This window comes from Lactuca virosa, chromosome 4 (assembly GCF_052849685.1).
Source record: "Lactuca virosa cultivar CGN04683 chromosome 4, Lactuca_virosa_CGN04683_v6, whole genome shotgun sequence".
NCBI lineage: Eukaryota > Viridiplantae > Streptophyta > Magnoliopsida > Asterales > Asteraceae > Lactuca > Lactuca virosa.
The window spans coordinates 122,030,032-122,102,120 of NC_136429.1; the positions used below are offsets into that span (position 1 = coordinate 122,030,032).

The 72,089-nt window shown below is 36.0% G+C and overlaps 1 protein-coding gene across 1 annotated transcript; it reads right to left on the bottom strand.

The window, feature by feature from the left end:
* Window positions 1-26,029: 26,029 nt before the first annotated feature.
* On the bottom strand, window positions 26,030-28,168 carry LOC145107295 (WRKY transcription factor 6-like). Its single transcript, XM_079044154.1, has 4 exons — window positions 27,823-28,168; window positions 27,607-27,699; window positions 27,083-27,514; window positions 26,030-26,929 (listed from the first exon to the last, which is right to left on the bottom strand). Exons 1-4 carry the CDS (start codon window positions 28,063-28,065, stop codon window positions 26,129-26,131), a joined length of 1,569 nt encoding a protein of 522 aa, XP_078900280.1. The 5' UTR covers window positions 28,066-28,168; the 3' UTR covers window positions 26,030-26,128.
* Window positions 28,169-72,089: the final 43,921 nt, after the last annotated feature.

The window sequence follows — 72,089 nt, forward strand, 5'->3', positions numbered from 1 at the left end:
GATTATGAAGTTTGGACGCATCACTTTGAAGACTATGTGATTGGTTCAGAAGATAATGGATACTTAATCTGGGAAGCGATTACTATAGGTCCATTTGTTCACTCTGGCACAAACAGAACAATCAAGACGCAAAAGGAGTACAACCAACTCATGGTTGATGTAAAGGATGTTCCTCAAGACGAAAAGGAAAAGCTTAGAGCAACATTAAAGCACTAAGAATGATCAGATTCGCCCTACAATCTGACACATTCTGGTTGGTTAGTTCATGCACGACGGAAAAAAAGAGATATGGGTTAGATTGAAGGAGTTATATTCCACCGATGAGGATCTTGAGCATTCTATCCAAACTTTGCTGCTTTCAGAGTTTGGAGACTTCAAGCAAAAACCAGAAGAGAAGCTCATTCAAGCCTTTGATCGTTTCAATCATCTTCTCAGCAAAATGATAAAGCATGGCATAGAAAGGAAGGTAATTGAGCAAAAGGTCACATTCATGAATGGCCTAAGAACCGAATGGATGGCGGTGGTGTCTACAGTAAAAGCTCATGAACAATTCAAAGCTTACTCTTTGCTGAAGCTAGTGGGGATTCTAAAATCACATGAAAGGGTAGTGACCAAAGAAATGAACATGGTTTCAAGCATGGGATCCTTAGCTCTCATATCAAAAAGAAAGAACATGGCTGAAGAAGAAGAAGAAGATTTAGATCTGTCAGAATTTGATCTAACCAATGAAGAATATGCTTTGATGGTCTCTAATCCAAAGAAGTTCGTGCGTAGAAAGTTTCCTATCTCCAAGAACCAAAACTGGCAAGGAAGCTACAGTTCAGATAAAGCAAAGGATGAACCGAAGAACTCTCATCAGCATGAAGAACCGAAGAAGGATAGTAAGCTTGTTGGTGACTCTGGATTTGATTGTCACTTCTGCAAAGGCAAAAATCACTTTGCCAAATATTGTGTCTTGAGAAAGATGTCAGAAAAGAACGAGAATGAAGATGATGAGGCCTACTACATGCGAAAGCTAGAAGAAATAAAGAAGAAGAAAGTTGCTGCTAACATCACTATGAATGCTTTAATTGTGCAGGAAAATCTCGTGGACGATGAGTTTGGTGGTGTGGAAGTCTGGTCTACAGACTCTGAGGACGAAGAAGTTCGTAAGCCCACACATGGCAGGGCTTTCGTGGCGAAAGAAGCTGAAACTGGAGGTGCAGGGAAGTGCTTGATGGTGACCGCCGAAGTGTCACGGATGAGAGGCTATACTACTGATGGGAGTTGTGATGAAGCAAGGGAGCAAGAAGACAGATGATTCGCTACCAAACCAGTTGGCGAGCAGATCAACGAATGCGACCAGTTGATCAAGAAGGGACAATTAATTCTCGAATCATTAAAAATCCCTATCACAAACTATGAAAAAGAACTGAACGAATTATAATCTAAATTTTCTAGTTTAAATGGTAGTTTAATACAGAATCGCTTAACAAACTCTAACCTAACTGATCAACTCAGCAGGGTGTCATCGAAGAGTGAGGAGAGACGGATCTGGATAGAGAAAAAGGAGATCGAGTTAGTTAGGATTAAGGATGAGACAATTTATTTGCAAAGGGATAATATAAAGCTTTTAAAACAGAGAAATGTTTTTTGTTTAATTGCTAAACGTTTATATTCAAATATTACCCAATTGCATCTGAATTGTGAAATAGGCAAGAAAATTCATAGAATGATTCTGCCCTTCCTTGAATTTAAGGAGGATGAAATTGATGCTGATGTATATAACTGTGAAGCCGTTGTATCTTCTGATGAAATTTCTCCAGCATACAGAATTGGTTTTGATAAAATCGAGTCCTTCATCAAGTCCAAAGACCATAAGGACATGCTTAAGAACCTTTTGGACGAAAATGACAAGTTAAAAATTAAAACTGAAACCATGCAGAAGTTTGACTCGTTGAATGCCAACTTAAGTTCGGAAAACAAAATTGATGTTGAAAATACTTTTGAATTTAATGAGGATGATGATATGAGTGAAATATCCGTAGGGGATGAGGTGGACTGTTCTGAATTTGTCAAAAGCGAACCTGAACCTATCAAAGATCTCATTTCTGAAAATTCCGTTGAGTTCGCTCGTATATCCCAGGATAAGTCCAGAATTCTGAAAGAAAAGGTTGTGGTATATCAAAAGGTTCAAACCACACCAAATCAGGTTTATGTAGTTACAGGAGTCACACAGCAGCAAACAGCCGAGCTGACCGTAATAGTAAACGAGGACAATGCTGAAGGCTGTGAAGAGCATTTCTGGTCAGCTCCAATCGACAATGCTGATGAAACGGTTGGTCTGTCTGAGAAAACATCATGGAGGGTCGAAGGCAGATATGTGGCAGAACCACTCAACAAGCCTACACATTTTGATGTGCCAAGCACAAGTGGTACCAAAAAGATTCCAAGAGAACCAGTCAAGGCGACAAGCGAAACCTCCTCGCTAAAGAGCGAAACTCGTGATGAAAGACCGAAACCCAAGGTTAATATCCATAAAACTCCAAAGCAGTGATCAAAGCAGAACCATCAACGTAATAGGAGATATAAGAAGAATCTCTCTGAAAGGAAGCAGTTTTGGAAGTCCCAAAACCCTAATTATGTTCACTCAGACAAATCTTCACTCCTTATAGAAGAAGAAAAATCAAAGCATAACTCTACTCCTTGTAGTCAATGCCATTCCTGCAGTCAAGCGAACCGAAAGAGTAGTTTCGGCTCCCAAAATGGAAGCAAACGAAACCAAAAGAGTGGTTTCGGTTCTCCATCTTCAGACGGAAAGAACCCAAAGCTGGGTTTCGCTCCTAAAACTCATCCCTCTCACTCAAAGCAAAATCCAAAAGTGGATATAAAGGGAAAAGGGAAGCTAGTGTCGGAAGATGAAAAGAAGACAAAGAAAATGTATGCTAACTCTAGGAAACAAAACCAAAAGTTTGTGAACAATAAGAACACAATTCCAAAGTCTGAAGTTAAAGAAACAAAAGCTAACAAAATCAAAGTTTTCACAATTAAAAGAAAAGATGAAACCACCTTAATAAAACGAACTTTTTTGGTTGATTCTTCTCTTACTATTCCTTGTTCTGTAAAAGGCTCACAAGGACCCAAGAAACTTTGGGTTCCTAAATCTGCTTAATTTTTGCAGGTTATTCGTGACGAGCAGTTCGATGATGAATGGTATATTGACAGTGGCTGCTCACGTCACATGACAGGGAGAAGAGAAGAGCTACGGGAGTTTCGGGCTCTGAAGGATGGTGGATGTGTCAAGTATGGAAACAATTCTTTTGGCACAATAAAAGGCTATGGAATGATCACAAATGGAGATTTCTCGATCAGAAAGGTGGCATATGTAGAAGGCTTACAACACAATCTCATCAGTGTCTCGCAACTGGTGGTGGGAACAGGACTGAAGGTTTCGTTCGATGATGAAGGGTCAGAAATAATAGAAAAGAAGACCAAGAATGTTCTGCTGAAATCTCAAAGAAAAGGTGAAATGTATCCATTGAACCTTACTCCAATAAGAGGGAAGCCATCTGTATGCCTACTAACGAAAGCACATTCTAACAAAAGTTGGCTATGGCACTGAAGGCTCTCGCACCTCAACTTCAAAGACATCAACAAGCTAGTTCTTGGTGATCATGTGTGAGGACTTCCACTTCTCAAGTTTGACAAGGAACATTTGTGTGCTGCATGTGAAATGGGAAAGCAAAGCAGGAAAAGTCATCCAACTCGTGTTAACACAAAGATCATCGAACCACTTGAGCTCCTACATATTGATCTGTGTGGACCTTCGGCTATTGAAAGCATCGATGGTAACAAATATATACTTGTCATAGTTGATGATTTTTCTCGGTTCACCTGGGTTTTCTTTCTTAAAAAGAAATCAGAACCAACGCCCAAGATCAAAGTCTTCATAAAGCAAGTAGAGCTTCAACTGCGAAAGGTGGTTAGAAACATTCGCAGCGACAATGGGTTGGAATTAAAAAACCAAGTGTTTGAAGAATTTCTTTCTGAAAAGGGAGTGTGCCACAATTTCTCTGCTCCCTATACTCCACAACAAAATGGGTTCGTTGAAAGGTGAAACCGCTCGTTGTGTGAAGCAGCCCGAACCATGCTCAGCTTCGCTTCGTTGCCCCTGTATTTCTGGACTGATGCTATTGCCGCTGCTTGCTACACCCAGAACCGGTCTTTACTCAACAAGCAATTCACAATAACTCCTTATGAAATTCTAAACAACCGCAAGCCTAACGTCAAGTTTTTCCATGTGTTCGGTTCAAGATGCTTTATCTTCAATTCTAAAGAGAACTGAAACAAGTTTGATGTGAAGGCAGACGAAGGAATTTTTCTTGGGTATTCGCTAACTTCAAAAGGATACAGGGTTCTGAATAAACGCTCAAAGAAAATCGAAGAAACATATTACGTGTCGTTTGAGGATAACTACGTGAAGAAACTCACATCAAGCAAAGAACCAATGGATGAAATCTTTCCTCAAACTGGTCAAGTCTCGATTCCCATTTCCAACTTATTTGAAGAATATGTGAAGCTCTTTGATGAACCAGAGACTGCTATTCTCTCTGAAGCGAAAGCGGCTGACAACGAAGTAGATAATCTGAAGAAGGTAATTAACGAAGCTGCTAAAATCATGGAAAGCGAACCTTCAAGTTCAAATGGATCTTAAGAATCTTCAAAATCTCAAAAGCCAAGTGAATCTTCCCATTCTACTATCCAGGGGGAGAATCCATCAACCACCATACCCAATGAACGTCCATTCGAGGGGGAGAATTATGAACCAGATGTTGAGCTTGTTTCGTCATTCGAGGGGGAGAATTCTGAACCAGATGTTGAGCTTGTTTCGTCATTCGAGGGGGAGAAAAACAATACAAATGACGAAGATTCTCAATCAGAATTAGAGGAAGAAATAAATGTTGAACTGGATCCTGCCTATGATCCAAACTACCCTCCTCTCACAAAATGGACAAAATATCATCCAAAGACTTAAGTAATCGGTGAAATATCAGAAGGTGTTCTTACTCGGTCTCAAATAAAAGCGAAGCAAACAGCTCTGTTCTTTCAAGTAGAATTTTGCATGCTCAATTCATTCGTCTCTAAAATAGAACCAAAAACGGTTTCTACTGCACTCGATCACTCCGATTGGGTACAGGCAATGCAAGACGAACTTCACGAGTTTGAGCGAAATCGAGTCTGGAGACTGATTCCCACACCAAAGGATGCATATGTGGTTGGATTGAAGTGGGTTTTTAGAAACAAGATGGACAAAGAAGGGAATGTGATTCGTAAGGCTGGTAGTGAAGGGATATTGTCAGGAAGAAGGAATAGACTACGAAGAGACCTTCACTCCAGTAGCAAGATTAGAATCGGTACAAATCTTTCTGGCCTATGATGCTCATAAGAACTTTGAAGTATACCAAATGGATGTCAAGTGTGCATTCTTAAATGGAGAATTAGAAGAGACGGTGTACGTAGAGCAACCACCTGGTTTCGTGAACGAAAAGTATCCAGATCACTGCTACCTTCTGGACAAGGCGGTTTATGGTCTGAAGCAAGCTCCTAGGGTATGGTATGAAACACTTACTCGATTTTTAAAAATGTCAAACTTTAAACAAGGTTCGGTTGACCCAACCTTCTTTCGCAAGAAAGAGGGTGACCATTTAATGATCGTCCAAATTTACGTTGATGATATCATCTTCGATTCCACGAATCCCAGCCTCACAGCTGAATTTAGGAAGTTGATGGAGACTAAGTTTGAGATGAGTTCAATGGGTCCAATTAACTTTTTCCTTGGCTTGAATATTAGACAGGGACCCAAAGGCATTTTTATTAATCAAGAGGCTTACACCAAGACCTTAGTAGCCAAGTTTGGAATGATGGGAGAGTCAAAAGTGAAGGTTCCTATGGCGTTTGGCACGAAGTTAACACCTTCTCTGGAAAAACCGGCTGCTGACATGACCATCTATCGCCAAATGATAGGGTCTTTAATGTATCTAACAGCTAGTCGACCAGACATAATGTTTTCTGTCTGTTATTGTGCTAGGTTTCAAGTTAATCCACGCGAACCTCACATGATGGCTGTGAAGAATATTTTTCAATATCTGAAGCGAACCTCATCTCTTGGTTTATGGTACCCGGCGAAATCAGGATTCTTCATACAAGCATTCTCTGATGCCGATCTAGGTGGATGTGGACTGGACCGAAAGAGCACAACTGGCGGGTGTCAGTTTTTTTATGGCAAACTTGTTAGCTGGCAATCGAAGAAGCAAACATGTGTGTCTCTTTCCACAACCGAAGCCAAATACATAGCAGCAGCGTCTTGTACCTCACAGGTCATATGGATACAAAGTCAACTTAGAGACTATGGCCTGAACATGAAGAAAATCCCTTTGTATTGTGACTCTGAAAGCGCAATAAGGATATGTCACAATCCAGTGCAACACTCAAAAATGAAACATATAGCACTGAGGTATCATTTCATCAAGGATCACGTGGAGGATGGTAATGTCGAAATCCATTTTGTTCGGACCACTGATCAACTAGCTGACATCTTTACAAAAGCCTTACCGGAAGCAAGCTTTAACAAAATTTTACAAGGATTAGGAATGATGGAAGTTGAGTCAGTACCGAAATCGCTTTCGCCTCATTAAAAGTTGGAAAGCGAAATAGAGCAAACGCTCGGTCTATTTCGGGTCCGGATTTTTCGGGAACCGAAATGAGCCGAAGGCTCGGTCTATTTCGCCTCATATCCTCATGGTGGAGTTTCGGTTGTATCTTTTATACACTACCTTTTCCAGTAATTTATTTTATGTTCTTCGACTCTATTCATAAAAATCAAAAATATTTTCCTTTCTGTTTTTAATTATTTTTTAGAAAATTAATAAAAATCAAAAATATTTTCCTTTCTGTTTTTAATTCTTTTTCAGAAAATTTATAAAAATCAAAATTATTTTCCTTTCTGTTTTTATTTCCTTTTCAGAAAATTTATAAAATCCAAAAATATTTTTATTTTGTTTATGTTGCTTTCATTAAAGTCAAAAATTCCAAAAATATCACTGAAAGGTATCATCGATCATTCAAATGATGGAGCTGGAACAGGTATACATTTCTTTATCTTAGTACTAGCTAAGTGTCCCTAGAAGCATGTTGTTGTATGTCGACCAAAGCCTCAAAGACTTCAAGTGTAGCCTTACTGATTTGATATACACAAATCAAATCTTCGCAACCAGGCTGATAAAATCACTTATGTCATGAGCTACCTTACTCGTCTCACATTGAGTTAAGAGTTGTCTGATCGGTCCTTACTATATAGCAGAGGTACTTTCGGTTCTTTAACCATCTCCACACTTTTCTCCATCTATTTTCATTTCATGATCGTAACCCTTGAGACTCTCAGCATTTACCACTGAGGTTTATGGTTACACAACGTCTATGTTAATGATCTTAGTTTCGTTTCACCACGAACTAAGTGAAACCCAAAATTCAGTACCCAATATGAATTGACGGTGAACAATCAAACGTTCTAGCATTCACCCACGAATTAATGAAACCACTCTTGTGGAATGTCCCCTGAAATCCCTTTTTCTTTTTGAGAGGTCCTTATGAAAATGTCTATCACCAAGGCTTTTCTTCCCATGGGATCCATTTTAATTTTTTTTTGGGGTTTCTGATAACTTTATCAACAATTCACTGCAAAATGAACAAACCTACTTATTTAATAGACTACATCGGTCTCACAAGTACTTCGTCCACTTTCGATCTTATGTCAAGAACCAAATCATGGATTGAAGCTCAACCACCATTAATAGCCTTATAATAAAAAGAAGCCTTTCAATGCTTCTTAACAAGTATTTGATCGTATTTTAACGGGGAACCACACAAGCACTTTGAAGTCTCTCTTGACTTTGAAGGAAGAGATTTGTGCCCGGGATCCACTGCTTCATGTCATATTTGACATCACTTATATCCCACATATAATTTGTTTTATTTCTTTATCTTTCACACTATCTTGCACGAAAATCTTTACAATATTTCCAAACTCTTGTTCGGTTACTAATAAGCTATTCTCAGACATATAGCTTCGGTTCTTTATGGTGGAGTCGATTCATTTAAAAGGAAAAGGGTGAGTCAGCATGAATTTGAAACGGTTCAGAATTTGAAAAGGAGATAAGGATGTAAAGGCGCGTCAATTTGAAACGGTTCCTAAACCCACGCCTGGTAACGTATATCTGGGGAAACCAAGCTGTCAAATCACGCTTTTTCAGGCGTCGTTTCAGGGGATCGTATCATCATCACAACATATTCTTTCTCTCTCATGGAAACGTTATAAAAGGGTCTCTCACACCGTCTGTACCTCCTTACTACTTCCAAAATCTCTCACGAATACAACAGGCGATTTTCACCTGTTCTTCTTCTTGCTCTCTACAACAATGGCAGAATCATCATCCGTTCAAGAACAAACTGCTTCCTCATCTCTTCTGGTCATCAAACCCAATCATAATCTTATCATCGAACTGAATCCATTCATCTATTATTCGTACATGCTTCATGTGGTTGAATGTCTCAAGTATTCCCCGCTGGTGATTGCTCTCACGCAGGTTGAATGTGTTCCTATGTCACTACTCTCACAGGTTTATTCATCTGCTTCTTACGATAAACGCAAGTAACGGATCTTCTTTGACATCTTCAATCACAAGACCTCTGTCTCAAAAGCTCGCTTTTGTTCTCTGCTAAAGCTTGCTTCAGACGCCTCTGTCATCTCTCCTGATTTCATCACCACTGCCCAGTTGTTCACTATGTTCTATGACATAGGGTACACTGATGTCCTTACCACATTGACAAAGTTCAAGAAATCTTGCTTACCACCTCAATGGAATGGTCTTTTCACCCTCATCTTCAAGGGATAGCCGAAAGGGTTGTTGTGTCTGATGGTGCCAGCAAAGGCTTCATGACCATTCTTTATGGTCTCTATTACGGAATCAATCTGGATTATGGCTCCCTTATTTGGTCTCAACTGGTGCAGAGCCTCAATTCATCGACCAAACACTCTGAAATTTCATGTGGACGCTTCTGGACACTGGTTACTCGCAGAGCCATTGAACATTTTCAGATTCCAATCATGGCAGATGCTTTGATGTCTTCAATTGGCACTTTCCACACAACAAAAATCATTGTCTTCGATCCCACGAAGTTCATGTTCATCGGTTTAATTCCTGAATCGATGTCCAGGTATGTCTCAAGCGAAAGCAATGTTATGGCTGATTACAGAAAACTGACACCTTCAGGACAAAGACAACTCACTCCAGAAATGCAAAGTGCCTTGGAGGCTGTTGATAAACCGACAAAGAGGGGAAAGAAACCAGAACAGAATAAGAAGGAAGCCGAAGGTCAATCCTCCCAGGCAGCCTCGCCTAAAAAGCGAAAGGCGGAAAAAGAACCTTCACCTGCCCACAAGAAGCGAAAGATCAAGAGGATGGATAAGAAACCAAAAGCTGCTTCATCTAGTGACTCAGATTATGTTCCGTCTGATCACGATCACCATGAAGGCGAAGATGTTCATCAAGAAGGCTCACCGAGAGGAAACACGCCTCCTCGGTCCCCATCTCCTGAGGTACATGTAACTGAATTTGTTCCCACTCCTCCTCATCCTCCACCTCATTCTATTGTGCCTGTTTCGATTGCACCACTTCCACCACCGGTTACTTATCAACCTATTTCATCAACACCAACTACTTCAACCGTTCCTCTTCCACCTCCTGTCATCACACAAGCAACCATTACAACCACTATAACCGAACCTCCGATTATTGTCAACGTATCTGATACGGGGGCCACTACTACAGGTCTCTCCATCCCTGTTACTTCAAAACCTTTATCCCCGCCTCCCTCAACCGAATCTGATACAGTTCTTGGCGGATCTGAAAAGGAATTTGACTCTGTGTATTACATCCCCTATCGGGTTCTAAGCGAAGAAGATGATGATGCTCCAATTACCAAGCGTCACTTGAAGGATCTCAATGCCAAACTTGATCAATTGATTGCTTCTTCTGCTACTCCCTCCACTTCAGCATATTCTGATGCTGCCACAAAGGCTCTAATTGAATCTTTGATCAAACAGCATGATCAATCCATTGACAAAGCAATTCAAGTTGTGGATGCCTCCACTCTCTCTTGCAACAATGCTATTGGTGAGGTCAAATCTCTAATTTCCGAGTCCAAGCTTTTCATGGAATCTTTTCAAAACACTGCAGACGATAATACCAACAAAGCGAATGAAGCCATTGCCTCTCTTTCTACATCTCTTAAGGCTGAGCGAGAAAAATTTGAGGTGATTCGCCAAGGTCTACAGGCTGACAGTACTATTCTTCTTTCTTCTGTTACCACAGGTCTCACCAAATTAAAAACCAATCTTGCCATGGATAACAAGGTCAGGGAAGATCTCGCTCTTTCACAAAATCAAGTTGCTACTCTTTCCTTGGAGCTTTCCCAACCTAATAAGGAAATTGATTCACTCCGGGCCAAACGCACAATCCTCAAAAGTTGTGTGAACAATGTGCACTCTCTTCTTTCGAATCTTTTAGAGGCACATGATTCGGTTCTTACTATAACTACTCGCCGACATCTGGCTGAGAAATTGAGACCGGCTCTGGATATCCTTAGTCAGATTGAGGGTGTTTCGGAGTCTGGTGTCCCTCCAAAACAAGGGGGAGATAAGGTTGTTCAACAGAAAGTCACTGTTGTACCGAAGGATAATGAAGCTTCGGGCAGTATACAGGACAAAGGAAAGGAGAAGGTAAATAATGACGATGAGGTGGTAATTGTAACCTCCAAAACTGAAAATCCCAAATTCAAACTCAGTGATCAAGAGCTTGAAGAAAAGCTTTCCAAGGCGAATGATGAAATTGAAAAGGAGAAGAAGATAAAAGAAGCGAACGACGTCTTGGAACGAAGGAAATCTTAGTTTCCTCTGTGGACAATGGAAAGACTTCTGAAAGAGGCGATCGACTCTCCAAGCACACACTGGCTTGTACCAGTCCTTTCCTTCGGTCTTGAAAATTCCAAGGATGCTCAGTTCGATATGCCCATCACTCAAAAAGCGTTCGTATTTCATTGTTTTGATTCAACTGTTCCTATCCCCTCTCCTGATCCAAAGGTTGATCGAGACTTGCTCGAATTTTATCTTTCTTTCTCTCAACCGCAATATCTCACTTGGAGTAATCAGAAGATCACAACTGTGAAGGTATTGAAACCGACTTCGGCAGGGAAGTTTGTAAATGTCAAATTCAAGGTGACACGAGGCTCAAGCGGCTCGGTTCATGAGATCTCCCTTGCTGATCTGCCGAACTTAAATCCCCATGACTGGATTCTTTTGAACAACATTTTGCTGACCAATCAACAAGAATATGGGCCTATTATTGATCATATCAAGCGGATGCTGGTCTGCTATATTTTTGAAGTGGCGAAAATGGATCAGGAGGTCGCTTCTGCAATTAGAAAGAAGCCCATTATAAAGCCAATCGGGAAGGCAAGTGATATGTCGGTGATGATTAAAGGAAAAATTGATCCAAATTTTTACACCGTTTTGTTCACAAGGAGCGAAGGTCAAAGATGGTTGTTTGCTCTGGCTGATAAGCATTTGTTCTCCACCGCATGCTTAGAGCACATTCTTGAAATTATACATCGGTGTGACCAGAACAGTGATGCAGATAAGAAGTTGTTTACGGACATGCTTCGGTGGTATATTCATCTTCGTCAAACTTTGCTTGCCATTATACCGAAGTTATTCAAGACCGTGAGGTCATCTGCTCCTGCTCAATCGAAGTAGTCTCTCGCCTCAATTGGCGCAAAGGGGGAGATTGTTGGGTTTAAAGGGTTGCGCCATTGGGCCTTAGTAGTTTGGTCCATTATGTACTCTCGGTTTGGGCCTGTCCAACCGTGTTAATCTTTCTAGGGTTTAGTATATAAGGTGCATGCATGCATCCTTGTCATTAACGCTTTTGATTATTATCATATTAATTGTACTGCAAACCCTAGCACACCTCTATAGAGGAAGTTCTTAATCGAGCTCTTCTGAGGTCTGACTATATTTTAATCATTCGACATACGGTTGATTCATTGTGTGTTCTAGTGTTTGTTATTCTTATTGATTTACCTGTTAAAGATCTAATCGATCTAAAGAGTGTTCAACTCATCAGAAATCCTACTACGGAATACCATCTACAACGGATTTCATTTCGTTGTCACAATTGCGACGGAATGATTGTTTCCCTAGCAAACTCTCACTACGGGGTTTTTTGGGATAGAAATCGGTCATCACAAATTCCGTTGCTATTTGTCTTTTGCAACGGAATTTCAGCTTTTCGCAACGGATTCATTCCCTAGCAAAATCGCATTTTTCTTGTAGTGATATTCATTCCTTTATCTAACAAGGTAAGCCTATGATCGAGTTTTATGATACTAATTTGAAATATTGTTTTCAAATTATCAGTGGTTTTCTAATCATGTCTAAAATGATAATATGACAAATAATTTCATAATATTTCACATTACTTCATGGTATGTCAAATACTAACAAAATATTACAAATTACTCCAGTAAAAGGATTAACACAAATAGTTTCCAACAAAATAACATCTAAAATAAGAAAAAGCAACATATGAATCATCAAATCCAAATATGTATAATATCAAGTATTCAAATACAAATTTACAATATTAGAATCTTACATAATATAATTTCATTTTACACATTACAAAATCTTATAATATTAGACTTTAATATCAAAATATTACACACAATATCATAATATTTCATCTTAACAACACAATATTAAATATTGAATATTTAGAATAACCAGAATAGTAACATATCAATGAGTTTTAAAAAAGCCAAAATTTATTTAGGCATTATTTTATTAGAATATTCTACATATAACTTTGAATATTCAACAACATTATTCTATTAGAATATTATGCATATAACTTTTGTAAACAAATAACATATAACATTATTCTAGTAGAATATTCTATATACACATTATTTTCAAGTAATAAATCAACTTATTTATGTGAAAACCTAGAATATTATTCTATTAGAATATTCTAAATATACACTTATGAAAACAGACAACATATAATATTATTCTTTTATACATTTACTTATTATAACATAAAACATAGAATATTGTACACACAGACTTTACTTTTAAACTCATATGATAGTACTAACATTACATTACATAAACTATAACATTACATGTATCATTCTTTACGGTACATAACAAAAATTGAATATCAACACTATACATCTTATATTCTAAAATTACATGAACTATATTGTCATATATACTTGTTTCATATTATGTTGGTGTGTCTTCGATCTGTTGACGAGCTATCTGACGAGGCACCATGAACTACGTTCTTTCCCTTTATCTAATTTTGATTATAGACCTTGTTGTACATTCTTTCATTTAGGCTCAAATACTCATTTTTCCCTTGATTTGATAATTTCTTCTTTTCATCCGCACTAAAAAAATAAACCATACTTTTGTTAAAACAATAGAACTACGATATATACAAGAAATTTTTAAAAAAAATGTTCAAAACATGTTGTTTCCAACAAAATCAAAATGTCTAAAATCATATATTCAACATTACTTAACAAAAATGTTTAAAGCAAGTTGTTTCGAATAAAATAATAATATCTTAAATAATATATTATGTATTACTTAACAAAAATGTTGAAAGCAAAGTAGTTTCCATAAAAATCATAATGTCTAAAACTAGAATACACATAATTTACAATGTTTCACATAACTTCATAGTATATCAAATACTCTTATAATATTAAAAATTACTTCACCAAAATGTTCAAATCAAGTAGTTTAAAAAAATCAGAATATTTAGAAAGCAAAATCTATATCACTATAGCTGCATTGCATCGTCCAATTAAATAATGCAATAACATTTAAACTTAACTTATACTAATAAGAATACATAGAATATCAAAATTGAAAAAACTTTTTTACTAAATTTATACCAAAAGATAATTAATCGACAGAATACCTTAAATAACTCATATATGGTCTTCATTGGTATCACAAGGTTACTTTATTTGAGAACTTTCTTTGAATCATTTATCTTCAACTCTATTACTTCTTCAAATCGGAGTAGATAAGGATGAATATTGTTGTTTTGAATCAAAATCATAATTAGAATTTCTAGATGAAATCAGAATAAAAAATATATACGAGATTGAGTTGGAAATGAATGAAATCGAACAGATGTCTTAATCAAGTTCATGAACAAGATTAAATCGGATTCATTTCTAATTTCAGAATATTACACAATAATATCATAATGCTACACAAAATTTTACAATAATTCATATCAACAAATAGTTTAGTAAATAATATCATAATCTTACCAAACGAGAATGCCTAGAATATTCATATATTAAACCATGTTTTAATGTATTTGTACTAAATAATATAATTAATCAACACAATGACATTAGAACTCTAATTTTACTAATCATAATACTTATAATACTTATATATAAAACCCTATTTAACAAAATTAATAATATAAGCTTATCAATAAAAAAAGTACATGGAATAAATCTTTTATGCTCTTCATCATAATCATCTATTTCAACCGGAGATGATTTTTTAGAGACTCATAATCAGATGTATTTAAGATTTGATTTGTAGTAGAATAAAGTAGCAGTTTCAGAAAACAAATCAAAATAAGTTTCTTAGAGGTCTTCTGGGGTTTTGATCGAGCAATTTGGGAAAATTTTAGGGTTCTAATCAAGAAAATTTGGGAATTACTTTTAATCACAATCAAAGGTAAGCATAAACAAACTTTTAATCTTAACTGAAAGAATTTTTGGTTTCCTATAATAATTTCATGCATTTCGTTTCATGTTATTTAAACCAAAGTGTATAATCAATTATAGATATAAACATAAAAATGAGAACATTATTAACTAACTTATTCTCTTATAAAGTAATATATTCTGTTTTCAACCTAATGTATTCCATTATAGATTATATGCTAATTGTGGCTATAGTAAAATGTATTAATCATTTGGTATGGAATTTTCTGAAAATCTGAAATTCATATTTAAACCTCACTACAATAAAACTACATCATAAACTCCAAAGACATCATAAACAATTAGACTTCAATGTTATAAAACACTATATCATCTGATAAAATAAAGTTATAAAGTAACATATGCCATCATATCAGAATACCTAGAATATCAACTTATGAAACAACAGTTTATTAAACTTCTCTTAAATATCCAATTAATCAGCAAAATAACAATAACATCTAAGATTATATTATAGTTCAAACACCTGTAACATCTTGGAAAATTCTAAAATTCATAGCTAACCTATCTACAATAAACCTATATCATAAACTTTAAGAAATCATAAACTTTAAAGAAATCATAAACAATTAGACTTCAATGTTATAAAACACTATATCATATAATGAAATAAAGTTATGATCTAACATATGAAATCATATCAGAATACCTAGAATATCAACTTATGAAATATCACTTTATTAAAAATTTTCTAGAATATTTGATTAATAAGCAAAATAAAAATAACATATGAAATTAAATTATAGTTCAAGCCCCTGTAACATCTTAGAAAACCTAGAAAAATAATATATGATGTTATAAATTCATTGCTAAAACCTAGCTACAATACACAATTTCACAAAAAATGTTTCATAAATCATAATCGTTGAATAATTAGAATCAAAATCAAGGATAATTCAAGAGCATGTAGAACAAAACTTCTTGAATTGTTGTTGATTTATAAATCAGAATAATTGTATCATAAACCCTAACTATGTAAATTATAATAATTTTATGACTAGGTTATAGCTGAAATATAGACAAAATCAATACATGTTTTATGAAATGGAGAATGATCACTTGTATAATCCAAATATGAATCTATAGAATGAGGCATTTATTTGACGGATTTAGTTTTTTATCGTGATGAAATTTGAAACAACTTATAATCACAAAAAATGTGTTGATTCAGAAATAGATGAAAATCGAGCTTGATGATTTTGTATTATAGGGTTTTGAGTTTTTGCAATAACACATAATAGCAAGGATGATATATATAATTTTATATTAAAACACACATTTCAATTTATAGAATAAGTAGAATATCATGTAATACCATTTCATACTATGTAGAATATTCTACAAGAACATACATTATAATAATTAGAATAGTTAAAATATAGCATATATAATAACAATCAAGAATATATAAAATAAATATCAATCCAAAATATACAGAGTATTCAACTAAAACATACATCGCAATTCTGAACATATGAAAAATTATACTAAAACATACATCATAATTCATAGAAGAATTGGAATATCACATAAAATATTCCAGAATATATAGACTTTACTAGAATTATCAAGTTCATGATGGAGATCAAAGTTGTTATTATAAACCATCACCAACAAATCTATAGAATTCTATATTATGGAATTATCAAGCAAAAATAATTTTCTAAAAATATTAAGTTTATGATGATGATGATGATGATGATGATGAAGATCTGTACTATCAAGCAACACGTGTTATCTATAATTATCAAGAAACATAAATTTGTTGGAATTTTAAATTCCATAATTTATATTACAAAATTATCAAGAAAAATAATTTGGGTTGAAAAGAAATTAGGATTTAGGTGATATTACAAGATAACAGATTAAATGAGAAGAAAAAACTTGTCAATTTCTTTTATGCGATAAAAATGGATCAAAATTAGAATTAGAACACGAATCTGAAAGAGATGTTTTCGGAAAACGATTGAATCCATGAAGTCTCGATGTAATCACGATTTTATCTTCATGAAATCTGAAAGATATAAATCAGAATTAGCATGATGAAATTTGAAAAAGATGAAATTAGAATGAATTTCTATGGAGTTAAATTTTGATAAAAACTTGACATTCCCGTTGTTCAAAGCGTAACTACATTTTAACCATGACTATTATTCTATGAAACATTCACTAGCCATTCAAACAACCATACCAATTGTTCAAAATAAAAAAGATAACCAATATTCAAACAAACAAAAGTCTACCATGTCATACATAATCAAATACTTCCAAATCTTACATAAACTTTATTCACGTCATTCTAATATATTCCTTGCATCGATTCATTCCCTCACAATTTTTTATGAGCCTCCTTATCAACTTTTCCCCATTCCTCTGATTCATTAATTATTTTATTCTTATGCTTGTTTAATGTACGTATATAACACTTTGCAGCATACGTGCAACGTAAATATGTAAGCTTCTTATTCTATAGAAAACCTTCTTTACCCAATTCAAAATTCCACATATTTACTTACTTACATGTTCCCCAAAATACTTTTACATCTGTCACATTAAGAATACATTGGAATTGGTTATAAGTTCCCTAGTTTACCAAAGCAAGTTCATTCAACTTACTATAAAATAATTATGTTGTAATGTATTTTAATGAAATTACATTATTTCTTATTTTCAAAGAAAAATCATACATTAATTAAAAACCATATTTATCATGATGTGGAATTTGAATTTGAATATGATTTATTCTAACCGTCCATAACCATTTATAGTTACATACATAATAAACAGAAGACTAACAAAATATATATTCTTACAAAATATATTAAATTAACAACAAACATTAATCAATGTAACATTCTATTAATATTTACAAGCATAAACCCCAGAATAAATATCTAGCAATATACAATGTTGTTGAGTCAATCGAATTTTAAATAAGTTAACTCGGATTAATTTCAAACATAAAAAATCAATAACATTCTAAAGCTTTACAACAAATAAGAGATTCCATTAGTTACCAAATCAGGAAAAATAAATCAATAATCCATGGGTTCATAGAAATCAGAATCATATAGAAAGAAAAATCATATAAACATTGAATTCATAGAAATGAAACTCATAAAAAATAAAGTAAAGGATATATTAGTTTCATCTTACCCGATTGTTGAAAAATCCATTCTTGATGATCGGAATCGGAATCAAGAGATTCAAAATCAAAGGTATTCAAGGTTTGATTTGTGGTGGAATGAAATCTTGGTTTTTAGAAGAAAAGTTAGAATAAGTTTCTTAGGGTTTTATCAAGGGATTTTGAAGACACTTATCATAATCAAAATCGCAATCAATTCAATGATGTCAGGAAGATCAGTGCGCAGCAGAATCATAAACAGAATAAGAGAAATTTGAATGGTATCCAATTCTTCAATCGAAATTGCATATCAAGAAGAAATATGATTTTTAGGGTTCGATGGTGGATGAGAGTTTTTCTAGAGCGTGAAGAATGAATAAAATCGTTTGAATCACAATTACAGATCAGTTAAAAGTAAAGTTACATTACTACCCCTCTGTGTCTTTCATTAATCCCAAAGTTTGATAAAATTGAAAAAATGTCACCGCCTCTTTATGTTTTGTTTTGATTTAATCAAAGCCATAGATCATGGTAGTTCACTACAAGAATAAACATCTATAGGGACGAAACCTATAGGGATGAAAAACGTCGTCGCTATAGATGACCCTCTACAGACGACATATTGTCGCTATAGAGTTGACCAAACATTTTTGACTTTTTAAGCTAAAGTGACGACAAAGTGCATCTACTATTAAAGTGGGAACGGCGAAAATGTTGGCAGGATTCTAAAAAGCTATGGGGACGACATCTTGTCGCAAAAATACATTAAATTAAATATATATACATTTTTTTAATTTGTTGAATTAGAAAAAAGGGACGACGTCATTATGTTTGAGGGTATAGGGACGACAAGTCGTCCCCATAGGGTTTTATGTTCACTGAAATCAGAAGAAGCATCCATTTCTCATTAATGGATCACTGCTCCTCCTTTGGCTCTTTCTCTCTCAAGCGACGATTTGCTTTATGCCGGCTACCACATCGACGACCAGGTAACCGCCGGCCTCCACAGTGCCCACCATCTTAGTTGCGATGTTGGTCCGATGATTACGTCTCTCGATCGCAGCGCCCTCTTCGCCTTTCTCTCTCTTTCGATGGCAGGTTTTCTTCTTGTCGACTACCTCAAAGAAGACCAGTTTCACCGTTGGCATGTACTCCTTCGCTTCCAGCGACCTCATTCTCCTAAGATTTCATGATTAATTAAGAAGACGAGGAGACTGGGAAAATTACGAGGCTACCTATGAGGTTTTTCTGATTCATTAGTTTTTTTGGTTTATAAAAAGTGTAATTAATTTATGATAGTTTCTTGGATTCTAATTTCTTTAATACCGATAGGACTAGGGTTTTAAGAATTATGTTTCTATCTTTGACCTTTCATAGTGAGGGGAAGGGGCGACGGGGCGATGAATGAGGACTGAGGACTGGGCACAGAGGTTCAAGAACATAGGTCGAGAGAAGTCAAGATTAAAGGATTCAGGTTTATTATAACTTTAAGCATATAGTATCTCAGCTACTTGTCTCTCTATTATAAATTTGGAATTTAACCTAAGGATCTCACATATTGAACTCTTGTGTATCTTTTCTCAAAAATATTTTTAACTTCTTTCATGTAATTTCATCTTTGAACGATAAATAAGAGTCGTTTTTAGGCTTCTAAGTTAGGGTCAATGTATTTAATTGCTAATATAATTTATTATTATTAATTTTTTTGTTATTTTAGTAGTTTACTATTTAGATTTATGTATGATCAGTTTGTTTGGTCTTGAATTTTTAGTTTGCTTAATTTAAAATTGCTAAACTGAAGGTGCATTTCATAGATTTATAAGAGAAAGGTTTTTAGTACTTGCTAAATTTCCTAAATTGTTAGATTAGAATGAAGTTACCAAAAATTCAACTAATTATTAGGTTCACTATGTTATTTTTTAAGGTCGGTTACTTTGGATAAGTTTGTGAATATGGAAATTATTACACAATTTCATAGTTGTTTGGCTGTTCATGTTTGTATTGTTTATGTGTTTCTTTTTTTGTTTAAATTATGTTTCTTATGATTCAATGCTAGCCTAAAGTTAAAGTTGAATTGCAGGTTCTAAGACATCACTGTTGCTGGAATTTCTAATGCAAAGTTCATTGCATTTGGGTATTTCCCCTAGAATATATTACCTTTTTCAGAACTGAGGTGCGATGTTATTGCCGCTATGATATGCTAATGCCACTATTGAGTTCTTTGTTGATTCCTAATTTCTTGAGTTTTCCTCTGTTTCAGTTGGTTCTAGACTGTTATACCCTTGGGTGGTTATATTTTGTTTGGTTGGTGTTGCTTTTGATTCCTGTGATTGCGATTGTTTGATTATATTTTTTTTGTGTGACTGTTTGATTATATTTTTTATAGCTAACATTTCTAATTTGTGACATTATGCTTATGTTTGATAGGTACAAGTACCCTGATCTTTCCTTAAACCAACAGGAAACCTATTGGTATTGTTCGAGGAAGAATATGGAAACCCGCAAAACATTTCATTAGATATTGTTTCAATTATTAACTCTAGTTTGTTTTGTGTGAAACATCTAAAAATTTTGAAATTATGTTGTTTGTATTTGGTAAACCGATGGTGTAAGATATTTTAAAGCTTTGGATTGTAGATATGTTAAATGTTTTAGATTTAAATTTACTGTTTTTTTTTTGTTGTATACAAAAATTTTATTGTATATAAAAATACTAGGAAATTAAACAAATCACAGGGGCATGGCTAAAACCTGTAAAATCTGTGCAGAACCTATAGGGACGACTTATCGTCTCTATAGGGATATGTATGGCGATAAGAAGTCGTTACTATTGGTTCACCTACGGCGATAACAATTTGTCGCTTTAGCGGTTGCTATGGCGACGAAGGCTATGGCGACGATAATAAGATATAAAGCGATAGAGCTATGGCGACGACATGTCGTCTCCAGGGTCTATAGCGATGACTTTGCACCCTATGGTGACGACTTTTGTCATCCCCATAGGTCTTTAATCTTCTAGTGGTTGAATGGTTCAGATTTTGTCCCCATGTCTCACAAAATATAACTCAACCATATATATATATATATATATATATATATATATATATATATATATATATATACACACACACACACGCACACACACTAAGTGTGCACCCGCGCAAAGCGGTAGCGACAATTATTACTGTTTCGACAAATGATTTTTTTTTTGCAGAAAATGTTATTTGACTGTTTCAAATAGCTACAAAATTTCTAGCTGATATGTTAATTAGAAAAATTAAATGTCCAACCTTTGGACAAACATCAAGCCTACATTAACAAAGAAACAAAATTTAATTTATGTTTCCTTCCTTAAATAATTTTTTTGATTATTCTTTACTATAATTAGTTTTTGTTCATGGAAAAGATGAGTGGTTTGTGCATAACAGATTTGTACATTAAGTTATCAATAACGTACCTCTTAAATTTCAACAAAAATTTAATATGATATATATATATATATATATATATATATATATATATATATATATATATATATATATGTGAGGTTCAATAGAGAACCATAATTAACCAAGGAACCAATGAACCAATCGTGAGCATCGGAAATCATAACGATCAACGGGCAAGGAAATAGATGTACATTTTTATATTGGACGCACACACACCCGATTATACCAAAAAAATCCACCATTTACAAAAAAACCCACCATTTTTTTTCGTTTAAAATTTTTTTTACGCCATTTTTTTTATCAAAAAAAAAAAACCGAATATACCGTTGTTCACGATTTTTCGTCATCTTTCCATAGAGATCCATGATGATATATAAAAAACGAACTTTTTTTTTCGAAAAAAACTCACTTCATTTTCTTTGATTAAAAAAGTTAAGGTCTATTTTTTATAGAAAAAAATTAATAAATATATCAAAATTCATATTTTTTGTACTTTTTAAACATAGATTCATATTCATGTTAAAAAAAATGATATTTCAGTTCAGATTCACATTCTGAACCTATTCAGATTCATATTGTAAACCTGTTCAGATTCACATTGTGAACCTCCTCAGATTCACAGTATGCATAATAATAACTCAGATTCACAGTGTGAATCTGAACTGATCGGAGCTTTTTCACATTGTGAATGTTAAAATTTGAAATATTTACAGTTTAGATTCACAGTGTGAATCTATACTGATCGAGGTTTTTTTTTTGTGAACATTCTCAGATTCACAGTGTGCATAATAGTAATTCAGATTCACAATGTGAATCTGAACTGTTCGAGATTTTTCATATTGTGAATGTTAAAAATTGAAATATTTATAGTTTAGATTCACAGTGTGAATCTACACTGTTCGAGGGTTTTTTTTTTTTTTTAATCGGTGTTGATGTTTATTAATAGAGTACAAAAAATTAATATTTTTGGTATAATTAGTTTTTTTTATAAAAATAAACTTAAATATTAAAAAAACTAAGAAAACTAAGTGGGTTTTTTTCGAAACAAAAAATTCGTTTTTTATATATCATCATGGATCTCTATGGAAAGAGGACGAAAAATTGTGAACAACGGTATATTCGGTTTTTTTTTTCGATAAAAAACTTGGCCTAAAAAAAACTTTAAATGAAAAAAAAGAAGTTGGTTTTGTTATAATCCGGTATATGTGTTTGCCGTTGATCGCTTTAAATTCCGACGCTTTGGATTTGTTCCTTGGTTCCTTGATTAATAATGGTTCTCTATTGAACTTTTCCCTATATATATATATATATATATATATCTTATAAAGTTAGCATTTTTCCTTGAACCTCATGCATTTGAAACTCCCAAGACCATTTTTTCTTGAACCTCATGCATTTGAAACTCGCAAGACTATTCAACTTATACAAATTAATTTATGATTAATTGAAATATTATGATTTGTAACTTTTAAAACTCTTCAAATCATGTTATTTAATTGATGAGTTAAATGAATCATTTAGCCTATATAAGAAATTTGTAGATTAAATATTGCATGCATGTCAACACAAAATGATAGATTATATTTGTTGGGTTTGAAGAGTTACATAAGTGGTTCCATGGATGTAAGAAAACAATTACAACTTTTCAAAATATAAATTCATGTAAACTCAAATTGGGTGCATGTAAAGTTTTAGATATTAACCAAAGTTTAAATTTAGGTATGTTGTAAAGGTATACTTAAGATCATTTTTTAAGTTTATGTGTTATACATCTATCTATAATAATAGGATGATGAAGTGGGATTGATAATTACTTCTCATGAGCTTTTAGTAAATCAACCATCAAGCTATTTATAAGTTTGAGCAATTAACTTTGTTAACATGTATGTATCTTTATGTTATCTTTCTCTTTTTTATGTTAAGAAAATATATTTTATGTACAAGAGAACATTATTCAACATGTATTTTATGGTATGTATATACTATGTTAGTTTCTATCGCTTATTTTGTAAATAACATCGATGAAGTTTTTTATAATTGATTTTGATGAAAGGAGTTTACAATTATTATTCCAAATTGTTGGTGATAATGATGAATTAGAACGAATGAATTTTAATATGATATGACTTTATTGTTGAAAACCAATAATTATGTGTGTTATAAAAATGTATTCTTTATGTTCTACCAAAACTTATATGGATATACCCAATTTTAAATATTTTTATAGTAATAAAAATAAATTATCTTATTACATTTGTCAATTTCCTTTTTTCCTATTCATTCTTTATCGTAAAGGAAAAGTAAAATAAATAAAATATTAATATTTTCATAAGAAAATATAAGTGATCAAAATATACCTCAAGTGTAACACTCCTCCTCCCCTAACCCACTCTTAACATATTGTTTTTAAGATTGGTAGTAGTACATAATAATTACTATAATTTTGAAATTCAAATTACCATTTTGTTTGAATCATTGATTCTCTTCCAATGTTTCATAGCTTTAAAGAAAAAAATGAAAGTACAATAAAAAAAATATGATAGTTTTTTTAAATATAATAATGAAAATTTTCAAATAAGTAGTTTTTAATTAATAAAAAGTAACAATTGTTTAAAATAACATAAAACTAAAGAATAGATTATATTATATTAATAAATTATTGTTATTTGAAATAATAATAATAATAATAATAATAATAATAATAATAATAATAATAATAATACTAATATAGGAAATAAAAAATATTCAAATAAATTATTTATAAATTAGTTAAAAATAAGTATAGTTTAAAATAATTTTAAATCAAAAACTTAATTCAATTTGATTTAAACATAATTTTGTATATCTTTTTTATCATATACTTAAAATTAGTATAATATTAGTTACAACTTAGTATAAAAATTATTATTTCAATGATAAATATTTATAATATTATTTTTATAACATATAATTGTTAATATTTATATTACATTATTGGACACAAATCAAGAGTTCAAAACTCCCACTATAACTCAATAGTTTTTTTTATTTAAATGTAAATATGATTTTAAATTTAATGTAATTTGCCATTATATTTTCCACTACATTTAAAAGTTTTTTAAACTTATTGTTATTAATGTGCAATTTTTTTTTTATTTTTTACTTATTTATCATACACATTGTAGCTATATTAGTAGTATATAAGTAATTTTTGATTAAAAATCATACGTTTGAAAATATTTGTGATTCAAAATGAAAGAGTTGAAAAAAAAAGTTTTGTCGTATCAATGGTTATTTCAACATAAATTTTTTATAACAATGTTTCTATATATCAAATGTATGTTGATTTCTAAATATTCATTTTAAATGATTTATAAGTGTTTAATAAGTTTTGTTTGATGTAAATGTTATAATATTGTAGTGTTTTTATTTTATTAAAAGCTATAGTGTTTTTCATACTATTTGTTGTTTGTTTTATATGCAAACCGACATACGTTTTATATATAATTTCCACAACTTAAAATGTTATATAAAATCATCAAAAGTTGTAGTATTTATTTTTTCATACTACTATGTTTTTTTATACATAGGAATCAATATTTGTTTGATATATAATTTACACAACATAAAACGGTCTATAAATCATGAATTAATAGGGGGAAATATCTAATGATATAAATTTATTAAAATTCATAAAACTAATATATTAACTATAGAGTTTGTTTTGTTATTGACATTAGTTTTACATGTATAAATATTAAATCAGAATCTGTTAAATGTTATTATTTTAATTAAATAATTATATTCACATTCGACTAGTATATATATATATATATATATATATATATATATATATATATATATATATATATATATATATATATATGAGCTGTAAATAGACGAAAACAACTAGTTACGTGTCAAACGAACCAACCAACCAATTTGGCCGAAGTTGTTGACTCCCATATCTTTAAACCTTTTGTTTTTCCTAAAAAGAACATGTGACCATTGAACTTCTCCCAAGTCGTTTTTGTTTCTTGTGGTGTTTTTCAACTTGGGGTCCTTCAACTTTGGCCTATACAATCAATGAAGAAAAGGGACCTTTTATTTCTCCAATAACAAGTCCCTTTTTCCAAGTCCAGACATTAGTTATCCAATTACGAATAACACTTTTCCAACTTGGTGTCATTTAAAATAAGATGAGCAACATTTCTGACCGTCACTGACCAACCATTCACATAGCTAACTTACGAAAAATAATTTGTAATGCATGAGAAGAAGAAGAAAGATGATACCGAAACTCGAACTTCATTAAAAACCTAACGTGTGAACTTTCACTTCAATACTGTTTATAAACAACATGCATGTACCAAAGTTGTGTTATTCACCTATCACATTACTTATTACGTAGTCCATAAATAAGATGTTTTGTTTTTTATATATTCCTGAATTCCCATTCCTTACGTGTGCATTGTTTTACATAAATGCGTGAATAAACGATAAATATGATGTTTTTACGTGGAAAAAGTAAAACAAGTACGTTATTACAAAATCATTAAAAAAAGGTAATTAACATTAATAAGTACTTGTACATAGCCCGAAAAAATTGTGACTAAAAGAAGAAAAGAATTTTTTTTCAACTATGCAATAATGTTCAATTCCCATGGAGATTGCTAGCCTTGTGATTGTTGGTGGTGGTGTGTGATGTGGTAGTGGTGGTAGAGGTATTGCCACCACTCATGATAGAGGATATTGCCGCCGCTAGAGCAGCCGTGAAGTTTGGATCCGCAGTGATAGCTGCAGTAGCAGCACTAAGGGAATCACTAAATGATGTGTTTACTTGTCCCTTATTGAATTGTGGTGGTGTCACTTGGTGAGCTCGTAGTTGATTAGACTCCATATCATGCGATAACTGAAGACCAGAGAATCTTGATTGGTTATAAACCCCAACATCACCATTTCCAGGGATCGATTGTAACGGAATTGCCATTCCTGGTTGGAAATTTTGTGATGATATATGCCCTTGGTGTGGAACTTGAAATTGATTCGAATTATTAATTCTTTGGTATTGATTCGGGTTATGCGTTAGGTCTAAAGTAATGGTTGGAAATGGTGCGGATGCAGATATGGTCGCTATACTTGATGCATTTGGTAGGATCGATCGAGCTAACACATTTTGGTTCATCAAACCATCGGCACTAGATATTGAACCGGAAAGTAACATGCTAGCTGCCGCCGATGTGGTGGAGGCCATGGCCAACGCTGCTGGTGGTAGAGGGTGGTTGTGGGTGCCTTCATAGGTGGTTATTAAAATCGTTTGATCATCAACACATCTTTGAACTTGCTTTCTCACCGGACAACCAACCGCCATTGTGCAACGATAGTATGCACGTGGACATGGGTTCCCTTTCGCCATTTTTTGTCCATACTTTCTCCATTGACAACCATCGGTGATCTAGAATGAAAATAATGATATCATTAAGAACTTGATTATCATAAAAATTCAAAAAACTTGAAAGAGAATCTCATTGAAATGGGTTCAGGGTTCAAAAACATTGAAAGGAAACCCTAATTCCGAAAAGAATATAAATTTGGATTTAATTATTACCATAGGTGCTTCTGAACGAGCTCGTACGGAGACACGAGCTTTTCGCATGGTGGGGTCATTTGCTTGCTCAATGTTCTTGGTGGTGTTCAATTTAGGGATCTTGTTAGAAACCCAAGTGTCTGAATCTGGGGTGTTCTCTCGACCTGTTCTCTTTGCATTTTTTGATAATTCGATTGCGTTTAAAGTGGAGCCTGATTGAGTTCTTTCTTCTGATGATGAAGAATCATGAGAAGTTGGAGGTAATTGAATGAGTTGGGGAACTGGTTTTTGATCTTGAAGAACGATTTGTTTTGATGAATTTTGTTGTTTTTGTATTTCGTTTGCGATATGCATTTGCAAAGCCGTGTAGTTATTGCTAACTTGTGATAACATCCCTCTTAACCTTTGATTCTCCGTGTTCATTTTCTCTAGCTCAACTTGTAATATTGTTAACTGAAAGTCAATTCAAGAAAATTAAATAAGAGAGAGTATGTAGAAAAAAAAAATATTTTTTTTATGATCTCAATTCATCTGGTGATCCATACCTTGTTCTTAGCTTGTTTATCCTCACCGGATGATGAAACTCCATCATCCACCGATGATTGATCACTATTAGTCGTATGCAGATGCAAACCTGTCTATAATCACGAATCAAAGTTACATAATTAGATCAACGATTTCAATAAAACTTATATATATTATATATATGGAAGCTTTTCATGAATACAAACAAATAGATCGATCAAAGAATTTACACTTACGTTTACATCTAATTCAGTCGCATGAGAATTCTCTTTCTTGATAATAATCTGATCATGATTTGACTTGGACGTAGAGAAGAAGTCGACCTCACTCAGAACTTTCCGATTAGAATTCTTCTCATCGGCCATCTTCGGAGACATGCCGGAAAACATGGCAGGCTTCACCGGAAAATTCCAACGTGGAGATAACAATTCAAGAGGCTCAGAAGTATCCAAGGTTAATCCCCATCCAGCTTTGCCCATATAAAATCAAGAAACAAACGGTGAATTCAAGAGAGAGATAAAGGGTACGTGTTTATGTGAATGTAATTGGTTTCTGCAAGTGTTTGAATGGTGGAAGGAAGAAGGATATAAATAAAGAAAACAAAAGAAGGTTAAAGACCAAAAGTTTGACTTTTTCGTTTTCTTATTTAGAGTGTGTGACTGTGTGTCGCTGTGGGACCCAAAAGAGAGCAAGTCTTTGGCAAAGCTGACGACCACGTTTACAGATCTCAATTGTGGACTTTTGACTCCTTCCCCATCAGCTTCCGGTAGCTGGTAAACGCTCTCTTTAATTTTTCTTTCTTTTTTCTATTAATTATTTTTCGTATTTATTTACATTTATTTGAATATGTAAAAATGGAAACCTCTTTTGTAAACACTCTTCCCATATATACTCCAAATATCTCTTGTATATGATTATCTATCCACGTATTGTAAGAAGTATAACAATTACAGTATTTTTTAAAAGATTTTACCATATGATGAAATTTACATCTGTTGTGATCCTTGCGAGTTGCGAGTAAATTTGTTGTCTAATGTGTACGCAATAAGATCATATTCTAGAACTTCAATAACAAATTCATAACAGTTGGTTCACATCATTAAGCCTAGAAGTTATCTAAATATTTTATAGTTATGTATATAGAATATCACCTTTATTAAACAACTTTGAATAAATTTATTAAATATAAAATAAAATCATTCTACATCTAGTTTCATTAACAAAAACCAATTGGTCATATTTGTTATCATGCATGGGCATATTTGATGTTTATAAGCGTTTAGGCCAATTTAACAGAATAATCCTCCATTTTGTTAAGTGTATGTTAGGTTGACCATGCAGACTTGGACTATGCCTCGGTCTAAGTATCGGAGTCAGATGACTGTTACGCTACTTGAAGGATACTTTCGAGGTTGTCTTATGCTTTAGAAGAAAATGGGTAGTCTTGGAAGGTTTTGTTGATGTTGATTTGGGGGTTGTATGGATTCGGGAAAGAGCATAATTAGGTATGTGTTCACAATCGAAGGTACATCAGTCAATTAGATGTCCAGGTTATAGAATATTGTTGCTCTTTCAACCATAGAAACAGAGTACACGGTGATTGTAGAATCAAGCAAAGAGTTTATATAGTTGAAGGACTTCTTATTTTAACTTGGGATGCTACATGACGATTGCGTACTGCATTGTGACAATCAGAGTACAATCCATTTGTGAAAGAATTTGGTATTTCATATTTAGACGAAACACATTCATATGAGCTACCACATTATCTGAGAACTAATAAATGATGAGACTCTCAATATGAAGAAAATCTTTTATAACGCCATGTTGTGAATCGTTACCCATTTGGGTGTGGGTGATGTAATGTAGATGATTCGGGTGTTCGGATTTGGTTTTGGAGCCAAAGAGTATTTTGGTAAAATGGCAGCGGGCTTTTATGGAGATCGATTTTTCGTTCGGGAAGTTTTATGGCAAGTATGAGTTGATTAAAGTATAGAGCTTCTCGTTACATTTTAATGAATATAAGGATAGACGGAATTGGAGTTGTATCAAAGAAGTTATAGCCTTCGGAATATGCTAGGATTTGAGGGAAACCCCAGTGCGCGGGGTGTACCAAGGGAGTACGTCGGGCGTACTGATGTGAAGGGTGTTACGCCATGCGTAATAGAGTGTACACTTAGCGTACTGCGAGGATGGGATCGGGTGCGTGACCTCGTACGCTGGGCGTACAAGGGTAAGTAAGAAGCCATAATATTTTGTGATGTACCCTATATAAGCTTTATGTTAGCCTCTTTTATTCATTTCTAAACCAGCCTCCATACCCTAAAAACCCAAAATTGACCCTTTTAGCCTCTTAGTGATGTTCTTGAGCTATTAGAAGGCTTTGGTACACATTTTTCCCTTGGGAAGGAAAGAAGAGAAGCTTGAACTTGTTTTACTTAGTGGAAAGGCTTTGGATCCAGAATCATCATCGTGTGGGGGAGCTTTTTGAGGTATCAAGTTTGCATCTTAGCTTGTATATGTTTAGATCTCTTCTTGTTTAGTTTATTATGATTTTGGTCTCCTTTTTGGGTTTATGGATGAGTTAGAACATTTAAGGGCTTGTTCTTTCAGATCTAAGTTTGTTTTGGTATCCTTGAGCATAAAGGTGCAAGCTTTATGTATATTATGGTGTCATTCATGCATTAAGTCAACCATTAAGTCCCTTTTTAAGCTTAAGAGCTTCATTTATCCATGTATGGAAATAAAGTTGGCAACTTTACGTGATAATCCAGCTTAAGGAAGTCAGATTTGTGTTTTGGAGCTTTGTCTTAATGGGTTAAGTGAAAAATCAAGTTTTGGGCTGAATAGGGTGAGTATGTTGGGCGTACAAGCAGGTACGCTTAGCGTACAAGCCTCCAAGCAAGTACGCTACGTTTATGTGCTGAGTACGCTCCGCGTACTCGGTATGTTGAGCCTTGAATGGTTGGGCTTCGGTTTGGGCTATCTTTTGGGCTTGGATTGCTTGTGGCTTTGTTGGGCCATCTGTGAACAAGTGTTTGGATTAGGGAAAAATTAATGGGCTTTTGGGTAATGGGTATTGGTTTGTGGGCCTTTATGATTGGGAGTTTGGGCCTTAGTCTTGGGCCAAACTAGGTAAGGGGTAAAATGGTCTTTTTACCCAATATATGGATTGTTGAAATTGGATTGGAACCCAATTGCTAATTGGGTGTTATTTTTTTGATAGCGTGGGGATTTTCGCGGATCTGCAGTCAAAGATTTATTCGTGGGTTCAGCTGTCGATGTGACTCTCCTCATTGTACTATGGGTCGAAGGCACCAATGTAGGCCCATTTGGTTTATGCGTTATAGGAAAACCAGGGGTGGCCCTTGGCATTTTGTATGAAAGACCAGGAAGCGGCTCCTGACAATCTGTATGTGAGACCAGAATCTGAACTCTGGCAGTTAATTGATGTGACAACCTGAAATCTTTATCCTATAAAGCCAATCTGATCAATCATCAATCAGACTTAACTCCGTTACCTTCTAGCTGTGTTAAGGTTCCGTTTGAGGGTCTTTAATCCTAGTACACTTAAGGATTTAGTGTTGGAACGAGTTAGCTTGAGTTCAGTAGTTTGCATTCGAGCCTGGAACACCTTCAAAGGTGGTTCACGACCGCAAACTAGGTTCACGGCCGTGAACCCATCTTTGGGCCGTGAACCACCATATATATATATATATATATATATATATATATATATATATGTGTGTGTGTGTGTGTATATATATATATATATATATATATATATATATATATGATTCACTCATTTCCTCCTCATTCTCCACCCTCCTGGCCGTGATCATCAAGAAATCCTCTCAAGTATCATCTTTCAAAGTCCTTATTCCACCCAAAAATCATAAGTGTTTCATCCCTTTTCTTGTTCATACTTGAAACCCCCTTACTTCCATATGATTCATCACTTTTCATCACCTTTACAAGACCTTCAAAAGTTCACGGCCGTGAACCCTTCATGTAGGGCCGTGAACCCTTCATGTAGGGCCGTGAACACTTCAAGTGTTCCACAAGTTCTTGGGCCGTGAACCCTCCTTAAGGCCGTGAACATTCATCATGGGCCGTGAACCCATAGTGGTTGGCCGTGAACCCCTTCTTGCCCCTCATATTCGGTCCTAACACTTCATTATAAGTGTTTCCTAGATCCTAAGGATATTTCCTATGCTTGTTAGTGGGTATAGACACTAATCATAGGCCTATACGTGTTAATATGTGCCTAATAGGATCTTACTGCACCCGGGATTTCTCTTGGCATAGCAATCACTGTATACCATATCTTCAATTGAATCTTCAACATCAAGTGACTTCATACCCCTATACCTTTACTGTTTTTAACATTTTCAGGGGGAGGATACAAGTAAAACATATATAAACTTTGTGATATGCATAATGGATTAAGTAAGACTAAAACTCATGTGGTTGATTCAAACCAAATATTATTCGTTTTATAAAACATTTAGAACCTTATAAAATGTTGAGCATAAGGGAATATTTCAACATAATCATAGAGTTTTCATTATAAAACATGAATTGGATACAGTATCGAACATATAAGCTATAATAAGTATAGTTTATGGAACAATAGCTTTATTAATGTGCGAAACATAGAATCAATGTGATCGAAAAAATAAACTACATAGAGTATAGTTTATGAGTCATATAAACAGTAATCTAAAATTCAATGGATTCATTTTATTCAACACCTAATCGTGAGTATAGCATTTTATGAGTGAGCATCTTCGCGTACGTACTTAAGTACTAACAAATGTCCTGAGATTATAACCAGAGTCTCCTAGAGGGAGAACATGAGGTTGTGTATAGATCTATATGGGATTGACAATCCCGCACCATAACTGTTCGCTACAGTTAGGCCGGCAGGCCTGGGTGACCAAGTCATTTCGATTCCGACGCCCGAAGAACGTCGTTCAGGTAATTCAATGGTCAAGTATGGTTATAACAACTCATAAATTTGGTACTAATTAATACGATTAATGTAGAAATGGTAATAACTTCATCACACCTTAACCCTAATTAACTAAGTTTAATAATAGGGTAGTCATTACGCCAGTAGTATATTTCAAGAGATACTACTGCACCAATCGTTTTCTATAACCAAAACAGAAAATATTTCTTTTTATAATTTTATGAGGAAATAAAATTGTGCTATACTAGATTTTTAAGTACAACAACACTTAAACAGAACGATTTTATGAATTTAAAATACATCTCAGTTGTAAAGCAGAAAGTATAGGACTTTCTGGAGCGTACTCAAACATTTTCTTAAAATAAAACGACCATAACTACTGCTTATGAACTCACCAGCTTAAATGTTGATCCTCTCTTTCAAAAATAACTTGTATCCTCAGGAATCCAGTAGACAGGTACACCCTCGGAGCTTCTGAGAAGACAGCCTCATTCCATGCTGCGTCTTTTGTCTTTTGTCTTTTGTTTTATCTACTTTGATGTTTGGATATCAAATGTTTAAACACTTATGTAAAAACTTATACAATATTAAATCAATGGTTGTTTTACTTTGATTACTATAATGCATGTGTTGTGATACTTGACATGACGTCCTCCACCCCCGAACGTTTCCGCCATTCTGGTTTGGGGGTGTGACAATTAGATAAGTAGTTGTAGATTGTATGCTAGTTGTCTCTGTGATGCTTGCATGGAAGACCAGGAGGCAGCTCCTAGCACTTGTCTATAAGCCCCAGGGTTTTGGCCCCCGGCCTAGCAAGGAAAGACCATGATACGACTCATGGCATAATGACAAGACTATGGTTGATACATAGCACCTCCTATTGTATGCTTGATATGTATGGATCGTATGTTATGTATGGTATGTGGTATTTGGGGAACTCACTAAGCTTTGTGCTTATAGTTTGTGGTTTATGGTTTCAGATACTTTCGGTTTGAAAAAGAAGGGCCCGGCTTGATCGCAGCGCATACACCTGTGTTTTCCGCAAATCGTTATTTTGGGAATGAACTCTGATAATTGTTGTTATATTGGAATTACTTCTAAATGTTTGAATAAAGGATAAGTGAGTGTTTTGATTATATTGAAAACGAAAATTTTACCCTTGTTTTTGGGATGTTACAAGTTGGTATCAGAGTCTTAGTTTGAGGGATTCGGGCATACTCTCGAGTATGCCTGGACTCAAACTGAGGGTTTGGTGAAATTTTCATAAAATAAATTTTTTATTAAAATGGTTTTTAATCAAAAAAATGGGTGTGATGCGTGCAATCAGTCGAGCTCAAGTAAGTGGTTCCCAGAATACCAATATGTGTTTATTATGATATATGATATGATTATAAGAATTACATGCTAGATTAGGGCTAAGGATCTACTCAGGATTCCATGATAGGAGAGATGCCTTTATATTCTTGATTGTACGAGCTTTAGAATTTCATGCTAGTATGGATTTTAGATAAGTGGATAGAATGTCTTGATTAGTGTATGCTGGTTAGATTTTATGTTGCCTGAATGCTGCTTGCATTGTGATTTGTGGGGATTTTAGTAGTGTAGATCAACTACTAAGTGAATATGCTATGTCACATGTGGCACAGGTTATATAATCTTAGAGTGGTGGATCTGACCCTATTGTGCAACTCTTGTTTGAGTCCAACCGTTCTAGGGTTGAGTCTTCTAATCGAAGGATTATCTAATCTCTGTTGCATGTGACTGTGTTCATGAGGTAGTTATTTGACATTGGTAGGAGCTCTACATCAGCTAAGGGCAGGGTGAGGCTAGGAACCTAGGAGAGCCTAGGATATGCTTCAGTGGGTTTAGTGGTGTTGTTTAGCGAGTTTCTGGTGCATCAGTTTGAGAAAGTGGCTTAGAGGATTCGGGATGATTTCTGAGGAAAGTATGGATAGGTGTGGAAGGTAGTATTGGGCCCGTACTACTGAAAGCATTGGATCCATACTCGAACTAGGGAGAGTTTGGGAGAATCTAAGAAGCTTATGAGAGGAGAATTTTTGGGTATGTTCTGATCAGTAGCATGTTGTATTTCAGTTTGGTGGTGAGCACTCAGGGAGGAGGTTCAGGTTCTGGTTCCAGATCAGGTGGAGGTACTAAGCCGATTAGCGAGCAGATGCAGGAGTTCATCTCGTTAGATATTACTTACAGTATTTTGGAGCAGACTCCTGTGATCTTTGGTTCAGTCAACGGGGGGATTTTGGAGATCTTGTATGAGCGCTTGGGCGCATTCCGCGCTGAGATTATGGCTATCGTTGGAGCTCGCACTCTTTCACTCCGTGAGTTCCATGCGTATGGAGCTCGTACATTCTATGGGGAGAGGGACCCCATTGCCAGTAGGAGGTGGTTAGCGGATATGGCTAAGGCGTTCAGGACGAGTTTCTGCCCCGAGGAGGAGAAGGTTAGATTTGCTTCCTACCTATTGAAGGACTGGGCACAAGATAGGTGGGAAGACGTAGGACGTGAGGTAGGTAATGATGTTGTTGATGATATATCATGGGATGATTTTTCGACCAGGTTTCGAGTTGAGTTTGCACCGGTGATTGAGGTGCAACAGTTGGCGCGAGAGTTTCAGGATCTCCACCAGACTACTGAGACTGTGGCAGAGATCACTGCCAAGTTCCGGGAAAGGGATTTATTGGTTCTATAGTATGCAACATATGAGGAAATAAAGAATGTGAGTTATTATGATATGTTGTGGGATGATATCAGGGAGTTTGTGAGTATTTCAAGGTGCAAGACCCTGAATGATATGATTTCTAGAGCCCGAGAGCGAGAGATCGATTTGGAGAACCTAGGGAAGAGGGGGCCAGATCAGGTGCATGTAGTAGAGGGTCTAGGGAAGAGACCCAAGACTTCGGATCAGCGTTTGAGAGGCCAGCAGGGCCAGAGTCAGTGCAACGTGTGCGGGATACTGCACGATGGAGCTTATCGTTCCTGTGGTATGGGCTGCTACAAGTGTGGCAGGGTTGGTCATGTCAGTAGGGATTGCCCTTAGGAGCCAAGCCTATTATGTTTTTACTGCAACCAAGTGGGCCACAAGAATGTAATGCCCGAGTCGCCATATATTTTTCCCTTTGATTTATTTTATTGTTTTATGCCTTATTTTGGAGAAGAGTCGTACGCTGGGCATGTACGTACGACGTACATTGTTGAGGCGCGAAGTGGGGGGAGCCTTGCGTATGTTGGGTGTACCGATGCGTACCCTGGGCGTAACCTGTCCAGATGAAACCCTAAATTTTAGGGTTTGTACTTTATATAAAGACCTTATTTTCGTCACAACCCTCATTCCCTCAGCCTCCACTGTCCCTAAAGAGCAGAAATCGAACCCTAAGCCTCTTGCATGCTTTTGTGAGCTAATTTGGTGCACTTTTAGGTGGTTTTTGGTGGTTTTGAAGAAGAAGAAGTTAGAAGAAGGAGTAAGAACGTGAAGAGAGCTTGTAGATTCAGAAGTTTGGCATCTTTTCTGACTCATTTGAGGTATCAAGCTTTAACCTTGACCATTGCATGCTTAATTTAGTTTTGGGGTGTTTTATGTAGCATTTTGGCCCCATAGTTAAGATTTCTTGTGTTCTGGTAGTTCTAGTCCATAAGAGTTGTCCTTTAGAGCTCTTGGAAGCATTTAGAACCATAAAAATCGGGCCTTGATGGTTAATCCACAACCATGCAAGTGTTAGATGGTCACAAAGTATGTTTAAGGACTAAAATCATGTCTTAACCCCCATCCATGCATGCAAAGACATAAAGTTTGTAACTTTATGATTTAAGACGTCTTAAAGGGCCTGGATCTATGTTTGTACGTTAGGACTTAATGGATCAAGTCACAAAGGAGTTTCTTAGGAAGCTGGCCAGTACGCTGCGCGTACTTGGTAAACCTCCCCGAAGTTGGTCAAGGCCAGCGTACGCTGGGCGTACGTGCCAAGTATGCCACGCATACGCATGCAGAGTGGTCAAAGGTGTTTTTGGGCCTTAGGATGTTGGGTTTGAATGTGTTGGGCCTCATGACCCACTGTGGAGTAAGGCCTCTGGGCCTAGACCTAGGATTTATGGTATTGGGCCTTGTTGGGCCTTAAAACTTAAATTAATGGATTTGGGCCTTAATTTGATTATGAGTTGGGCCTTGGGAGAAAGAAGCCCAGTAGGGAAAGAATTAGGGAACCTTGCCTTGGGCCATGAATTGCAAGTTTGGGCCATAAGAGAGTTACATATATATTGGACCCAATAACTGATTAGGAAATTGTTGTACTTTAAGGAAAGGAGTCCCGAGCCATCCGAGGAGGACAATTTCGTCATACACGGTTGAGGTGAGTTACCTTCCATGTATCAGTGTGTCGAAGGCAGCAATGCCGGCTCACTAGTAGTTGTTTATTGTGGAGATGATTTTCTTTGTGATAATTGTCTGGTATGCCATTATCTGTTGTGATTTGTGTGCTTATTTGCTATCCTATTATGTGGTAGTGGTAGGGGTGAAATAGACCCCGTAACCGGTTGAAATAAACCAGAGGGTAGGTCGGGCACCCAGATATGCCTGGCAGGGTAGGTCGGGCACCTAGATATGCCTGACAGGATAGGTCGGGCACCCAAATATGCTTGATAGGGTAGGTCGAGCACCTAGATATGCTTGGCAGGGTAGGTCAGGCATCCATATATGCTCGACAGTATGTTATTATGTGGTATGATGGGGGAACTCACTAATCTTTGTACTTACAGTTTTAGTTTGTGTTTCAGATACTTCTTCTTCAAAAAGAAAGGAGATGACATGATCGCAGCGCATCACACTATGACTTTCCGCATTATGAGATCTTTGGGAGTTGTACTCTGATATTACTTTTCTATGACATGTTTTGGTTATTTGACATACAGGTTTTTGATTATGATATGGGTTGGTACTATTGATGTTTCAGACCACTGGTTTTTATAATTACTTATTTAAAAATGAAATTTTTGGCTCTAAATTTTGGGATGTTACAAAGAAGGCCGGTTGTCCGATGATGAGGGGAGGAGCAGTGAGTGCACCTACTCCGGTTACTTTGAGGATCACTGATGGACGTGAGGGTAGGGTAGGAGTCCCAGCAGGTGATATTACGGGTATGTATCTTTTGCTTTCTTCTCGGTTATTATCAGTATTTATGTTGTATGGAATCTTGCATCGATTTGGGAAAAGCATTATCCTTGCTTTAATTCTCTATTATTGATTGAATTGTCTCATTAAGAATTGTTATATTCCTTTTGCATGCCATGAATCATTAGTGGGTTAGAAGGGGTTGCATCTTGTCGAGCGGGTTTCAGTGTGTTCGGTTGTTATTTTGGTTCTTTGTCGAGATCGGTTCAGGGGTATTGTATGGAAGGTCTATGGTCAGGATTCAGCGGGTTAGTTCTCCAGTATCGTCTGGATTCAGTGGTTTTAGATATTGATTTTGGTTGCCCCTTGGGGGTGCCAAGGGAAGTGGTTTGTTGCTGAGGTTTTGGTCTCGGCATCAATTCAGAGGGATTCAAGATTTGGGTGTTGTATCATTAAAGCGTCTGGGGTTATCACTTTTGCTGGGATTTTAGGGAGTGTTGATATGATCATCAGGGTTGTTCAGTCTTTGGATTGGTTAGTAATGGAAAATTAGCATTGGCAAGTGCAGGTTGTCAGCAGTTCAATTATAAAGGGACAAGATGGATTGGGAATCCTTCAAACCTTTTGTGTTGGGAGAGCTTAGTTAAATCAAAGTGGGGGAGAACTGTTCAGATTTCCGGGAGTGAAATGAGGTGTGAAACTAGGATGAGCTTCACATCCCCGTAGGGGGGAAGGGTGGCCCAAGTGACTGTCTGCATTGAGGATTGTGTGAGTTGGGAGTTCCGGAAACTTCCCAACTGTTGGTTAACGTCTTATTGGTGATGGATAGCAGGTTTTTGGTGGACACATTTTAGGGTTCCAGGCATGACTCAAGTCCATCTTGGGCGCTTGTTCGGGTGCGTGTTCGACTCTGGATGTGTATGGATTGATAGTTGAGCGGTAAGACCATGGGCGGTGGCCATGGAAAAGTAAGAAGTGTTGTAAGACTGCGGGGTGGTCCGTAGCATCCACTAGGTTGGCAATTAGTGTTAAAGTGTTGTAAGACTGCGGGGTGACTCGTAGCATTCACTAGTTGGCAGTTAGCGTGGGAGTGTTTTAAGACTGTGGGGTGGCTCGTAGCATTCACTGATCCCTGTGCAGTGGTGAGGGCGTGGCAACTCCATGATTGGCCATGGATTTCTTCAAAAGGATTAGACTAAGCGGGGTCAGTTCGTAAGACTGTGGGGGGGGGGGCACAACATGTTTCAAATTAGGAAATGGTAGGTCGCTGGAGTACGGGAATGATACAAGACTACAATTGGTCGGGTAGCATTCACTTTTAGCATTGGAATTCGTGGTGAGATGGTTTGGGCAATTATTGCTAGTTGAGACTTTCTTTCGACAGTAGTGTGGGCCGACTGTGTGTGTGTCTTTTGACTCAGCAACCGGGCGGTAATCCGGGGTTTCAGATAGTTGGAAGACAAGTTGGGACCAGGGAGGTCTCGGCTGCTTTTGGAAATCAACTAGGGGACAGTACAATGATTCGGGCAGCATTAGAGATTTGGGATTCGTGTGTGGGTCTCTTGTTATTCGAGAAAATGCTAAGTCACTGGCAGTTTGGATTAAATAATCTCAGAGTAATTGATTTGACCCCGTTGCGCAGATCTGGTTTGAGTCTAACCGTTGCAGGGATGAATCTTCTACTCGAAGGATTATCTGAGCCTTCTGTCAAGTATAAGTGTTCTGCAGCTGTATATGGTCAGTGATTTTGTTCCTATGGAAGCATCAAAATAATCAGGGTTGGAAGTGTTTTTTTAGTCTGGTATTCAATGAGGATTTGGCATGGTAGTGGTTCAGTGTGGGCGGTCTGTCGGGAAGTCAGACCAATTTGAGATTTCAGGTTTCGGAAAGGTAGATGTGGTTTTATGTAAGGGATTAAGGATTCGTTCTTCTTCGAGTTTAAAGAGTTCTGCTAGGGTTGGTTTCGGTTACCTTGGGAAGGTTATGGTATACTCGGGATTGTAGTTGTGTGGCTCAGGTTGTTTGGCATGTCGGGAATGGTAAGGAGTGATTTTTAGGACGAAATCTAATTTAAGTGGGGGAGATTTGAAACGCCCTGTTCCGAATCGTTACCCATTTGGGTGTGGGTGATGTAATGTAGATGATTCAGGCGTTCGGATTTGGTTTTTAGAGCCAAGGGGTATTTTGGTGAAATGACAACGGACTTTTATGGAAATTGAATTTTTGTTCGGTAAATTTTATGGCAAGTATGAGTTGATTAAAGTATAGAGCTTCTTGTTACCTTTTCATGGATATAAGGATGGACGGAATCAGAGTTGTATCAAAGAAGTTATGGCCTTCGGAATATGTTAGGGTTTGAGGGAAAACCTAGTACGCGGGGGTACCAAGGGAGTACGTCGGGCGTACTGATGCGAAGGGTGTTACGCCATGCGTAATGGAGTGTACGCCTAGTGTACTGCGAGGATGGAATCGGGGTGCGAGACCTCGTACACTAGGCGTACGACGAGTACGTTGGGCGTACGAGGGTGAGTAAGAAACCCTAATATTTCATGATGTACCCTATATAAGCTTTATGTTAGCCTCTTTTATTCATTTCTAAACCAGCCTCAATACCCTAAAAATCCAAAATCGGCCCTTTTAGCCTGTTGGTGGTGTTCTTGAGCTATTGGAAGGCTTTGGTGCACATTTTTGCCCTTGGGAAGGAAAGAAGAGAAGCGTGAAGTTGTTTTTGTTGGATAAGGTGTCTAAGTCAATAACTATCTCTGGTATGTACTTGACTCGACCCGGCATGGTCCATTTGGGTTGCATGTCATCATGCATTTGGATAGACTAAATGAGAGAAATAACACTTGTGGTTTATTAATATATTATAAGTTCTAATATATTAATAGTATTATTTAATTAGTATTGATCAAGAATTAATCTAGGATTAATTAAGTGATCAAAAAGAGACTAATTGAATATATGGGTTGATTATGTAAATCATCCATAACTTGTATAGTGGGCTAAAAGGCTCCATGGATTATCAAGTTGGGTTAAACCCATTGGATGCTCCATGGAGGCTCCATGGGAGTTACAAACCCATGGGTCATGGAAATGAAGAGTCATGTCACATTAGGGTTTACATGGTGTAACCCTAGATGTGACACACTATATAAAGACTATGTTATTCACCAAAATCGGCTACACTAAGAACAAGTGAGGGCAAGACAATTTTATAAGTGTTTTATATTCTCTAAAGTCATTCCAAAGCATTTGGTGTTGTGTGAAGCATTTGAGGCATCACACTTGGGGTGCTAGGCTCTCAAGGTTTTCAAGGAATCATAACAACTACAAGGTATGTAATTCTAGCTATCTTTTATGATTAAAGTTCCCCATTCATGCTAGATAGGTTTATGAACTTTGGAAAAAGTATTTTGCATGTATTTTAGACAAACATAGATCCAAGGTTTACTAAGGTTGCATGTACACTTAGGAGTGTTAGAAATGCTCAAAACCCATCAGTGGTATCAGAGCCTAGGCTTGTTTGATGCTACATGTTTTTTCCAAAGTTGAAATTCTGCATTTTTTTGCATCTGATTGCGTACCACGACGTGGCAGTCTTTACCACGACGTGGTAACTCCCCTGTATGCAGAATTTCGAGGTTTTGCTTGGTATTGGATGAGGATCATTACCCTAAACTGTTTTTTGAACCTTAAAACTTGGTTTTTATGTGGTAATGATTATGCTAATCCAATTTCAAAGGTTAATATCAAATTTTCATGTGTATATGTGTTCATATGTTCTTGAAATTTTGATAGGAATATTCATGTTCTTATGAGTTCTTGATATATCATAAGAATTACTTACTTAATGTTTAATTCATGATCTTTATGTGTTTTAATGGAGTCCATAACTTGTCCTCAAGTTATGGATAACCAAAAGTCTCTTTGTTTAATTCCATTAAAAGAACACACAAGTTACAAAAATGAAGAGTCTTCATTTTAATAACGCATAAGTTATGAATTGAAAAGGTTTTGTAAAGTTACAAAACTTGCCCTCAAGTTTTGGAACTTGTAAAGTCATCTAGTAAACTTTAGTTCCAACCCTTAGAATTTTAAAAGTTAAAATTCAACCCTTATACTATTTAATATTATAAGTTTAATAATATATATATATATATATATATATATATATATATATATATATATATATATATATATATATATGTATAAGATCAAGTCGTTTTACCGTTAGTAGGCCTCATTCACGAAGCCGGTGTATAAGGGGGGGTATAAGGTTGTTGCCTATAAAATGGCAGCTTAATGGGTGTCCACTCTCACCCACCGCTTCCTTGACTGGTGGAGGGTCGTTAGCCGAACGGGTAGGACAATGACTTAAAATTCTCATTAAAAGTATAATGATTATTATAAAGTAACTAAATGTTTTACAAATTCCCAATCTTAGTTGCTTTAGGAAAATGTGAATATGGTGCTAACCCATGAAATTACACTTTGCACTTTGATTAAGTCGTTAGTGGAGCGTGTGTGGTTAACCGGCACACTAACTTGGACTTAACAAGGTAGGCAAAGGGTGACTTAAGGTTTTCATAGGTCGGTGGAGCGCGTGTGGTTTACCGGCACATCGATTAAGTAAAAAAACATTAAGGGTACCAAGTAATTTGCATGGTTACTTCACACCTTGTTTTGTGATCCTCGGTATCCCAGTCACAAAACATGAAGGGCACACTCGAGATTGAAACATGCCTTTGAAAATTTCAATGAATCTCAAAAGAATCTAGGAGTTTCTAAAAACCAAATAAAACCTAATAATTTATATATTTCGTTTTTCATGGTGGAAACTGGTGAATCGTCATTCACCTACCTTTCAAATATATCTTAGCTTAGATTACGGCATCCCTCTTCTAAGTTATAATATATTGTGATGGGATCCTAGCCTTAATATTACATTTGGGTGTTTTATTAAGGACTATCCTTACATCTAAACTAAACTTGTCTTTTCTTCTTTTCAGATGTCTTCCAACAATGCTACTCCTGGCTCAAACCCTACTGGCTCCTTCTCTCTCATGAACCTTTGTGGGAGAGTCATCTTTGATGGATCCAACTTTACTGATTGGATCAGAAACATCAGGATGGTCACTCAATACGAGAACAAAGAATATGTTCTCGACAAGGAGCTTAAGGTACCCGAGCCAACTGCTACTCCTAAGGAGTTTGCTAAATATGAGGCACATGAAAGAGATGCTACCAAAGTGGCATGCATCATGATGGCCACTATGATAGCCGAGCTCCAAAAGTCCTATGAGGACTACTATCCTTTTGAGATGCACCAGGATTTGATGGACCGCTACCATCAGAGTGCTCGTCAAGAGCGATATGAAATCATCTCCTCCATGATAACAACCAGAATGAAAGATGGTGAACCCATCACGGGCCACTTGCAGAAAATGCAAAGGTTTGTGGACCGTTTGATGAAGTTGAATGTGAACTTCCCAGAGGAGCTAGCAATAGATATCATTTTGCACTCCTTGCCATCGTGTTATGATCAATTCCGCATGACATACCACATGAACAAGGAAGAAGTTACCCTCAGCAAACTTCAAGGACTCCAGAAGACCGCATAATCAGGTCTTAAAGGTAAGTCGGTTGTTACCACTCCTACTACTACTCCAAACTCAGCACCTGTCTTGGCAATTGGGAAAGGTAGAGGGAAGAAGAGGAAGAACCCTTCGAAGGGTACCAAGGGTAAGACCCTTGATGGCTCCTCTTCAAGTGGAACCAAGAAAGGTTTCGTCACACCTTCTTCTGATCCCAAAGAGGTTGAATGCTTCTATTGCCATGAAAAGGCGCACTGGAAGCGGAACTGCCCAAAGTACCAGCAAGATTTAAAGGATGTGAAAGTGAAACCCAACCATGCAGGTATTTACACTATTTTATCTAATAACTCCCCCTATTCTAACTCTTGGGTCCTTGATACCGGTTGTGGTATTCATATTTTTTCTGATTTGTAGGGACTAAGAAGAAGTGAGAATGTGGAGCATGGAAAGATAAACTTGATCATGGGGAATAGGAAAGTTTCACCTGTCACCAAGATTGGAGTTTATACTTTGTTGCTAAGTAGTGGGTTTACTTTAGATTTGAATAAATGTTGTTATTCACCTGAAATGGCAAGAAATCTTATTTCCTTTCATGCTTTGTACAAACAAGGGTTTACCTTTTCCTTTGATAATGAAATTGGTGGAATAAATGCTTTCTTTAATAATGTGTTTTATTTTAAAGCATTACCTTGTGATGGTGTGTATGAAGCTGTGTCTGTTGTAGATAATTTAGGAACTAATGTATTGTGTATTGATTCTACTAATGATAATAACTTGGATAAAGCATCATTATGGCATTGTCGTCTTGGACATGTAAGCAAGAAACGCATAGGCCAACTCCAAAAGGATGGAGTCTTGGAGTCATTTGACCTAAAGTCAGATGATAGTTGTGAATCATGTTTACTTGGAAAAATGACAAAGTCACCCTTCACAGGTTCTTGTGCTAGGGGTGAAGGTTTGTTGGATCTAGTGCACACAGATGTGTGTGGACCCTTCAAAACTGCCACAATGGATGCTAATCGTTATTATGTGACTTTTACAGATGATTATAGTAGATATGGATATGTCTACTTAATCAAGCATAAGTCAGAGACTTTCGAAAGGTTTAAAGAGTTTAAACAGGAAGTCGAGAATCAATTGGGCAGGAACATTAAGATGCTTCGATCCGATCGTGGTGGTGAGTATCTTAGTACAGAGTTCCTCGACTATCTTAAGGAATGTGGGGTTGTCTCACAATTGACACATCCCAGGACACCACGGTTGAATGGTGTAGCTGAGAGGCGTAATCGAACCTTGTTGGACATGGTTCGTTCCATGATGAGTCGGGCTTCGCTACTAATATCATTCTGGGGGTATGCCTTAGAGACTGCCGCCCATATCCTGAATCTGGTCCCTACAAAGAAGGTTGCCAAAACACCTCACGAGATGTGGACTGGAAAAGTTCCTAGTCTAGCCCACATCAAGATTTGGGGTTGCGAGGCTTTTGTGAGGCGTGAGACTCACGATAAGCTCGAAACTCGAAGTGAAAGGTGTATTTTCATCGGCTACCCACAGAAATCCTTTGGTTACCTCTTCTATAGACCCAGTGAGAATGTGGTCTTTTTAGCAAGGAGGGGTGTCTTTCAAGAGAGAGAGTTCATAAGCCAAGGAAACAGTGGGAGGAAAATTGACCTTGAAGAAATTCAAGAGTCAAGTGGTGAAGGAACCTCAAACCCTAGCAGTCAACTTGAGGAGGAAACTCCTGTTGATCCAATTGACGAGTCTGTACCTCTGAGGCGTTCCACAAGGGTTAGGAATGCACCTGAGCACTACTATGGTTTCCATATTACTGCAGAAGGTGAGACACTTATCAGTGATGAGACACTGGTAAGTCTAGATGAACCTAACAGCTATGCGGAAGCCATGGCAGGCCCCGAGTCTGCTAAATGGAAAGAGGCAATGGACAGCGAGATACAGTCCATGTATGATAATCAGGTCTGGGATTTTGTTGACAATGTACCAGGTCGTAAGACAGTTAGGTGCAAATGGATCTTCAAGAAGAAGACCGACATGGATGGTAATGTACACACTTATAAGGCACGACTGGTGGCAAAGGGATTTTCTAAAACTCCAGGAGTTGATTATGATGAGCCCTTTTCACCAGTAGCCAAGATTAAGTCTATTAGGGTATTCTTAGCCATTGCTGCATTTCATGACTGTGAAATATGGCAAATGGATGTCAAAACCGCTTTCCTCAATGGAAAGTTGGCTGAGGATGTTTATGTGAATCAGCCAGAGGGTTTTGTCAGCACAGAGTACCCTAATAAAGTGTGTAAGCTTGAGCAATCCATTTATGGATTAAAGCAAGCACCTCGCAGATGGAATCTTTGTTTCGATGAGAAAGTCAAATAGTTTGGCTTTTCGAGGAGTGAAGATGAATCTTGTGTATATGTCAAGGCTAGTGGGAGTATAGTTAGCTTTTTGGTACTGTATGTGGATGACATACTACTCATAGGAAATGACATCCCAACCTTGCAGGAAGTGAAGTCCTGGCTTGGGAAGTGTTTTTCTATGAAGGACCTTGGAGAAGCTGCCTATATTCTAGGGATAAGGATTATGAGAGATCGGAGTAAAAGACTAATTGGACTTAGTCAGAGTACATACTTGGAGAAGGTGCTGAAGAGGTTCAACATGCAAGATTCCAAGAAAGGAGAGTTACCGATCCAGAGTAACGCAAGACTGAGTAAGACTCAGAGCTCGAGTACCGAGGTTGAGATAACAGAAATGAGTCGAGTACCTTATGCTTCTGCAGTAGGCTCGATCATGTATGCTATGACCTGCACTCGTCCTGATGTAGCCTTTGCTTTGAGCATGGTTAGCAGGTATCAGGGGAATCCTGGTAAGGCTCACTGGACAGTGGTAAAGAATATCCTCAAGTACCTGCGGAGGACTAAGGACTGGGTCCTTACCCTCGGTGGGAGTGATAACTTGAGAGTTGTAGGGTATAGTGATGCTAGTTTCCAGACTGATATGGATAATTTACGCTCTCAGTGAGGCTGGGTCTTTACCTTAAACGGAGGAGCAATTTCTTGGAAAAGTTCCAAGCAGGAGACAGTGGCTGATGCAACTTGCGAATCAGAGTATATAGCGGCAAGCAAGGCAGCAAAGGAGGCTTTATGGCTAAAGAATTTCATTGGAGACCTTGGAGTTGTACCAGCTATAAAAGAGCCCATAGAGATTTTCTGTGATAGTGAAAGTGTTGTTGCCTTGGCAAAGGAACCAAGGGATCACGGGAGATCCAGACACATTGACAGAAAATACCATTTCATCAGACATCGTATAGAAGAAGGACTCCTCGTGGCAAAGAGGGTATCATCGGATGAGAACCCGGCAGATCCCCTCACGAAGGGACTGAGTAGGGTTAAGCATCTCCAACATGCAAGGAGCATAGGGCTGAAGGATGATATTAGTTTTAGTAGTTAGATAATTTTGAAATATGTAAAGTGTAATTGACATTTGATGATGAATAAAAGTTGTGTTTATTTATGAGTAAAGTGTTGCTATCTTTTGTTGATCGTTTACTATTATTTCTTTTGCATGTTTTGACTTCCAGAATATTTATGTTGAAGTTTACATATTATTCAAATTATCCATAGTCGGTCATATGTTGGAAGTAGATATGAATTAAGACTGTCATGAGTTGGTTGTAGAGGTGTAAGATGTTGGACATGGCCTCAACACTCATGAGTGCTCATACGTTCTGAGTATTGGATTCAACCCACGCTCGCTGGTATCACTTCATGGAATTTATCTCGAGTGATCGCGAGACGGTAATATCATATAAGTCTTCAAACCCAGAGATATGACTTGTTAACTATGATTTAGTTATGCATTGATCGTGCGAAAACGCATTGGTAACTCGATGTTATAAAATGTGTGTTTGTGTGTAATTTAACAAGTAGTAGAACAAGAATATGAGTCGAATTTTATCTGTTCCTTCTTGGATTAGAAGCGATATCTGGGCCCCTCGATGATTGTGTTTTAACCCATGTACCGGGCCCGGTCAGAACTAAATTGATGTGTTCAATTAAGTTCTATGTCAAACAAATAAGAAATCGGGAAACAAACTGCTGGACAAAAGTAAGACATTGTTCCATGTATTTGTCCGGCTGATATCTAGAACAGAGGATTATATGATCACTTATCTTAAATGGCGTACCATCATCTTCTCAGTTCCGAGAAACCTTGAAAAGAGCTACGATTACTGATCGGTTCATAAAGTCATACTTGCAGTTATAGTTATTAGACTTATCCAAGTGGGAGACTGTTGGATACGGTGTCTAAGTCAATAACTATCTCTGGTATGTACTTGACCCGACCTGGCATGGTCCATTTGGGTTGCATGGCATCATGCATTTGGATAGACTAAATGAGAGAAATAACACTTGTGGTTTATTAATATATTATAAGTTCTAATATACTAATAGTATTATTTAATTAGTATTGATCAAGAATTAATCTAGGATTAATTAAGTGATCAAAAAGAGACTAATTGAATATATGGGTTGATTATGTAAATCATCCATAACTTGTATAGTGGGCTAAAAGGCTCCATGGATTATCAAGTTGGGTTAAACCCATTGGATGCTCCATGGAGGCTCCATGGGAGTTACAAACCCATGGGTCATGGAAATGAAGAGTCATGTCACATTAGGGTTTATATGGTGTAACCCTAGATGTGACACACTATATAAAAACTATGTTATTCACCAAAATCGGCTACACTAAGAACAAGTGAGGGCAAGCCAATTTTACAAGTGTTTTATATTCTCTAAAGTCATTCCAAAGCATTTGGTGTTGTGTGAAGCATTTGAGGCATCACACTTGGGGTGCTAGGCTCCCAAGGTTTTCAAGGAATCATAACAACTACAAGGTATGTAATTCCAGCTATCTTTTATGATTAAAGTTCCCCATGCATGCTAGATAGGTTTATAAACCTTGGAAAAAGTATTTTGCATGTATTTTAGACAAACATAGATCCAAGGTTTACTAGGGTTGCATGTACACTTAGGAGTGTTAGAAATTCTCAAAACCCATCAGTTTTACTTGCTGGAAAGGCTTTGGATCCAGAATCATCATCTTGTGGGGGAGCTTTTTGAGGTATCAAGTTTTCATCTTGGCTTGTATATGTTTAAATCTCTTCTTAGTTAGTTTATTATGATTTTTGGTGTCCTTTTTGGGTTTATGGATGAGTTAGGACATTTAAGGGCTTGTTCTTTCATATCTGAGTTTGTTTTGGTATCCTTGAGCATAAAGGTGCAATCTTTATGTGTATTATGGTGTCATGCATGCATTAAGCCAACCATTAAGTCCCTTTTTAAGCTTAAGAGCTTCATTGAGCCATGTATGGACGTAAAGTTGGCAACTTTACGTGATAATCCAACTTAAGGAAGTCAGATCTGTGTTTTGAAGCTTTGTCTTAATGGGTTAAGTGAAAAACCAAGTTTTAGGCTGAATAGGATGAGTACGCTTGGCGTACAAGTAGTACGCTTAGCATACAAGCCTCCAAGTGAGTACGCTGCACGTACGTGCTGAGTACGCCCCGCGTACTCGGTCTGTTGGGACTTGCATGTTTGGGCTATCTTTTCGGCTTGGATTGCTTGGGGATTTGTTGGGCCATCTGTGAAAAAGTGTTTGGATTAGGGAAAAGTTAATGGGCTTTAGGGTAAGGCCCGTGTAAGGGTTTGGGCCCAATGTGGAAAATTGGGCCATAAGTGGGCTTTGGATGAGTATTGGTTTGTGGGCCTTTATGATTGGGAGTTTGGGCCTTAATCTTGGACCAAAATAGGTGAGGGGTAAAATGGTCTTTTTACCCCATATATGGATTGTTGAAATTAGGTTGGAACACAATTGCTAATTGGGTGTTTTTGTTTGATAGTGCGCGGATTTTATTAGATCTGTAGTCAGAGATTTATTCGTGGGTTCAGCTATCGAGGTGAGTCTCCTCACTGTACTATGGGTCGAAGGCACCATTGCTGACCCGTTTGGTTTATGCGTTATAGGAAGACCAGGGGTGGCCCTTGTCATTTTATATGAAAGACTAGGAGGTGGCTCCTGACAATTTGTATGCGAGACCAGAGTCTGAACTCTGGCATTTAATTAGATAAGTAGTTGTAGATTGTATGTTAGTTGTCTTTGTGATGCTTGCATGGAAGATCAAGAGGCGGCTCCTACACTTGTCTATAAGACCCAGGGTTTTGGCTCCCGACCTGACAATGAAAGACCATGATACAGCTAATGGCATAATGGCAAGACTATGGTTGGCACATAGCACCTCCTATTGTATGCTTGATATGTATGGCTCGTATGTTATGTATGTTATGTGGTATTTGGGGAACTCACTAAGCTTTGTGCTTATAGTTTGTAGTTTATGGTTTCAAGTTTTTCCGATTCGAAAGGGAAGGGTCCGGCTTGATCGTAGCGCATACACACGTGTTTTCCGCAACTCGTGATTTTGGGAATGAACTCTGATAATTGTTGTTATATTGGAATTACTTCTAAATATTTGAATAAATTATAAATGAGTGTTTTGATTATATTAAAAATGAAATTTTTACCCTAGTTTTTGGGAGGTTACGTCTTTGGTACAAAGAATCCAACAAAGATGTTTACCAACGTGGTGACTATAAAAAAGTTGAATTTGTGCATGTCTTCAACTGACCTTCTAGGAACTTGAAGAAAAAGAATGAAATAGATAGAGATGGAGGTTATAGGGTTCTATTTTGGAGGATATCGGGTATGTTCATCAGCCAGACAATCAGATTGCAATCCACTTGGCAAAGAATATGGTATTTCACATTTAGACGAAACACATTCATATGAGGTACCATGTTATCTGAGAACTGATAAATGATGGAACTCTCAATACGAAGAAAATCCTTTGTACGAAGAATTCAACAAACATGTTTACCAACGTGGTAACTATAAAAAAAGTTGAAGTTGTGCATGTCTTGAACTGGACTTCCAGGAACTTGAAGAAAAAGAATGAAATAGATAGAGATGGAGGTTATAGGGTTCTATTTTTTATGATATCGGATATGTTCATCAGCCTCGAAGTGGGATATTTTTGAATGAAGATTAATTTATTATCACTTAAGTAGTCATTCGTGTTTAGGAAGTCAACGTTGTTTAAGCAACAAACAGTCATCAATGCTCAAGTAGCGAGGTTCAGTCCGCAGTTTTATCAGCTCGCTTCAACTGACAAGAGTTGGCTCGGTTTTCTTGGAGAGTAAGTTTGAGTCACACGGTTAGTGTGCCAAATTAGTCAGACTTCCGGGATTAGCCTTTTATTGACAGTTGTAGGTCAACTGAGTAATATTTATATTCATGAATTCATGATGCATAGTACCGAATCCTTATAATTTTACGGCAGAAATAATAAACTATATCTCGTGTTTGCGGTGGAAATAGCCAATCATCCCGATCATGTGAACCGTATACTTTGTTGTAGCTTTTTGAGGGTTAAAAGACTTAGGGTAGGCTTTGGTCCTTCACGTTAAAAGTTCCAAAAGATCTAATTTAATCATCCTACAAAATTTTATAAAAGTTCATCTACAAAAATAATAAATGATTACACCAAATTACAAATCTATACATCGTTATAACATATTAGGATTTGAAAAGAATAAATAATAAATGTGAAAAGTAGATATAAAAATTCCTATAAACATAAAATCTCAGTATCTTAATTGTAAAATATATGTGAATCGCCAGTATTACAACAAATGCTTTAAATTACTCGTCGGCATGTAATTAAGTGTACATGTTGGTTTTCAAAATCAGTCGTTCGTTGTATTGAATCTGCCGTCTATTTAAGAAAGGAATGGACTTTAGTAAGGATATCGTTTTCACTAGTTAGGCATGCAATAAATATTGTGGACGCTCATATAACAATTGAAATACTATCTCCTCTAAAGCGTTATTGTGCTTTCTTTTTTCATGAGCCCGTGACCTTTAGAACGTTTAAGCAGAAACGTGATTTACAAGAAACACGAACTCACGATTATAGGAATTTGAGACATGTGATCCCACGTACATGTATTACTAAAATGATACGTAAAAGAAATCTATTGTATGTTAGGTTTTGTTTCGTATGAATTTTGTAACTTTTGTCTAGAAAAAGAAAATATCGATCAAAAGTTTGTCAAACTTGTATACCGGGTGTGATGGACTTTTGATACAATTGGAAAAGTGTGTGCATGAAGAAGACATGTTGGTTACATACGTCAAATCAATGAACAAATTCATTTGTTTTGATAATAAAGCAAATAAAATAATTCAACCTTTAATAAAGGCCGACATGCATATTCCTTTTTTCATCTTACTACTTAATTAGCATATGGTTTTTGATTTTTCTCTAGAGAAAAACTTTAAAATAACGAGGTTTTATAAACACAAACCAAAACAGTTTGCTGTTATTGCTATTCATATGTCCGATTAGAAATTTATGCTATTTCGTATTGTCTTGTAGTGTATTTGATTACAACTTTACATTAAAAAGGACCTAAAAGTGTTCATAGCATATTGTAGCAGTAAACCTGTGTGTGTGTGTGTGTGTGTGTGTGTGTGTGTGTGTGTGTGTGTGTGTGTGTGTGTGTGTGTGTGTGTGTGTGTGTGTGTGTGTGTGTGTGTGTGTATATATATATATATATATATATATATATATATATATATAGGGGATAGGGAATATACATTACAGCCCCACCTAAGCTTATGTACTAAACCTCTAAAATATGTCGTTTTAACATGCTAAATATGTCCGGTTTGGTTTCACTTGGTAAATATATCATCCTCCATAACATTTCTTTCTTTCATTATCGTTTTACCATCTCTGTTTTCTTTCCTCAATTATCGTTTATTACTTCACCAAAGTGAACATTACTAAACCCTAAATCTAAACCCTAAACCCTAAATCTAAACCCTAAACCCTAAACCTTAAACCCTAAACCCTAAACCCTAACCCTAAACCCTAAACCTAAACCCTAAACCCTAAACCCTAAACCCTAAACCCTATTGTGTCGATCTTGAATTTACATCTTGAAGTATTAACCGTGAATCCATTAACCGTAATCTTTATATAGTAAAATAATGTATTTTCAAAAGGTTTAGTACCTAAGCTTAGGTGGGGCTGTAATGTATATTCCCTTTTCCCATATATATATATATATATATATATATATATATATATATATATATATATATGTAGAGGTTCATTTGAGACCACCTATATTTTATGAGACATGGGGACCAAATCTGAGCCTTTGATCAAAACTGATCTTGTGGCTCATAAGAAAACGTGATTAACACTAAATAATCTAAAAAAATAGTTAATTAGGAGTAGATTAGTCACTAGGTTAACTTTTAGATCATCAGATATGTTATCTTCACATTATCACAAAACCCAGCTGCTTAGATTCTTTCTACCAATTCACACTAATCAATCAACATTCCTTAATCTTCGATTCATGCTAATCAATCTTTTCTATGCTTTGATTTGAGTGATTGAGGTTTATGTTCATCTATCGACATCAACAATTCATTACAAGATTTTTATCGATTTTAGCTCTGTGATCATCGATTTCATCCAAGGTAGAAGTTCAAGCGTTCAGTCGAATTCTGCTAATCTTCATCTTCAACAATTGCTAACGATCTTTCAAGCTGTGCTTTTTACTCTACATCATGATTTTATCAATTGATCAAGGTTTGAGTTTTCTTCCCCTGAGTTTTCATCACTTTCAGATCAACGATTTTTAGCTATTCATCAACATTGGTAATCAATCATAAACTGATATCGATGTCCATCATATTGATGCTTCGAGTTTACTCTCAAATAAGGTGTTTTATCAATTTAACTTCATCTTAAATCTATTATCATTTCAAGTATTTGATTTCAGCCATCGATTATCAATTTCAAGCTTTTGGTTTTTTCTGTGCATTCGAGCACATATTAAATGAAGATAAGCAAGCAAAAACAACGTATCTTTGTGTTATTTTGTGCTCATTCTATAAAATCAATGAGGTATGTATATAACTATTATTGTTCTTGAGCCAATTCTCTTACATTATACGTGCAATCCACCTGTTTGATGAAAGTCCTGAATGAATAAAGAGTCTGATGTAGAGTCTAATATATCACTCCTTCCTTCCCACCCTTAAACTTTGTTACTATTAATGATATTGACCCTAAATTCCAGGCTGATTTTTCTTAAATTAGTGATGATTGGTGTACTTCTTTTTTCAGTGGTTGAAGGACATACAACTATCATCTATGCAAATGTTCAGTGTATATGTTCGAAGAAGCGTATCACCCCTATCTTTCCACCATTAATTAATGATGAGAACTTCAAGATTCAAGAAGCATATTGACTTGTTGGTTTAAATGGTTCTTGGTCCATGCTAAGAAGTTGATGGATGATGAGGACTTAGTTCATCTTTAGAATCGAAATTTGCAATGAGGATGTTGGTTTAATTTACTCCCTGCACTCTCTTTATTTCTTTCTTGATGAAATTGTTCTCTACATTTGTGCAACTTTAAACATTGTTATTACAGCAGATATATATCCTAATACCCATCAAACCCCTTTCATCCCTCTCACAGTGTAAAGTGGTACATACAATTATTAAATTAGCTAAATCTTTCATGTCTTCTATCATTACAACTTTTTAGGTAAGTCTTGAATGGAACTGTAGAGAATGTGGCTCGATAATAATTTCCTGTAGTGTCTCATTCAATGTAGTGGGATGTTGTAAATTTGCTTATATATATATATATATATATATATATATATATATATATATATATATTTTGGTTTCAAGTGATGTATTTGAGGTAATTGAATAAAACGATAACACTATATTCTAAGTTTTTACTTTTACATTGGTATTTACAAATAAACTGTGCATTATTTTAATTTTCTTACATATATATTGCTATATTCTAGTTTGATATTTGATGTTCATATAATCATTTAGTGTTACATTCTATTTACAATGTTCTACATATAAAAACATCCTATAACATTATTCTATAAGAATATTAAGTTGTAACTTGAATATAGACAACCTAATTAAATTATTCTGTTAGAATGGTATGTATATTCAGAATATTAAATATAACATTAGAATCTTATGTAATATAAGTTCATTTTATATGTTATAACACAATTTAGAATATTACACTTTAATATTATAATATTCCATACAATTTCATAATATTACGTATCAATTAACAATATATTAGTAAATACTGTAACCTTATGATATATTTTTTATAATACAAACTTGAAATTTGGTTTTTAATCTATGAGGTTTTTAGAATACGTTTCAACTTCCAGAGAAAAGTTTGATATTTATCCTAAAAGTATTCATTTCATTTTATAAACTTATATGTTTCTCACTCGTTTAAAAAGTTTATTACTCTAGGTTCCTACATATTATTTGGTTTCCTACACACTTGAAAGGAATGATGGTCTGAATTAGAATATTTCATATTATAATATAATATTACATCATATTACAATCTTTCAGATTATTACACATTAACATTATAAACATTTCTTTTCTATAAATCAATTTTTTTCTATAGACTATTCTATATTTTCCTATAACACTATAAGTTGTAAATTCAGAATATTACATAATATTTCATATAATATTAGAATCTTACATAATGTAAGTTAATTGTACACATTACAACATAATTTTAAAGGGCAAACATCTTTTGTATGATGATTGCAGTATAATCTTATATAATCTTACATAATTTTTGCATTGAAGTATATATGAATAGTCTTATGTATGATAATTAGAGTATAATGTTTTGTTACCAAATTATTATAATACAATATTATACATGTAAGAATATTATATTGGTATATATATGCAACATCTTTTATTATTCTAATAGAATAATGATGCCTTTAACATTATTCTATTAGAATATTCTAAATTTTTTTTGGTTACTATAGAATATTCTACCATGACCATTAAGAAGTGATCATAATACCAACTATTCATTAAGCATTAATCACCTAATAAACCATATCAAGTTTCTTACATAATACTAGACAACATTTTTTTTGTATAATTTGTTCAAAATAAGATAGATATTAGAAAATGAATTGTTGTTTAGTCACCATAACCACGTTTAAGTAATTCCAAACTTCTATCAAATCCTATTTATTACCCTTTTCTCGACTAGAAAAAACTGTAGTTGAAAATATGTCTCTAAACTTCCTTATCATCTCCTTCGTTCTATTGTCTTCAGAGAATTTCGATAGACAATGCAAAATAATATCTTCCATATTATCCTTTTCAGTTGAGACATTGTTGAAAATTGTTTCATACTTTTCTTCATACTCCTGGGAAAAAAAAGACATTAGAATATTTTTCTTATATTAAGTTAGGACATAATTAAAATATATTCTAAAACATAATTAAATAATATATTCTACTTAGAATATACCTCAATACGTGTGTCCTGATTCTCGTTCTCCTGATTCTCATTCTTGTCACGTTCTAAATTTGAACTTTGTTCAATTAGATTTCCAACCCCAAATCCACCAGCTTCAATCTCAAAAGATTGTCTTTCCTTCAACTTATCTGCTGTCCACATCGTAACTAATGGTGTTCTACGTTCTATTTTTTGGAGCTTGCATTCAATTTCATCACAGTAAATTAGCTAAATTATTTCAACATCATATTAGATATCCATTTTTAAGAAAAAAATAAGTATATGAAAAAACATACCAACAGCAACAACATCGGGCCTCTGTAATAACACTTGGGGTTATCTGGACGTCATCTCCCTTTTGATTTTTTCACACAGTACAACAAATACGCACACCAATCGATTTTAAAAATGTCATCTACTTCAACAAGTGCTCTAACTAGAAGTAAGTTGTTTGTCCCCATAGGAATGGATTCTGCAAACATATTAACAAATAAAGCTATGAAACCCAGCTTGAAATTCATATCCACTTGTTCGGATTTTTGAATAATCTTCTTGTAGTTTGTTGCATTTGCCTTTCCACCTTTAAGTTCCTTCATCCATCCATCAAACACTTGATGATCTTCGCTAACCATGTCCAAGTCAAATAAGCTTTTTTCAGTTTTGGGTAAACCAAACACTTTATGAATTTTTTCCTTTGTGATCTTTATTCTTTTTCCTTTAATCAGAATACTGTTTGTGCCTTCATCATAATGCTCAAGCACAAAATGGCAAAGTTTTAAGGGAATACTCTTAATGTTGATCTTCAAAAATGATTTAAATCCCATCCGTTTCACCCAATCTTTTTGTTCTGATGTCAAAGAACTTACAGCATCTGTCATCAATCCAGGTGCCGATCTAGTGTTTATTGAAGGCAACTCCTTCAATATATCTTTCACAGTCTTTTGCTCTTTGACGGTTTTTTGCTTCTTTATTGCTGCACGATTGTCCCCACTATTCCTTTTCGTTTTTGCTTCTTTAATCTTTGTCACTCCTTTAACATATTTTCTATCACCGATTCTCTTTTTTACATAGATTTCTTCATGAGATTCATCATATAATTCATTACATCAGTCATAAATGTTAGTAACACCACAAAAATCCAAAAATCCTATATCATCTAATTACAAAGTAATATTCCAAAAGAATATTATACATATACACTTATTATATCAGAATATTGTATGGATCAAATGAGTGTTTTTGTGTGCTGAACGAAAAAGAATGAAAAATTCCATTCCTGCCCCTCCGTGTCTTGATCTAATACCAAAGTTCCATTAATTTACAAAAATGTCACTGCCTATTTTATGGTTTAATCTAACTTAATATAAGCCTTTGATTATTGAAGATGAGTGGTTAAGATTTGGTCTCCCCGTCTCATAAAATCTAGTGGTCTCACATGAACCTAACCCTATATAGAAAAACATTAATAGAATATATAATATTTTATTATAATACATAGAATAACAGAAACAAATGAGATAAATATTTTATTAGAATACATAGAATACACAATATATCGTTTATTCTTTTATATTCTATTATAATACATAGAATATTTTATTATAATACATAGAATAACATAAACAAATTAGATTAATATTTAAAAATATTCTATTAGAATAAAATTAATAGAATATAGAAAAACATTAATGGAATATAGAATATTTTATTATAATACATAGAATAACAGAAAGAAATGAGATAAATATTTTATTAGAATAGAATAACTGATGATGTACCTTTTTTTTTCATCTTGAGAATGCACCTTTTGTTTCCCTATTGTTCAATGGATTTTTAGAATAAATAATATTAGAAAAAAGATAATAACATCATAAAAATAGAATACAAAATTAACACTTCAGAATATTCTATTAGAATAACATCTATATGAATATGACAATATGTCTACTATGTTTTAGAAGCCAATGAATGTTGAGACATCCATATAATTAATAACAGAAGTCAAAGTCAAACACCAACTTTGACAACTTCAGAAAATCCAGCAACATTCTATAATTAATGGCAGAAGTCAAAGTCAAACACCAAACTATAATTATTTTTATTGGCAAAAAACTTTGAGAAACCAACTGAAAGGATTAGAAAATATCAGATTCTAACAAAGTATGAACTTTTAATATTAGTCAACACAAAATCTCCAATTGAAAAGAACTATGTAAAATGTTTCTGCTAACTCTAATTGTAAATGCATAATCAATAATAACAAATATGAATTTTACCTATATATGACATTCTTGCTATTAGAATAACATTAATACACAAGATATTATAATACAAATACAATAATTGATGATATACCTTTTTTTTCTTTGGCTTTTGTTGTTGTATCGACTGATTCATCAATAAGCTTTAATGATTTTCTTTTTTCAATTAGTCGTTCGGCTATTTAAGTTTTTTCATGAGTTTTATCCATATCCGACCTTTTTGCTGTTTATTGCCATTTTCAGAATCAAATTTGGAATTAATAAATGATTTATCATATCCAAATATCTAGAATAACATTTAAAAATATTCTATTAGAATAAGGAAACAAATGAGATTAATATTTAAAAATATTCTGTTAGAATAAGATTAATAGAATATAGAAAAACATTAATAGAATATAGAATATTTTATTATAATACATAGAATAACAGAAACAAATGAGATAACTATTTTATTAGAATACATAGAATACACAATATATCATTTATTCTTTTATATTCTATTATAATACATAGAATCTTTTATTATAATACATAGAATAACATAAACAAATGAGATTAATATTTAAAAATATTCTATTAGAATAAGATTAATAGAATGTAGAAAAACATTAATAGAATATAGAATATTTTATTATAATACATAGAATAACAGAAACAAATGAGATAAATATTTTATTAGAATAGAATAACTGATGATGTACCTTTTTTTTCTTTTTCTTTTGAAGCTGTAGCTGTTGATTCATCGATAGATTTCGATGATTTTCTTTTTTGAACCAACCATTTGCCTGTTGAAGTTTCCACTTCATTACTTCTACCCGCTGTCATCATTTTTATTTTTGATTTTGTCATTCTTGTTATAATATTAGCTGCATGAAAATAATTAATGTTAGTACAAACAGTTGCATAATATTAGAATTATAAACTATAAAGTCAAAGATTGAGCTTAAAAGTGTAGCAGTTTAAAAGCATTTTCTTCATTCTTTAATTGATCAGCATTTTTCCTTCATATGTTATATGTTCTGTTTTGAAAAATAAAAAATCTAATCATAATACTTATACCAAGGAATTGTCACCTAATTTCATCTTTCAACAAGGTACCAGTCAAACGATTCTAAAAATCTCTCAAACCAGCCATTTTTGAAACAGGGGTAAAATCTTCAATACTTTGCAATGCATTTGCACAAGGTCCTTACACCTGCTAGTTTGATTACTACCGATTTTGCAGATTAATCTAATGTTATTTTCTACATTTTCGCTTGCTTCTTGAAGGTATGGTATATCTTGCATCTTATTTCATTTCGTTTCACCTATTTCACTTTATGATCCTAATAATGTGTATTTGCCTAACCCTAATCACTAACAGTATGTAGATTTGGAGAATGGAGCAACAATAGAAGATCAATTCTCGAAGCAACATCCTTGTTATCAAACAAGAACAATGATATATAATGATAATTAACAGAACTATTGAAAATACCTGGAATTTCTTGAGAAGTTTTGGTAATAATGTCATTTAGATGACCTGATGGTGTAGATTCTGAAGCACGTGTTGATGTATCCATTTTCTTTGATAGAAATATTCGATAAGAATCAAAGTAAGTAAGTTTAGGGTTTTATCGAGGGATTAAAGTGCAGAACTCCACAAATGAAATCGATCCAAAGAGAAATCGAAGATGACGAGTGCAAAATCACAAGAAGTTAGTGTTATAGTTGATTATCGAGGGTTTTCGTGTAACAATCAGAAGATGAATTTCAGGAAGCAGAACGATGATTGAGATTTGGATCATATGGGTTTTAGTGTTCGTATCTAGGGTTTTTAGGAAGAATATCGGGTGTTTTTGTGTGCCGAACGAAAAAGAATGCAAAATTCCATTTCTGCCCCTCCGTGTCTTGATCTAATCCCAAAGTTCCATTAATTTACAAAAATGCCACCGCCTATTTTATGGTTTAATCTAAATTAATATCAGCCTTTGATTATTCAAGATGAGTGGTCAAGATTTGGTCTCCCCGTCTCACAAAATCTAGTGGTCTCACATGAACGTAACCCTATATATATATATATATATATATATATATATATATATATATATATATAATGTAGATGGACAACTATTGTGTGGACGTATGGACAATGTTATTCTATGAGAATTACTAAGAGAATAGGTTGTTTAGTAATGTGAAAACGTTGAACCTCACACGACTGTTGTCGTTTTCATGCATTCTTATTAATTCTTATTCATTTTTGTTCTCACACATCGTTTTTTACTCATTTTCATTTTTACAGAATACGACTCAATAAACATTCTGACAGAATGAGAATAATAATAAAAAAAATCTATAATAACTTTATAGACGATTTAATTTGTGTGAATGCGTAATAATGACAATAGTTATATAAGATTGAACGTATTCATATTTTTAAATAACATATTTTATTGTCATTCTCACAGAATGTCACTGTCCAAACGTCCGCACAATAGATGTCAATCCTTATATATATATATATATATATATATATATATATATATATATATATATATAAGGTATGTTTAAGGGTCATGCTAAACACAACCCATAAATAGTCTTAGATATTTCATTCATTAATGTTGTCATTAAGTCTGAAAGAAACAAACTAAGCACTCACTAAGAACATAAATGAAGGGCACCCTTAAGGTGAAAATACAATCTTATATATGAGTCTATTTGTCAAAGTATAACACCTAAATAAATAAATAAATTTGAATGGGGTGTTATAACTGGAAAAAAATAATAGTAAAATGTTAAAACAAACAAACAAATGAAAGTACATTGTTACTTCTTTGAAGCATCTTCATTTGTAATTTGTTTAAAACAGATCTATAAGTGCCTACAAGAAACATGAAATATATGTTAAATTGTTGCCAATATGTGCAATGTACTTTAACATCATTTAAGGTTATGATTTCGAAGTTAGCAACTGAGTTCATCTGATTTCATATGTAAAAATCTACAAAACAGGAGATATGTTACCTTTAAGAGAGTGAGTCCATCTAATGACCACATCCAAATTCAGTTTAAAGAAGATAATATATGTTATAAGTGTTGGTAAAAGTAGATGTAAGTTATTGAAAGGTGAAAGATTCATATCAAACATCATTTACTTCATATGGACTAAGATTGAATACCTTACAACACCCCATATCATCTCATTTCTTAAAACTTGACAAAATAAAACAAATCAGTCCTTTAAACTATGTCTAATCTTACATTATGTCTAATCTAGTTATCTACCTAATCAAATTATGAGTTCCACACAAAGAAACAACTTTGGCTCCTAACTATACCCTTTATTTTACTTTATCTAGTAGGTACCTGATTAGTGATGAAGACCTATGAGTTTTTTTTAAACATAATACAATGCATTGATAGGGGATTGAATGTACAATTCACTAAGAGAAAAAAAAACCTTTATTAAAATATGATGTTAAAATTCAGAAAAAGTATATGAAAATACAATGTAGATTCAAATCAGAATAATATGGTCTTTAGGAAGAATAAGATTTGCTTCAGTTGGAAACATTTTCATCTGCCACTTTAATTATAGCTTACTAAAAGCCAAATGTTGACCAATTAGTGTATGTGAAGGATGAAAAATATAGGTTATGTAATGAAATTTTGTATGTTTGTGCATGAGAATTTGTATTCCACATAACTTGCCAATTATTGATGGGAGATCGGTATCCTTTCCCTACAGCATATGATTTAATTGTCTGAATCCAAATATGTAACTAATAAATCTAATTTTTGACCTGTTTAACAGACCACATCACTTACCTCTAACATTCTGCAAATACTAAAAAGACCATTCAAAGTTCAAACTGTGAATAAAAATGTTTGGTCATTACTGTTTAACAAACTACATCACTTACCTCCAACACTCTTCAAATACTAAAAAAAAGCTTCACAAGATAGCAGCATACTTTCATTTGCTTATTTACTATAGCATCTTACTTTAATTTATATTTATTCCAACACTATACTTTCAAGATCTTTTCTATCAAGACATTATACTTTGGAATATCAACCTAATTATGGCATTACTTCCCATTGTTTTCTTATGAAAATATTATATTTGGGAAAATCACCCAATTTGTAACGTCCCAAATTTGAAACCAAAATTTTCATTTCAAAAATAGAATATAATATAAAATTGTCTTTCCAAAAGTAATATAAAGACTCTTTTTATTCGATCATTATAAAACATAGCTTTTCAAAAACATAGTCTCATAAAATCAGTGAAAGTCTAATTCATAAAACAACAGCAATGCATGTACGGTACAGTCAAACTGGGCAACTCCCTCCGACAACAGAACAACATAAAAAACATATAATCTACAACTATAAGCACAAAGCTTAGTGAGTTCCCCATTATACCACATATGTAACGACACGAATTTTCAAACCAAACTTTTCATTTTTAATTTCATGAAACACACATTATAATTTTAAAACACCAAGTGTCAGTTAACAAAGATTTCAAAACATTATGTCAAATCCAGGATCCACAAGATAACTCTATCTTAAATGTGTGCGTGTGTACAATCATGCCGGTGCATTCCTGCGGTCCTCTGAAGTACCTGAAACACATATCACATAACACAGTAAGCACGAATGCTTAGTGAGTTCCCAAAAATACCACATACATATAATTAGCCACTTAAGGCTATAGCAATAAGAGACCTTACGGTCAATGTGTCTCAGTGGGGCCTTCCGGTCCCACAACTCTGGTAGACCTTCCGGTCCTACCGATGACGACCTTCCGGTCCAAACCCTGTTGACCTTCCGGTCTAAACCATGCAAACATATACATATCACATAGAACATATATCTCATAACACTTATAAACACATAAGGCCTTCTAGTCACACATAATTCCCACTCGGGGTAAGGTATAGTGAGAAGACTCACCTCGTAAGCTAGCTAGTAAAATCTCGTGCTCGAAATCCTCGATCTAGCCTCCGCCTATCACATGGATAATATTTCTAATCAATACTCCCCTCACACTCAATTACACTATTCGTTGATCTCTCTTACACTCTTAGCCCCTTAAATGGGTAAAAGACCATTTTACCCCTCCCTGACTTTTACTACTCATTTGACCAGACCTTACAGTCAACAGAAGTCAAACTCTAGTCAACAGTCCAAAATTGACCAGACTCGTCGAGTCCCATCGTTTCTCAGTAACCTCAGGAAGGTCCAGCTCGTCGAGTTAACCCCTAACTCGTCGAGTTAGAGCGCGATTCAACGCATCGGGACATACCCTAAGCTACTCGCCGAGTCGGCTCATCAACTCGGCGAGTCTATTAAGACTCAGCTTGCATTCAGACGATTTTAAGGCGGAACATTTCCTCAAACTCCAGATCCATATTCTCAGGGCTCAAATATCACGTAAAGTCATAGACTTTACGTCCATGCATGTCATTTTAGGAAAGAAATGCCAAGATCATGCCTTAACAAAGGTTTTTCTCATAAGGACTTCACCAAATCAGAATAAAGCTTGAACCTTTAGATGTTAAGGGTCTCCTACAGTCCAGATCTGGAGTTCAAGCTTCCTCATGAACCCCAAACCTTTCAAGTCCCAAAACATACACAAAAAGGAGCCCTAATCTCCCAAAAATGTCATCTACTTAATCAGAAGGAAAGGTTCGAACTTGATACCTTTAACAGAAGCTCATGGACGAGTATTAGCAGATCCAATGCCCCTCCTATACTCCTTGCTCGAAAACTCTCTTCTCCCTTCCAAAAATGCACCAAAGATCTCAAAGTTAGCTCTCTCTCTCTCTCACTCTATGAGCTCCAAGGTCGTTTAGGGTTTCTCCGGGAAATGTGGCCGCCAAAGGGAGGCTATAAGTGCTTTATATAGGCCACATGCCCGGTAAATTAGGGTTTCCCTCAACAATGCTGAATCGGTGAGTCGGCTCACAGACTCGTCGAGTCCATTCATTAATACACGTCACAAGTCACGACCCTACTCGACGAGTTGAGGCGTCAACTCGTCGAGTCTCTCCAAGATTCTCAAATTAAATAATGAAAATAATATACCTGGAAAACCGGATGTTACAATTCTCCCCCACTAGAATCACACTTCGCCCTCGAAGTCATGCTTCGCAAATAACTCAGGATGCTGCTCCCGCATCTCTGACTCCGGGTCCCAAGTCAAATCGGATCCCTTCCGATGCTGCCACTGGACCTGAACCATGGGCACTTCTTTGTTCCTAAGAACCTTCACCTTTCGATCTAGAATCGCGGTCGGCCTCTCAATGTAATTTAGGCTTGCATCCACCTGAATCTCTTCTAGTGGTACCACTGTCGTCTCGTCGGCCACACACTTCCACAGCTGGGACACGTGGAAGGTGTTATGAATCTGACTCAACTCCGCGGGTAGCTCCAACTGGTATGTTACCTTACATACTCTGGCGGTCACTCTTAACGGACCGATATATCGGGGGCCCAACTTGCCCCACTTCCTGAACCGGATCACCCCCTTCCATGGGGATACCTTCAGGAGCACGAAATCTCCGACCTGAAACTCCAGCTCGGACTGTCACCTGTCCGCTTAACTCTTTTGGCGGCTCTGGGCCGTCAACAATCTCTGTCTGAGTAGCTGAATCTGCTGAATCGTTTTCAGCACTATCTCTGTGCTGTCCATCACCCTCTGAGCCACTTCTCCCCAGCAAATGGGAGTCCGACACCTCCTCCCATAAAAAAGCTCAAAGGGAGGCATACGAATACTCGAATGGTGGCTATTGTTGTAAGAAAACTCGGCCAACGGTATGTAGGTGTCCCAACTTTCTCCGAAGTCCATGACACACGCTCGTAACATGTCCTCGAGCGTCTGGATCGTCCGCTCACTCTGGCCGTCTGTCTGTGGGTGATACGCAGTACTGAAATGTAAGCGCATGCCCAATTCCTCATGAAATTTCTTCCAAAACCTGGAAGTGAAGCGCACGTCTCGATCTCATACAATAGAGATCGGCACCCCATGCCGTGCTACCATCTCTCTCACATAAATCTCTGCCAGTCTCTCTGCGGAAGAGCTCTCACTTATAGCAAGGAAGTGAGCACTCTTCGTCAGTCGGTCCACAATTACCAAAATCGCGTCGAATCCACGCGCAGTCCTCGGTAATTTGGTGATAAAGTCCATCAAAATTTGTTCCCGCTTCCACTAGGGAATCTCCAGAGGCTGCAATGGACCATGTGGTCGCTGGTGCTCTGTCTTGACCCGACGGCAAGTCAAGCACCTCTCAACTATCCAAGCAACATCCCTCTTTATACAGGCCACCAGTAATCTCTCTTCAGGTCCAAATACATCTTAGTGGCCTCGGGATGGATCGAGAATCTCGATCTGTGCGCCTCCTCCATCAGTATACGCCGAACTCGGCCTGTATAGGGCACCCAAATCCGCCCTCGGAAGGTCATAAGTCCTCGGCGATCCGTCACAAACTCAGATACCTGTCCAATCACCCGCTCCCTCTTGCGGTTCTCCGGTCTCATGGCCTCCACCTGGGCCTCTCGTATGGTATCCAAAACTGGAGTCATTACTGTTATCCTCATATACACATCTTGGATCGGGGCACTCTCTGATCTGCGGCTCAGGGCGTCGTCTACCACGTTAGCCTTGCCCAGGTGATACAAGATCTCACAATCATAGTCTTTCACTACATCCAGCCACCTCCTCTGACGCATATTCAGATTGGGCTTATCCATAAGATACTTCAGGCTCTTGTGGTCCGTGTATATGGTACACCGAACCCCGTACAAATAGTGGCGCCAGATCTTAAGGGCGAACACCACCGCCCCCAACTCTAGATCGTGGGTGGGATACCTCGTCTCATGAGGCTTCAACTGCCTCGATGCGTATGCTATCACGTGCCCTCTCTGCATTAGTACCGCACCCATGCCCGTAATAGATGCATCGCAATAAACGACAAAATCCTCCATTCCCTCCGGAAGGGCCAACACGGGAGCCTCGAACAATCTCTGGCGAAGGGTTTCAAATGAGGTCTGCTGCTCGGGACCCCAAGTAAACGTAACGCCCTTCCGGGTCAAACTGGTGAGAGGGACAACAATCTTGGAGAAATATCTGATAAATCTCCGATAGTATCCGGCCAGTCCCAGAAAACTCCTGATCTCGGTGGGGGATCTCGGTACCTCCCATCTCATAACTGCCTCAATCTTAACCGGATCGACCAAAATACCATTCTGGTTAACGAGGTGTCCCAGAAACTGGACCTCTCGTAACCAGAAATCACACTTGGAGAACTTGGCATAGAGCCTCTCCGATCTCAGTATACACAGAATCTCTCTCAGATGTTCCTCATGCTTCTCTTTGGACCTTGAATACACCAAAATATCATCGATGAACACAATCACCGAATGATCCAACATGGGCCTACACACCCGGTTCATGAGATCCATGAACACTGCCGGTGCGTTGGTGAGTCGGAAAGGCATTACCACGAACTCGTAGTGCCCATAATGAGTCCTAAAAGTTGTCTTCTGGATATCCTCCTCGCGGACTCTCATCTGATGATATCCAGACCTCAAATCGATCTTGGAAAACCAAGATGCACCCTGCAACTGATCGCACATATCGTCGATCCTTGGAAGTGGATAACGGTTCTTGACCGTCAGCTTGTTCAACTCCCGATAATCAATGCACAGCTGGTGTGAACCATCCTTTTTCTTGACAAAAAGGATCGGCTCTCCCCATGGCGAGCTACTTGGTCGGATGAATCCCTTCCCCAACAGCTCCTGAAGCTGTCAGGATAACTCCTGCATCTCCGGTGGCGCAAGACGATAAGGGGCCTTGGCAATAGGCGCCGCTCCCGGAACCAAATCGATCCGAAACTCCACCTGCCTCTCGGGAGGCACACCCGGTAAATCCTCGGGAAAAACATCCGAAAACTCACTCACTATCGGAACCTCAGCAATAGAACTCAGTCTCTCAGCAGGAACTCGTGTATCCATCACATACGCTACAAAACCCCTACAGCCCTGCTGTAGACTCTGTCTCGCACTGGCGGCCGAACAAAATGCCGACCCAGATCGGGTACCATATACTGTAAGCACTCCCCCGCTAGGGTCTCGTATGGTCACCAACTGACGCTCACAGTCGATCACCGCTCCAAATCGAGTCAACCAGTCCATGCCCACAATAACACAGACATCCCCCATCGCAATCGATACCAGATATATCGGAAACTGAACACTGAAAATCTCAAGTATACGTCCCTGAATCACATCAGTAGCAAAAACCGCGCGCTCGTCGACTATGGAAACTCGCAGAGGTCTACTCAACGCCTCCCGACGGATGCTGATGTGACGGCTAAATGCTAACGACACGAAAGATCTACTCGCACCCGAGTCAAATAACACTAAAGCAGGTACATTACTCACAAGAAAAGTACCTACGCATATCACAATATAAGCACAACGTATCTCAAAAACTAAATAAGTAAAAGAATACATACCAGCCACAACATCAGGTGCTGCGCAGACCTCCTCCGTTGTCAGCAGGAAGGCTCTCCCGTGAGCCCTCGCTACCTTGGCCTTTGCTGGCCGACTCTCAGTAGCTCATGCAGTAGCAGGAGCAGATCCCTGTGCTAATCCCTGTAACAGCTGCGGGCACTCGGCCTTTCGGTGGCCAGTCTGGTTGCAGTGAAAACAGACCATGAATCCCTTGGGGCAATCCTTGGCTATATGCCCCTCCTTGCCACATTTGTAGCAAGCGCCTGCTCGACATATCCCCTCATGTCCCTTGACGCACTTCCTACAAGTGCGGACCTTCTGGCCTCCAGATCTCGAATCAGCGGGCTTTGCCCACTTGGCTTCCGGCTGAGACTGTGCCGATCGCCTATCCCTCCTCTGAGACTCCGCCTCTTCCCTGGCCTGAGTCTCTAGCTCAATCTCCCTCTTCCGGGCATTTGCCTGGAGCTCAGCAAATGTCCGGTATGACGAGTTCGCCACACACTCACGAATATCCCTCCTCAGTATGCTCAAGTACCGATTCATACGTGCCTGCTTGGTAGACACGTGCTCAGGGCAAAACAACGCCCTCTCATGAAACATCCTTGTAATCACCGTCACAGACTCAGTCCCCTACTTGAGGGACAAGAACTCCGGGGCCAACCATTCCCTCTCCACCGGGGGAACATACTTGTCTCGAAACATCATGGTGAACCTCTCCCAAGTCACCGCGGTAAGCTCTGCATGACTGAAATCAGCTGTCACAAACTTCCACCAGTCCTTCGCTCCCAAGCGAAGTTGGTTCAGCTCGAACCGTACCCTCAAATGCTCCAGACAAGAACAAGTGTAGAAACATCCCTCGATATCAGAGATCCATCTCATCACAGCAATCGGATCCTGAGTCTCATCAAACTATGGTGGCTGGCGTGTTGCTGAACTCCCGGTACAGCAACGAGTCACCTCCCTGTGGCCTGGCAGCCGCGACAGCTGCAGTGGCTGCAGCAGCAGCCGCCTCGGTAAGAGCAGCATATCTCTCATGAAACGTCTCAATCAGGGTGGTCTTAATAGACCCAAACATCTCCGGTATCTCTGCTCGAATGGCTGCGGCCACCTCCTCGTGGATCATCCTGCGAATCTCCTCGACACTAGTACCACTGGTACCACTGCCTCCTGGGTTGTGGCGCGTACCCACCATGATGTCTCTGAAACACAACATAAAATCATCAGATACTCGCTCGAGTATACTCACACTCGATCACTCGCCCCTACTTGCTCCTTAGCATCCTAAGGATTCTTACTTGGACTGCTCACCGACCCGGTGTTTTCAGTAGTACGGGCCCAATACTACCTTCCACACCGCATCTGTGTTCACCCCAAGTTTTCCTCCTGGGATTCCAGTTCGCAAGTACTCTATACATCGACAACGTCAACTACTCTCGTGGTAAATCTATCGTAAGCTCTCTTCTACTACATACTCGCACTCAAGAAAACCACAAATTGCAGAACCCCTAGGCTAAGGCATCACAAATCAGGCCACTCTAGTCCTAAATCATGAAATACCTAGCTTATCTCTAGCATGCATAACATATCTCATATCATCTCATAATACATAAAATAAGGGTATTTTCGGAAATCACCGTTCGGGCGCGCTGGCTGATTGTACACACTGTTCGTCTCCGCTTTTTCTTAAAATCTCTTACTCCTTTTAGAAAAATCGTTTCCTTTTGAAAACGTTTTCTCAAATCCTCAGTTTGAGTCCAGACATACCCGAAGGTGTATCCGAATCCCTCAAACCAAGGCTCTGATACCAACTTGTAACGACACGAAATTTCAAACCAAACTTTTCATTTTTAATTTCATGAAACACACATTATATTTTTAAAACACCAAGTATCAGTTAACAAAGTTTTCAAAACATTATGTCAAATCCAGGATCCATAAGATAACTCTATCTCAAATGTGTGCGTGTGTACAATCATGCCGGTGCCTTCCCGCGGTCCTCTGAAGTACCTGAAACACATATCACATAACATAGTAAGCACGCATGCTTAGTGAGTTCCCAAAAATACCACATACATATAATTAGCCACTTGAGGCTATAGCTATAAGAGACCTTCTGATCAATGTGTCTCAGTGGGGCCTTCCGGTCCCACAACTCTGGTAGACCTTCCGGTCCTACCGATGATGACCTTCCGGTCCAAACCCTGTTGACCTTCCGGTCCAAACCATGCAAACATATACATATCACATAGAACATATATCTCATAACACTTATAAGCACATAGGACCTTCTGGTCACACATAATTACCACTCGGGGTAAGGTATAGTGAGAAGACTCACCTCGTAAGCTAGCTAGTAAAATCTCGTGCTCGAAATCCTCGATCTAGGCTCCGCCTATCACATGGATAATATTTCTAATGAATACTCCCCTCACACTTAATTACACTATTCGTTGATCTCTCTTACACTCTTAGCCCCTTAAATGTGTAAAAGACCATTTTACCCCTCTCACAAAATCTAGTGGTCTCACATGAACGTAACCCTATATATATATATATATATATATATATATATATATATATATATATATATATATATATATATAATGTAGATGGACAACTATTGTGTGGACGTATGGACAATGTTATTCTATGAGAATTACTAAGAGAATAGGTTGTTTAGTAATGTGAAAACGTTGAACCTCACACGACTGTTGTCGTTTTCATGCATTCTTATTAATTCTTATTCATTTTTGTTCTCACACATCGTTTTTTACTCATTTTCATTTTTACAGAATACGACTCAATAAACATTCTGACAGAATGAGAATAATAATAAAAAAAATCTATAATAACTTTATAGACGATTTAATTTGTGTGAATGCGTAATAATGACAATAGTTATATAAGATTGAACGTATTCATATTTTTAAATAACATATTTTATTGTCATTCTCACAGAATGTCACTGTCCAAACGTCCGCACAATAGATGTCAATCCTTATATATATATATATATATATATATATATATATATATATATATATATATATATATATATATATATATATATATATATATATATATATATATATAAGGTATGTTTAAGGGTCATGCTAAACACAACCCATAAATAGTCTTAGATATTTCATTCATTAATGTTGTCATTAAGTCTGAAAGAAACAAACTAAGCACTCACTAAGAACATAAATGAAGGGCACCCTTAAGGTGAAAATACAATCTTATATATGAGTCTATTTGTCAAAGTATAACACCTAAATAAATAAATAAATTTGAATGGGGTGTTATAACTGGAAAAAAATAATAGTAAAATGTTAAAACAAACAAACAAATGAAAGTACATTGTTACTTCTTTGAAGCATCTTCATTTGTAATTTGTTTAAAACAGATCTATAAGTGCCTACAAGAAACATGAAATATATGTTAAATTGTTGCCAATATGTGCAATGTACTTTAACATCATTTAAGGTTATGATTTCGAAGTTAGCAACTGAGTTCATCTGATTTCATATGTAAAAATCTACAAAACAGGAGATATGTTACCTTTAAGAGAGTGAGTCCATCTAATGACCACATCCAAATTCAGTTTAAAGAAGATAATATATGTTATAAGTGTTGGTAAAAGTAGATGTAAGTTATTGAAAGGTGAAAGATTCATATCAAACATCATTTACTTCATATGGACTAAGATTGAATACCTTACAACACCCCATATCATCTCATTTCTTAAAACTTGACAAAATAAAACAAATCAGTCCTTTAAACTATGTCTAATCTTACATTATGTCTAATCTAGTTATCTACCTAATCAAATTATGAGTTCCACACAAAGAAACAACTTTGGCTCCTAACTATACCCTTTATTTTACTTTATCTAGTAGGTACCTGATTAGTGATGAAGACCTATGAGTTTTTTTTAAACATAATACAATGCATTGATAGGGGATTGAATGTACAATTCACTAAGAGAAAAAAAAACCTTTATTAAAATATGATGTTAAAATTCAGAAAAAGTATATGAAAATACAATGTAGATTCAAATCAGAATAATATGGTCTTTAGGAAGAATAAGATTTGCTTCAGTTGGAAACATTTTCATCTGCCACTTTAATTATAGCTTACTAAAAGCCAAATGTTGACCAATTAGTGTATGTGAAGGATGAAAAATATAGGTTATGTAATGAAATTTTGTATGTTTGTGCATGAGAATTTGTATTCCACATAACTTGCCAATTATTGATGGGAGATCGGTATCCTTTCCCTACAGCATATGATTTAATTGTCTGAATCCAAATATGTAACTAATAAATCTAATTTTTGACCTGTTTAACAGACCACATCACTTACCTCTAACATTCTGCAAATACTAAAAAGACCATTCAAAGTTCAAACTGTGAATAAAAATGTTTGGTCATTACTGTTTAACAAACTACATCACTTACCTCCAACACTCTTCAAATACTAAAAAAAAGCTTCACAAGATAGCAGCATACTTTCATTTGCTTATTTACTATAGCATCTTACTTTAAT

Bases quoted from the DNA above. Each gene is read 5' to 3' on its own strand.
- LOC145107295 (XM_079044154.1), bottom strand. From the start codon at position 28,065: ATGGGCAAAGCTGGATGGGGATTAACCTTGGATACTTCTGAGCCTCTT. The intron at 27,700-27,822 runs GTAAGTGTAAAT...TCGTGATTATAG, and splicing joins CGACTGAATTAGATGTAAAC to ACAGGTTTGCATCTGCATAC. The intron at 26,930-27,082 runs GTAATAATTAAA...TTTTCATTCTAG, and splicing joins CTCGTTCAGAAGCACCTATG to ATCACCGATGGTTGTCAATG.